This window comes from Coptis chinensis, chromosome 6, assembly GCF_015680905.1.
Source record: "Coptis chinensis isolate HL-2020 chromosome 6, ASM1568090v1, whole genome shotgun sequence".
NCBI lineage: Eukaryota > Viridiplantae > Streptophyta > Magnoliopsida > Ranunculales > Ranunculaceae > Coptis > Coptis chinensis.
The window spans coordinates 44,092,853-44,155,882 of record NC_141461.1 but is presented as its reverse complement, the minus strand read 5'-3'; the positions used below and the strand labels follow the sequence as shown (position 1 = coordinate 44,155,882).

At 35.6% G+C, this 63,030-nt stretch overlaps 5 protein-coding genes and 1 long non-coding RNA gene across 27 annotated transcripts in view; 3 read left to right on the top strand and 3 right to left on the bottom strand.

Annotated features, from left to right (window-relative positions):
• Positions 1 to 6,981: 6,981 nt before the first annotated feature.
• On the top strand, positions 6,982 to 17,789 carry LOC147493135 (coiled coil protein). Of its 4 annotated transcripts, none has more exons than XR_015199140.1 (8): positions 7,477 to 7,718; positions 7,788 to 7,914; positions 8,831 to 9,179; positions 9,338 to 9,414; positions 11,648 to 11,684; positions 11,893 to 12,326; positions 14,573 to 14,663; positions 17,663 to 17,789. XR_015199140.1 is itself a non-coding variant. In XM_086566625.1 (7 exons), exons 2-7 carry the CDS (start codon positions 7,846 to 7,848, stop codon positions 14,594 to 14,596), a joined length of 990 nt encoding a protein of 329 aa, XP_086422751.1. In that variant the 5' UTR covers positions 6,982 to 7,290; positions 7,788 to 7,845; the 3' UTR covers positions 14,597 to 16,518. The 4 variants fall into 4 exon arrangements, 2 of the variants coding, with proteins under 2 accessions (XP_086422751.1, XP_086422750.1); XR_015199139.1 differs by lacking the exon at positions 17,663 to 17,789 and adding an exon at positions 15,768 to 16,622; XM_086566625.1 differs by lacking the exons at positions 7,477 to 7,718; positions 17,663 to 17,789 and adding an exon at positions 6,982 to 7,290 and having other exon boundaries at positions 14,573 to 16,518.
• On the bottom strand, positions 15,252 to 16,334 carry LOC147493136 (glucuronoxylan 4-O-methyltransferase-like protein (DUF579)). Its single transcript, XM_086566628.1, is given in 2 exon segments — positions 15,252 to 15,845; positions 15,848 to 16,334. Coding segments are annotated over 2 exon segments (1,044 nt in total). The 3' UTR covers positions 15,252 to 15,288.
• A 10,079-nt stretch (positions 17,790 to 27,868) lies between the features above and the next one.
• On the top strand, positions 27,869 to 29,766 carry LOC147493134 (uncharacterized). Its single transcript, XM_086566626.1, has 3 exons — positions 27,869 to 28,257; positions 28,368 to 28,460; positions 28,575 to 29,766. Exons 1-3 carry the CDS (start codon positions 28,210 to 28,212, stop codon positions 29,499 to 29,501), a joined length of 1,068 nt encoding a protein of 355 aa, XP_086422752.1. The 5' UTR covers positions 27,869 to 28,209; the 3' UTR covers positions 29,502 to 29,766.
• A 14,856-nt stretch (positions 29,767 to 44,622) lies between these two features.
• Positions 44,623 to 45,930, bottom strand: LOC147493133 (arabinogalactan O-methyltransferase 1-like). Its single transcript, XM_086566735.1, has one exon. The coding sequence runs from the start codon at positions 45,569 to 45,571 to the stop codon at positions 44,717 to 44,719; it is 855 nt and encodes a 284-aa protein (XP_086422861.1). The 5' UTR covers positions 45,572 to 45,930; the 3' UTR covers positions 44,623 to 44,716.
• Positions 45,931 to 46,851: 921 nt separating this feature from the next.
• On the bottom strand, positions 46,852 to 52,761 carry LOC147493132 (protein FRIGIDA-like). Of its 2 annotated transcripts, XM_086566664.1 has the most exons (4): positions 52,294 to 52,760; positions 51,892 to 52,072; positions 48,527 to 48,702; positions 46,852 to 48,077 (listed from the first exon to the last, which is right to left on the bottom strand). In XM_086566664.1, exons 1-4 carry the CDS (start codon positions 52,318 to 52,320, stop codon positions 47,313 to 47,315), a joined length of 1,149 nt encoding a protein of 382 aa, XP_086422790.1. In that variant the 5' UTR covers positions 52,321 to 52,760; the 3' UTR covers positions 46,852 to 47,312. The 2 variants fall into 2 exon arrangements, with proteins under 2 accessions (XP_086422790.1, XP_086422789.1); XM_086566663.1 differs by having other exon boundaries at positions 51,892 to 52,761.
• A 6,401-nt stretch (positions 52,762 to 59,162) lies between these two features.
• Positions 59,163 to 63,030, top strand: part of LOC147493131 (uncharacterized) — a 4,032-nt gene continuing 164 nt past the window's right edge. The window contains exons 1-10 of one of the 18 annotated variants that reach the window (XR_015198415.1): positions 59,192 to 59,315; positions 59,410 to 59,703; positions 59,783 to 59,905; positions 60,836 to 60,933; positions 61,029 to 61,138; positions 61,575 to 61,640; positions 61,814 to 61,899; positions 62,489 to 62,559; positions 62,654 to 62,733; positions 62,944 to 63,030. The exon at positions 62,944 to 63,030 is cut by the window's right edge and continues 164 nt beyond it. This is a non-coding gene — a long non-coding RNA (uncharacterized LOC147493131). The other 17 variants (XR_015198406.1, XR_015198407.1, XR_015198411.1 and 14 more) reach the window with 17 other exon arrangements.

Genomic DNA, 63,030 nt, shown 5'->3' with positions numbered 1-63,030 from the left:
TACAGGTTACCTATTAAATGGAGAAGTACCTTATTTAATAATTGTGTATGTGTATATTAGTTATATTTTTACTTTATCATAAACATAAAATAGTTATCAAAACCATAACAAATAAGCAAAATCAATAACGCACCAAAATAAATCAATCTCAACTTATTGTTTTCAGAATAGATTGTGCACGCTACACGATACGCCTAACACTTGCCATGCACGCAGCTCGATTATTCTATCCATCTTCTATTATTGAGGTATAATCATCAATTCTGAAATTACGTGTAGGTCTAACTACCCTGTGAAACTTTCCTCCGTATTTTCTATCATTTTAATACCTCATTAATTGTTTTTGGACATCGGACATGAAAAGACATACTATGGATACCCATAGTTGTTGTACATAATTAGGGATGCCAACATCACATGTTTCACTTGTGTTTTTCACATATTAAGTCTAGATCTAGCTGCACTTGGCATCCTGATTTGTACCATATCCTATATTGGCTATAAATCTCTTTGTTTCAGCCATTTTCATTTCACAGTTTCTACACTATCCTTCCATCACTTACATTTTCAAATGGATCAACCAAGAAAGATGGTGCCCGAGAAGAACTACCTGATTTTTTTTGATGATGGCCGATTTTCTCCCTTTTATGACACAGAAATTGTACGTTGAGGATGGATGTCTCTTCTCTATCATGCAGAAATAGCTTATTCCAGAGATTTGGTTTTGATGTTCTACCAATTTAGCGGACCTGAAAATGGAAAATTCTATTTCCATGCCTACGAACAACGATTTGAATTGACTAGGGAAATTATCTCCGACATACTTCAAATTCCAATGAAAAACTCGGAGTTCCATCTTTCAGAGTCCACATTTAATTCCGTCAAAAATTTACTACGGGCCATCGTATCTCATGGCGAAGTCGGAAATAAAAATCACGTTGTTCTTCAACGCTCTTTGAAACAGAATCAACGAGCTGTGCTCCACTGGTTAGGACACAATGTGGTGGGTACGTCACACCAATCTGAAGTCACCAAGCCTCAACTACACCTACTTTGGATTATGCAGAATCAAAGAGATGATTTTTGCATAATCCAACACCTCTGGAACGCGATCACCAGGAAAACAAAAAGGTTAGCACCTCTGCCTACTTTAGTCACGAAAATTATGATGCGTTGGGGTTATCCAGCAGTTTCTCCAGAAATACCTCTTCAAAGAGCGGCTGTTACTGTACTTCACAAAGACTGTGCCAATGGTTCTTAGACGCCAGATACTCTACCAGATGAAATGGACAGCCAAAACTTAAACTCTGTACATTTCTTTGATGAAAATGACATGCAGAACATTTTTAATCCCATGGAAGGTATTCAATTTCTTCATCAAGGCATCAGGGAACTACACGCACGTTAGGAAATCATCATCAAAAGTCTTATGGATTTCCAAAAACGTCAAGCAATGCATGATGTTGATCAAGAGGCAATATTGGAAACTCACTCTTAGTCATTAGAAAATCACACTCTTCTAATAGAGAATCAAACTACAATCTCTGGCAACCAGGGGGCCCTTCAAATCCAGCTTAGCCAACAAATTGATGAACTGAACAGTGTTGTCCACGGTCTGCATTCCTATCACCATCCTCATCATCATTCTGAACCATGATTGTCTAAAAAAACAAAACAAAACAAAAAAAAAAAAAAGTTGCGTTCTGTTTTTACAAAACTCAACTTTCCCCAAAATAAATAAAATAAAATTATTATTATTAAGTGTTTCGTCGTGTGCTCCTTTAATTAAAATTGTTGTTATCTTTGTGTCTTCTTTTGTAAGAAATGCCTGCTAGGATTGTCATATTTCAAGTTGTGATAATAACAATTTTAACGTGTTCTTTTAAACTTGATTACAGGAGGTTTTATCTTCTTGCATACTCATTCCTCCATCTAGTCAAATTTTCTAGGACATATTTCTTCTCATATCCTTCCCCATCACTCCACTCCATCAAACATGGCATCTTCATCGAACGTAGCATCTTCATCAAACAGGACACCTCCGAAACTCATCCCTGAGCAATCATTTCAGGCTATGATGGATTCCAATGCTTATGGACTTCATTTCCATGATTGCATTACTAACATCGGGTGGTCTTCCCTTGTTATTTGCCCTGACCAAACTTATTCTCCAAGTTTGGCGGCCTACTTTTATGATAATATGGAAGATACACCAGCATTCAACGCTGCTCATGGCTTTTTCTTAGTCGGATTCACAATCAAAGTTAGTGGCACAAACCATGTCTTTTCGGAGCCAACACTTGCCCTGACTTTAGATCTTCCATATCACGAGCCGGCAGCAACATGGCCATACATTTATCACAACTCTACTCGTTCCTTTTCATGGCCTGCTTTTCACACAGCATACGGTGACGGTCTTGAAATTAAAGATGAAGGAACTAAACTTGGTAGATGGCTAGACATAACCATTCCCTTAGCCAGCATGACCATGAACGTGGGAAATGCGATGTTGTTTGTCCTTCTGAACATCATGGGAGATTGGAATTTTTCTACCGCCAATGATGTTGCATGTGTAGTCTTCAATGCGCTTGCTCAAGGTCATACATTCTTTGATATCTTAAGCTGTGTTATCTCCAATCTGAAACGAGCTCGCACATTTTGGGATCAGTATATACTTTTACCTGTAACCACTTGCGAATTATGAAGACACATTCCCACAGTTTTCAACTACTTTTCATAACTGGGTCAAGGTAGATTCTGTGTGCCTAGCAAATAAGATAATTCGTTCATTAAGGTTTAGGCAATGGAAACGTCCTGCACGATACTTGAGACATGTTCATTGTTATCCAAACGATGATAAGATGTTGAAACATTTGAACGAATCCGGTGAACAAGAATGGGCCACCATTTGGGAATACATTATCTTTTGGCGCGATGCTAAGGAAATGCATTTCACTAAAGAAGACATCAAACCATCACCACATCCTGGATGGTAAACTTGAGTAGGGAATTGTACATATATCTAACTGTATATAGTTGTATATAGTGTGCTTTGTTTTTCTTTGTTTTTTTTTTCGGATAATATATTATGTTACCACAACTTTCTGTTCCAACAATCCAACTCTAATTTTGCTCACGGTTATTAGGTAATTCTTTTCTTTATCTATTTTTATTTCGAAGACTAAGCATCACTCTGTTTGGGAGTGATTTAATCCTGTGAAAAAAAAATAAAAAATAAAAAAATTAGGTAACTTGTAGTCTGTATATAGTTTCTATTTTCTTGTTAGTAAATGTAATTAGTGACAAGGTATTGTTTCTGTTTCAATGATGAAAATTAGCTAGAAGTCTCACATTAGCATTCGAATTAGGATTCGTTTTTAAGAAACTTAAGATAATACGTACGCAATAGTTTTTACATCTTTTCATTAGTAAACCCCGTAGAGACGTAACATTTAAGTCATTTTTGTGCTTAATAATCATGAAATAATCGTATCTTCGTGCTTTTTGCAGGTTTGAGCAACTAATGTAAAAATAATGATAAAGCCAGCATTTAACCACGAAATAGGGAGTATACATAAGCCTTCCGATCAAACCCACATGAAGCCCAACAAAATCCAGACTAAAGCCCAAAGACTCAAACAATACATAATCCAGTCAGAAACGAGATTACGTGCACAGAAGCATTAAACTTTCGAAGCTCATATCTCTTGAACCAAGACTCCGAATGCGACGAGTAAGCTGCCCAGACGATCAGTGCGACGAACTCTACGCATAGGCGGGAAATTGTAAAAATGCCAAAAGACCGAACTGCCACTGGACACTGCACTTGGACCCACTAGGCGGGCCCGCAAGATTTGATGAGTCATCATGAAAGTCAAGACAAAGGTGCAAATAATTGGTGCAAATTTGACACCTTGCATGAAATTAATGAAGTGGTTAGATTTAGGTGATGATTATCTAAAAAAATGAGAGATGTCAAATGGGGGTTAGTTTTGGATAAGAGGAAAGTAAATGAGGGGGGAGTGTTTCACGTGGGAAAAGAGAAAAAGGCTCTCTTATGTAAAGGGGGGCATATTTTGGGAGTGAGCTAGCATTTACTTCCTTGACTTTTATTTCTTTTACATGCCTTGTCTTTACTTTTTGTTTTTATAGCTTTTGTTGTTTTTAGAAAAAAGCTTGTAACTCTTTAACGGTGGACAACACTTCTAGTTCTAAATAAAAACTTCTGCTTTCCTTAGGTAATTAGTTGGTTTTGTATTTATTTCTTCTTTATATCTCTTTTTACTTATCTATATTGTAACCTTCATTTCAACCCATGATCATGAGCTAGACTCTCCCTTTGTGGAGGGTTAATGATGCTCATGTGAGGAATAATTTTTTTAATTTAATTCTAGTAGTTGTTTAGAAACATAAGCTAGACTCTACATCCTACCCCAAAATGGTAGTTGGTGTGGAGTTTAGTTAGGAACTAAGGTGATGACTTAGAGATAAGTCATTGTTTTAGTTTCTCATGCTAGCACCATAATCTTAGAGATGAGTTATGTTGTTAGGGATCAAAATATAATCTAATTTAAAATTTGTCTAGGAATTTTAAGGAAGATTAATATGCAATAATTAGAGTCAAGCAAGAAGGGTGTTTCAAAACATGAGTGGATTTACTCCCTCCACACTTTTATAAATCGATTTTCATTTTATTGTAGTTTGCATGTTAAGTAAACTTAAAAATCTATAAGGAAACCAAGTAGTTTAGTATAACCAACCATGTTTGTTATAAAGTAAAATAAGAAACTTACTCACTATGTTTCCTAACTTAGGGCATTAGAAATTTGTATGATGTCCTTGAACTTAGATTGGTTCGAAACCCTTATTTAAACTATATGCACGAATACATACGTGAATAAGGATTTGAAATCTACACCGAAACAAGTTATTCGAGTTATTCGTATCTCTAGACCGTAGAAATGTAAAGATCACCCTCCACACCCACCTAAAAACCATTGGATCCAACTTATGATTTGGCATATCCAAAAGACTTATAAGGTGTATGCAGTTTAATATTTGGTAGCGAGAGTATTGGATCTTTTTCAAGCATTAGGATCTAATAAATTGGAGTTTAAAGCATTAGGAGTTTAAATAGGAAACACATTCATAATTAATGACCCTATAATTGTTCTAGGTTCCAACTATTAAGGAAATAAAATCTATAATTTAGAAGATATTTTCCTTTATATTTATATGACAGTAATTAAATAAATTTAGTTTAGGAAATAATTAAGATCAACAAGGTTGTACACAGCCAGGGGCTGTAAACGTTATACAGGTCGAATCAAGCAGGCGTGGATGGGAAGCGTGCTTCCTATAGCTAGAACTTTTTTTTTTTTTTTGTTGTATAAATGAAATCATTTTCTTTTGTTGTATAAATATAAAATCAAAATCAAATAAATGAGTACATTGTCAAGAACATGAGTAAATATTATTGTGTCACTTTTCACCCCGAAATCAACATCTCGACAAAATGAAAATAATAAATTATAAGACAACAACAAACAAATCATGAATAATAATTTATAAATAGAAGCATAAACAAAAGGGCACAAGGTCAGTTTATGCAGTAGAGAAGAAGGACACGATGCAGGATGACCTAGAAACAGCAACTTTAAAACTGTCTTATCCCAATGATCCAGGCTCCGCACCTCTTGTTCCCTAAAAATACATAGAAATTTTTAAATAGGTGAGATTAAAAACCCAATAAACACCTTATGCATAACTCGCACATTTGGAGATTTAAATCACGCAAAACAATTATTTTCTACAGGAAAACCTCCAACCCCTTTAGGCAAGTAATACTTTTAATATGAAAACGTCAAAATTGAAGACACTTTCACTGTCGACTAACATCGTAGGACAAAGTGACAAACCGCATTCGCTAGTACCAACTAAATTGTTATTCTTCTTTCTCTGATTTAATTTTCTTTTTTCCTTAAAAACTCTAGGTTTACCGTTTGCGTGAGGGACATGCATGTGATCCATTTTCAATACATGTACACATGTTGACGTGGGTACCATAGAACAGTAGAGATTAATTACCAGAGCATTTAAACAAGTAATGTAGTCATCAAGATGCGAGTACCTAAAAGAATGGTAGCGATGCCAAGACCCAGATACAACAGCAGGAAAAGAAATGACTAAAAGTGAGCAGGTTATAAACAAGCATGTAATCAAACCTGTTCCATTGCTGAGTTTGTTTTGCAACAAAGTACAGCTCAGAATTTCATCTCATCTACACACTGAGTATTCCAGACTCGGAAGGTCGAATCCAGAACTTGTTGCCATCTTCTTGGTCAGCCAGAGAACCATAATAATGTTGGGAGATTTCACTAGAAAGTCACACCTCAATCTAGCTACTTTCTATCCCAAATGATTTCAACTTGGAGATCACACCAAGGAAATCACCCACCCAAGACTTTAGTAGTTATCACAACAAACTCAAACAAGCAAAACCACTAATTTATCATCACCCATAACAAGCAAACAATAAATAAGGAAGTAAATATGCAAAGAGACACAAAGATTTAGGTGGTTCGGTAAATATTATCTACATCCACACAAGAGCCGAGTTTCCTTTATAGCAAAGATTGGAGAGTTTATAAGAGATATCAAGAATCAAGAACAAAAGGTCTCACTCAAACCCTAGCTCAATAGAGCTCCCACAATACCCATGAAATGAATCTCTCAAAGTTATCTCAACCCTAACCATAAGTTTCTTTATATAGGTGGGGAGAAAATTTCATGAGAAAGTGGATTTGGTTATTGAAATTTCGACAAACTATCAAAATTTCATAATATTTCGTCAAGACGAATTTCGGTCGGTTCACCTGGGCCATCCAAACTTCTCAAGGTTGATCACATCAGGCCGATCTCAGTTGGTTCTCTTGGGCCGTCCAAACTTCTTAAAGTTGGTCAGATCAGGCTGACTTCGATGCAGGAAAGAAAAAACTACACAAAGGTGGGACAGTGCTGACGGGCCGTCCAAGAGTGAAAAAACTGGCTTAATCCAGCCATCTATGTTTCACAATTGTTAGTTCCTCGCTACCATCACCGGAGCAAAGCTCGACGGTTCCACAAACCCAACAAATAAGCACGACATGAAGAGCTGTCAAAACCAAAATAAATTGGGAAGTTCCTAGATGTGGATTGGAAGCACCAGTAAATCCTATTCGCAAAATCAACTTGAAACTGGTTTCCGGCAAAGTCAGCAGCAGGAAGAGATTCATCACAACCTTCTTCTTCGTAAGTACCATTTAACCAAACAGAGCATCTAGGTACATCGCATTTAAGTTTATTGATTATAACTAGGATAGCTTAAATTGAGCTTGGACTTAGAATAGTGACAAAGCAACTAACCAAGGTTATCCATGGGCCTTCCTTGGCCCGTTGTCCCTTTTTCAAACTATAAAACGTTGTAAAATTTGAGAAGAAAAAGAAGAAATAATGGAGAAGAAGAAAAAGAAAACAAGAAATAATTACGAGTTCTGTAAAGTATGTAAACTAAACCACAATCAAGGCCGAGGACATATTTATTTCCCAGCTCACAAAAAATCCCTCTCTTTATTCCTTTCTAATTTCCTTGTCAAAATCTCCAACTTAAAAGCCTTCCTCGAAAACCGTTTTTGGTGTGTTTTCTGTGACGAGGATGTTCTCGACACGTCATTTGTCTGGTGAGTTAATTTTAGTTAATTTTTTATTTGTTTGTTTACTTTATTTACTTGATTGTTTTCTTGGTTTAGTGAGAATGGGATAAGGCATTTAGCGAGTGCGGAGCACGTGAAGAAAGTGAAGGAGTTCATGTGGAAGTATGGTGGTGGAATGGACCGTCTTGATTCTTTTCGCGTTTCTGACACTGAGCTAGCTAAGGTATTATTATTATTATTTGAAATGTCTAATTTGCTCCCTGGCCTTAAAGTTTATATGGCCAAGAGTAAGGTGTTTCAGGGTGGAAACTTCCAAAGTTATTTATCTAGCCCTTGCAATGTATTTTATGTCTCTTTTCAACATGGGAAGGGTTGAGAGGATCATTAGGAATTTTTCGTGAAATGACTCTGAAAAGAACTATAGGTTCCGTTTAGTTAAGTGGATTATTGTTTGTTTGTCTAATATAAAAGGGGGTCTAGGTGGTGAGAGTTGGGAACTGCCTCCAGAGGTTTGGGAAGTTAGTTAGGCCCTTTATATCATTCTGAAGTTGTTGGAATTTATCATATTTCATCTACATGCCATTACTTTCAAGTGAGATCTAAATCTAGACATGATTACAATTTTATTAGTAAAATCCCAATATTTGACGTATTAAATCCGAGTCTGCTCTGCAGTGATTTTCCCTACCCTGCTATTTAGCATCACTTATGGTTTTGGAGCTTTCATTCTGACCCAATAAGAGTGGAGAATATCCAGAAAGTAGGCTTGGGACTAAACTGTTTAGTCATATTACTGAGTCAGGATCAAGGCAGCGATTAACCCAGAAAGTAGAAAGAGAGAGAGAAAGATCCTTCAAATTGTGTTATTCTTGACACTTTGATCTTAAAGAAACTTTATTGTCCTATTCTCGAAATATTACCGTTTTGGTTTGTCCTATATCTGCAACTCATTAAATCGGAGTAAGTTGAGTCTCTGTTATTTTAGGCGTAACTTAAAATATATCTTTATATATTGGATTTATACATATGATTTAGTTCAATAATATTGGCTTTTGTACTTAATACTGTTGTGAAGTTCTATCTCTGGTAGAACTAAAAATTGTAACAATTTTAACTTGTAATTTCTTTTGTAACTGTAGTGGAAGAGTAAGTGCAAAGTGCTGAAGAGTGCAACCTCATCATCAAGCGGAAGACTTAATGGAACAATTCTAGGAGAGTCGAAAGATATCCATGATAAAATTTACTCGGATAATTTGGATAGTACTGAAACAATTTCAATGCACTCTTATGAATTAAGTATTTCAAATGGTTTTCTCCCTTTACAAAATTATACAAATGAGAAGATTCAGGTATCTTGTCCTGGAATTCCCGAAGCTGCAAATGTTGGCGACTGTCTGCGTGAAACTACTTTGCTTTCTTTGAGCGCGCACACTAATGTGGATCTACGGAGCATGCCTGTCAAGGAAAATGTTGCGAAGGATTTAACAGGTGGTTATACCATCCCAAGGTGTTAATAGTTTTCTTTAAAGAGTCTTTTGATTGTCTACACTTTTTGGGGTCTTTTTTTTTGTTCCGTTTCTTTTATTTGTTTTTAAAAAAGCAATAGAAAACTTGAGATTTACTTATTACTTCTATTTACGATCCAGTTTACAGGAGTAATGAACATTCATCCCTTGGTAACTGCCAAAAGAGCTCAAATGGTTGGTCTCCTAGTATTAGAGGGGTAAGATGCTTATACTCATATATATTTCAGAATGAAATTTGTTACCCAGACAAAGTATTTTGTTTTGATGAGTTGTCATTGTTTGTGAAAATTATTATGTTGATAAGCTGTTGTCGTTTTAAAAAAAAACATATATATGTTTTGATAAGTTGTGGTCGATTATTAAATTCGTTAACTTCATATTATGATACATAATGAAGGCGGTGTCGAATTTGCATTCTGTAATATTGCCTATGCATTCTATAGTTATTTGATGTCTTAATATGATAAATTGACTCTGTGATCTTTGACTTGCTTGGGCGTTGCCTTGACATCATCGTACAACATTCGTTTTCTCTTTGTTTTGTGGTCCTGTTACGATTTTCTCGCTTTCCATTCATTAAGTCTGGAAGAAAAGTTAAAGAAGCACTTCTTTCAATTTATGATTGCTCATGCTCACATGGAATGCTATGAGAAATATCCCACATGAATTGAATTTAGTCAATTTACTAAAATAGTTGGCAAAAAACTATCATAATGGATATCCATGCATAAACCAGTTTAGGAAACTTTTAAGCTTAACCAAATGTGTTTGCAAGTCTCCAAAGCTAAGCTATGTTTCATGGACACGCCATAATTTGAAAATATTTTGTGTTGGACACGACACATGCACATATTGTATGTCATATGCCTCAATTTTTGTTACATTCGTATCCGTGTCGGACTCAAACATATGTATCTGTGTCAATGTAGTTTAGCTTCAAACCAATACACTTGTATCAATTTGCTGTTCCATGAAGGTTCCCCATGTTCAAGATTTTTACTCTTGTTTTTTAGAGTTAAGCTGGGGTTAGACAGACCCTACCTGTATATTAAAATTAACAAAGTCTTAAACAGTTTTTTCCTGAGGCATCATCCTCAACAAGTACATGCAACTTGCTATTTAATGGGGGACCAAATCCCAAAAAATAAGAGTCTATGCTACTACTTAGGGTTGCTAAGTCATCCTATAGCCATGTGCCCATGGACAGTGGCGGAGCCAGGAATGCCCTCCACATGGGGCACCGAACATCTCAGCTAAATCACAATTTGTTTTCCCCAGCTAGTAATATACCACCTTACATATATGGAGATATTAAAAATTCAACAATGAATCACATGCATCAATATAGTTTGAAATTCCAAAAGTTTGATGAAAATTTCCCAAACGTCAAGAAATTCGACATGGTATATACATCACATATTTCAATTCGCGCTTCAAAAAATCTACAAAAAATGAGAAATGAGAGAAGTACATATCAAGTTTTCATATGAAAGTTTAGACTTGACTTGTGAAACTTACACAAGAATGAAAACTATCTTCTAGCTGTGCTTGTAGACGTTTTTAAAATACTCCATATCACTTTTAAGTCAATAATTTTGCAAAGTCAGGTAAAGTAAATTTCGTTAAGAAATAATATTATTCTTAATACATTGGTTATTGGTTGATGAGAAAACAATTGTCCATTTCATTTTGGTCCTTTAGTGATTGTGGTATCAATGTGTTATCGATGGTGAGTATTGAAGTGGTGGCTGGGTACCTTTATATGGGAGGATTTCATGGCACTAGATAATAGATATTGGTAACTTCAGTAAGTATACTTTAGATTTTCTACCAAGTTCACCTGGGGCACGTGTCCCATGTAACTCCCATGTGGCTCCGCCACTGCCCATGGATATCCATTATGATAGTTTTTTTGTACCATAGGATATCTCATCCTTTTTCTTTTCGATGTATATACACTACTTTACCGACCAAAAAAAAAATAATGAGGATGAAGATGACCACATTGACATCAGTTTTGCTCGAAGGAGGTGGAAACCGAAAAGGATTAGGTCAGTGGGATTCTGTTGGGTTGCTGTTTGGGGGGTGTTCTGGTTTAGGTTGGGTGTCTTCTGGGTGCTTTTTTATTGTATTTTCTATTTCTTTATTTTCCTTATTACTTTTTGTTGTTCCTTTTGGGTATGGGCTAACCACAGGTATTACCTGGGTTGGGTATTTATGTAATAGCTATGATGTTTTGTTAATATAATTTATCTTTTCTGATAAAAAAACAAAAAGAAGAAGCAGACTTATAGTTCTGTAACATACCAGTCGGACTCTTATCCTTTCGTCATAATATATATTTTTGTGTTCTGTTTGTTTTCTGGTTTGGTTTATTTATATACTTTTGTATACATATTCACTTAATAATATGCGTATCTGTTATATCAGGTTGGAGGACTGGGTACTAAAGAGAGCGCTAACCAGGGTAAGCATTTTTACTGTCAGACTTGTCCTTTGTTTGTTTCTTTTTTCTTCTGCTCGTTTACAGGTTTCCAGATACCTCATAGGTACCTTGTTAACACTTCCTTTACATACAAAATGAGTTGTTTGTAAGCTGTACATGCCACCTTTCGGTGTCTGGGTAATAGTTCTGTAGTGTTTGCGGCATGTTACATTTTTCTTCTTGTGTACAGTGATGCAGAATCTCTCGCAGATCTCCCCATTACGTTCTGGAGAGTCTGAAGGGAATGTTCATTCTGGAGCACCTCCACCCTGGTTTGAAAGAAGTGAAGAAAATGAAATAAATGGTCAGGTTGGCACAGGGCTACATAAGAATGACATAGTTTCTTCCTCCAAAAAGAATGGGAAGTCTCAGAAGTTGAATCCAAATAGGGTGGGAGCTGCTTGGGCGGAGAAGCGGAAGATTGAACTAGAGATGGAGAAGAGAGGAGAGACAGTAACCAATAGTTGTGATGCTAATTGGCTACCTAATTTTGGTAGAGTTTGGCAGTCAGGTAGCCGAAGGGAATCTAGGAAAGAGTTTCAGATGGAGAGTGAAAAGTCACTGAAGACAAACAGTTTATCTGAAACGCCAATCAAGTTACAGCCTTACATCAGCAAACGGATGGTAAGTTTTGAACTGTCTTAACTTGTTTAAAAATGTATGAGGTCCTGTTTTACCTTGTAGGTGAAGTTGTGGGGCGTGGTATAAACCATGGTATACTGATCCCTCCCTATATATATATATATATATATATATATATATATTTTGATAAAACAGTGGTCGATGAAGATCTTATCTCTAGGAAAGCAGTGAACTAGGGTAACTGCAATTTGTACTTGCACAGATATGTATGATAGGATTCTCACAATGTTATTTCTAATTTTTCTCATATGTAAGGCCTTATACATAATTTTCCTCTTTTTTCTTTGTTTTGAGACTATAGGTTCATGATGAAGCTGATATCAGACATTAATGTTAAACATTTAGTGTAAGGATCTTTTATATGAGAAGAAGATTCTTAAAAGATAATCTTTTAATACATTGAGGTATTGATCTTTTGGTTGATGGACAATGCATTTTGTAAAAACTATGTAATTTAGAGCATTCAGGACACTTGATTTGATATACTGTCATCTAAAATCCCACTCAGGATGGTCTGATTGTTAGTCGCCTGAGGGATATAGTTACGTTTATTTAGAGCATTTAGGATTACATGAAGAGTTGAACACTTGTTTGGTCATTGCAAAACTGAGTTAAGCTGCAGGCAGACTTTTGGGCTCCTTTTTGCATTTACTGGCCAAGCAAACCTCCCTCAAGGGAATATGGATATGTGTGTGTGTGTGTGTGTGTGTAAGGTACCCTTTAGAAGATATATCAATTTAATACTTTTAATGGATAAATAATATTAGGGAAAAGAAAGTTGCCGTGTTATGAAGATTTGAGAATCAATTGCGTTTTCGTTGGGTTTTTATCAAAAAGTCATTTTCTATCAAACTAAGCATTTGATTACTTTAATTGATCTTCAGTTGAAGCTGTCTACGTTTTCAATTTACATAAGAACTTTCTAATTTGAATTGGTTTTATGACTTCGCTTTTTCTTCATGACTAAGCTATGTTTGTGCTTGTTGGTAAAGTGTGCTTGTCAATAGCTACGCTATCATAATATTCTCTTTAAATTGGATTTCCATTTATAGATTTTTGGGTTATTTAGCTTTTGGCCCGACTTTTAATGGGGAAATTAGCGTTGGCCCTCCTCTAATTGGATATTAGCATTTGGCCCCACATCTGTCAGTTGACTCAGTCAACTTTAACGTCACCATTTCTATTTTCCTAAATGGCATGTTTACCGAGGGCCAAACGCTAATTTCCCCATTTAAAGTGGGGCCAAAAGCTAAATAACCCTAGATTTTTTTGTGTTTCCACTTCTCTATTTGAATGCAATGCCAGTGTACTTGCATTTTAATTGCAAAGTGCACCACCTTCAGAAGTATAAATGTGTAAGTAAAGTTTTGTATATCTTACCGCTCGACAATCAGAACACTTGTTCCCTTCTGTATCCTTTTTTCATCTCGGTTACTAGTCATGCCTTTGGTTCTGTATAGGTTGGGGATGGGTAGAAACCAATACTGATTTGGTAATCCGAACTGTGACCATTGAAGTTCAAAAGACGATTCAGGAGGTGATGCTTCGTCTTAAAAATTTCTGAAAATCATATGTGAGTATCATCAGGACCAAACCTGGGAGAGATGTTTACACTTATATGTTACCCATCCCTGGTCGCCTAAGTGAGTACTGCACGATCATAATCCAGAGATGTAATAAATCATAGGACATTGCGTCAGGATTTGGGTTTGGTTTTGAGTTATGGTATTGAATGGAATTACTCGAAGTTGGGATTAATGGAAAACATCCCAGAATTTGGATTTTCTCATGAAATCTTAAGGGTTTTTTCTTTCAAAATATTGGATGCGAGTATCTTATACACCCTGTTAGGCTGTTACACCTTGGTTTTTAGATAATTGAAATCCGTGGAAAGTGGGATTTAACCTAATTAAAATTTGGATTATTTGAAATTTGGGGCGTGACCTGGATGCACTAGATTGAGTATCAAGTATACAATGGTAAACCCCCATGGCTACTAGTTGGGAGGCATCATTTAGGCCAGTGTTACAGATTTTGCTATACCATTTACGCAAAAAGTGACCATTAATCTAAAGGGCTCTCAACTACTGTTTGTGGCTTGGGGGTTATTATTTTCTGTAATGTGCAGTGTGTTGTAGTTATTCTGGATGTATGCAAACTTTTATATTAATTACCCTGTTTCTTTTGGAACTAATTATCTGGATTCACGTTATTTCATTGTTGTACAGCGAAGGGAATCAGGTGATGGATAATCCCAGTAGCCGTTCAAGTAATTGCAACATATTACAACCTTTCAATGACAAAAAAAGATCAATTTTGGTATGTTTATACTCTCAGTTGTGATTTTTAGCAAATGTAATCAATGTATCAATATAGTGACTGTATAGAGCTCATTAATCTTTTTTCGAGACTGTATTTGGAAGTTATTAACGTATCTCACATCCATGTGTAACCTGGTTACGTAATGACTAATTTATAATACCTAAATAACTATTATTGGTTAAGGGAGGGGGGAGGGGGGAGGGGGGAAGAGAAAAGAAGAAGAAGAAAAAACGTGAATTACCTCTACATCATAGGTTAGTGCTTACTGCTAAGTGAAGCGTAACCTATATATAGGAAGCAAATGTTTAATGTTAATCGAATGCCTTGGTGGGGAAGAGAAAAGAAGAAGAAAAAAAAAAGTTAATTACCTCTACATCATAGGTTAGTGCTTACTGCTAAGTGAAGCGTAACCTATATATAGGAAGCAAATGTTTAATGTTAATCGAATGCCTTGGTAATCAAGAGATGTTAGGACCTGTCTACAATGCTTACAGCGAATCCTCTATAAAGAGAGGTGAAAGTTGAGGTTCAATTTTTTAAAAGAAATAGTTATATATATTTCTACTTGCTTAACTCAGAAAGAACTGAAGAAAAAAAGTTAAAAAATGGATTGGATGTAGGCCTACAAAATTTGAATTGTTGTACGAGAACAAAAACTCGTAGAACTCGAGTTGCCTGTTATCCTCAAGTGCCACAGTTTCCCTTTGGACGAAATTAAGTTCTCTTCACAAAGAAACTCCCGAGTAAACCACTTCTCAATCATTTTATCTACATCATGGACCAGAACATCAGTGAGATTCCCAGTCCTTGCTATCATTGCTGCGGTGTATATTGCAGACATCCTGCCAGGTGCTTCTGGTTTGTCTGTACTTTGTCCATCAACCAATATCACATCCCACTTAAGCTCATAAACTGAATTTGGTAGCTGTTTTAGGGCCAGCTTGCAGCTAGAAAAACGAAGTGGCCCTGCTTGAGGTGCACAGACTGGGTCAACTCTTGCCTGTTTGAGCAGATTGTATGCTTCTTTTGCTGCTACATGGTGCTTAACCTTGTATATCTGTGTCGCTGCATTGTTTGTTCTTATTGTCTTAAGGTTTTCAGGGTTGTCATCGAGAAAGATGGTGGTGCCATTAGTATTTAGGGATGAAAGGAAAAGGTATTCTGGTGGAAGTCCAAAACAAGAAGTTTGCAGGGGCATCTTTTGGAAATGATATTTCTAAGTAGCTGAAGTTCCTTCTTTGTGAGGTCGGCAACAGAAGAGGAGGTATCTTGGTGCATGAGAGAGTGTGGTATGTCTGATGGAAGATTTGTACATGGAGATTTTGAGGAACATTTAGGAGTCTGGAGCGAAGAGGGTTGTGGAGTGGAAGATGAAGTACTGGCTGTGATTCTGAGAAGTCTGAGAAGGGAGATAGCTGAGAGGATGAAGAAGACTATGACAAGGAGTTTCTTTGTGGTAATATTCATTCTCCTCTTCCCTTGCCCCTCTCTTTGATTTTTGTTTTTGGCATGGCAGTACTCTTGTACTTTGTGATCACTGACTGGAATATCAACCGGTGGCTGTGAGTTTGGGGAGTCTGAAGTAAGGAGATCACGTAAAAAAGAAAATGAAGGCTGAGAGGGGTTTACTTCTATGGGTACTCTTCTCTCTTCCACCACCACCACCATCACCTCTTGCAATGGAATTGGGTTGTTTGATGGTAAGGTTATTTTATGGCACTTTGCTTTTACGAGTGAGAGAGAAGTAAGGTCATTGTTTCTGTGTCAAGCTTTCCCTGTTTTGATGGATCATATAATTGCTTAGATTGTCAGCGATAATTAAAGTTCTAGAAATATAGTATTATTAGTGTGAGATGATACTGGGTTTTAATCATGATCTTCATCTAGACTTCTACAACTGGAGGAGACTATATTTGGTAATTGAGTGAGTTTAAAGGGGAGTCGGTGGTTGGGATTTTTAATGGCTCTTTTTTGGAATCACTAATTTACATATTATGGGATGTATTTCTCTCTGCCAAACTAAATCACTAATTTACATTGTCATTCGGTTGTGAATGTGGGACATGGTGCAATGTGCATCCATTATCTACCAAAGGAAAATTTGGAGTAATTTCATGTTGACATGGGACATTATGCTTGGCATGAAAGCAAATATAACTTAAGTTTGGTGCGAAAAATTATAAGCTAGAAGAGAATGGCTTTGGTTGTTTGTTGTTAGGTGATTCCACTATCAAAGATGACCAAGAGTTTAAAAATAACTTCGCTATCACTACCAATAAATATATGATCGTTTCATAGAATCCCACAGCCATGCCGTGACTTTGAGTGAAGGGTTGAATTTGAATTGGGGAGATCACATTTGACACTCCCGATTTACCTATCATTTCATTGTTGAAAACGAATGTTATGAATGCCGACTTTGAACTGTTTGATGCGGTGGAAGTTAGATTCTATCCAGCACTGAGAACCGAACGATGCCACCACCATTAACAGCTTCCATAGTTGATCTTATTTCTTTATTTAAGAAACTATATACCGGAGTTATTACATCAGACAAAAGCTGCCTTTCATTGTCATCACCCCAACTATCCACTCAAAATTTGTTTGAAAAGTTGGCAGGAGGAAGGTTCATTTACAATGTAATGTTTCTCCTAATTAGGTTGACTCTTGAAATTATGTGGCCTAGTTGCGAAGCATTTTTCTCTTGACTGGGCCACCGTTTTGTCACTAATAAGCATTAAGTACTACTTTACAAGGTGTATCACTCTCAGTATGACATTAGGCCACCAGCCACTGTCGGCTACTAGTGCATCAACCAAGTCATTTGAGGATTTTGTTACATACTCCTGCTGATTTGTAAATATTTTAGATGTGATTATGTTCATGAACTCTATGAGGATCCTTTGATATTTTGTATAAGTGCGGTAGTATGTTGTGCTGCAGCATATCACTTTTTCATTTCTCACAGTGCCCAAATATTTTGTTGATTCTTTTAGGGCGATATACGTTAAAAATGAAACCAGATACTCAGAGCTAATGTGGGGTTGCGACCAGACTGTATGTTGGTTTTTGTAAAGACAGATTTGCCTAGTCACTATTTCAATGTCAGATCTTAATATCTTACTACTGTTCTAGCTACTTGAAGAAAAGGAGCTTGCCACCCAAATATCTGGTATTGGCTCTCTTGCTTTTAGTTGAAAATATCAAAATACGATATGCATATCGGCATTGTTTAATACGATACGATATGCATACTGCCTATAGATCCAACTTATGGTTAAGTTTTGTATTAAAAAGAAAACATTCTATTAGAAACAAAGTCTGAAATTGCTGGGGCGAAGACTTGAAGTGTATTATATGATGGTAGGAACTTCAGAGCTGCTTTCCTATCACGAATTCCATCTTCTGAGCTCCAGTATCAAAGTTTTGTGATATTCGGGGTTGGACTAGTTGTGTGTGTTTAAACTTTGCAGTTCGAAATTACAGATGGGTGCTCGGCTAGACCACTCACCAAACCCATAACGTGGAATAACAAGACCCAAAAGAATTTTCTCTCGGTTGTCACGGAGTCCATGACCCATTCACCTGGCTAAGAAACTCTGACATTTTTTCCAGTGAATTACCTAAAAGTGGAGGGCAATGGGAAGGGAAGAGGCAGCAGATGAAGGGGAGTGGTATAAATTACTACTGGAGTAGGGGTGGCGCGTGCTTTGTTAACACTTGGTGACAATTGCCATATGGTCTAGACACTACAGTGGCCATCCGGCTGGTGGTTGTTAGGACTTAGGGTGATATAGTGTAGAACTGTAAAAGTCGTATTAATCGTTGTAAATTGATTGTTTGCTAAAATGTGCACTATGCCACGTACTATTAGCTCGAGTTAACATCCTAAGTGACGTTATACTAGATTTCTTTATTTTGCTACTTTGTTGGTCCTTTTCATAGGTAGCTTCGTGGAAAATCCTTTGCCGAATATTTAGATGATGGTTTAGAAATTTGGAATTGTTCAATCCTTTATAAAATTTGAAAAAGAATAAGAGAAATTAACAGTTCACTGTCTACAAATACTCAGCTGTAAATGTACCAATTCAGAAACCACTTGAGCTAAAAACATAAAAAAATCTGCATGGTGGAACGATAGTGACCATCTGATCTTGTCGAAAAGTCTCGAAATAGATTGTATTTCTGCAATCATTAACCAATTGGGATTTTGGGTCCATTGCTTGATCATCTCCTGTCTGTATATTCCTGTGTAAGTAACTTTTTCTCTCTTTTCTTTTCTTTTTTTTACATTGCACGGCTGTTATATTATGTTATCTCTTTGCACTTCCTCACTGCTCTTTACTCTTGTAAGTAATATGGTGATTATTGTATATTTGTAAGCTCTTGTCTAGTTGTGCACAATAAAGCTACTGATGTGTCAAAAGTCATAATCATTGATTTACATAGAGATATGTGTCCGTGTGTATTGCAATACAAACCAACGTTATCCAAATAGTGAATCACAATAATAAGTCTAAAAAGTAAGTTTGTATAGCACTACTCAATTGTCCACAAGAGGTGACAATTGTTTTCTAAAATAGCTCATTATCTATGTCATCTACGGTTTAGAAGGTATATATTGTAACTAATAGATCACCAATTCACCATTACCAGTCCCAAGTCTCAACTCAAATAGACTTAACCCTTAAAAATTGTTAATAACATCTCAAAATCGAGTTGCATTCGTACCACCTCACTCGTAGAGTGGTAGAGACAATTTTGTCTTAGAATTTTGAGAAGTAATTGGTTGTCAAATACAATTTGTATGCAGACAAGATACAACTCTTTCTATTATGTTCTAGATATATTAAAGAGATAAATAGATAAAGGGGAGGGATTGAGCCATTCCCATTAGAGCTACTTTTGAGCCACTTCATCAACTTACAAATTGAATTAAGACCATTTTTTGTGGATATGATCTTCTCACAATGGATAGCATACCTACAAAATTTCATTTTATTTGGATATGTCCAACTTTGCGAAAACTAGTGTTCAATTTTAAATATTTATCTAACGGTTCAGAATTTTCCGATTTTATAATAATAACATTTGATTATATTATACATATTTGAATGAGTCGAAATTTGGTGGGCATGTTATTCATGGTAGGGAGATCATATCTACAAAATATCAGCCCTTAATTCAACTTGTAAGATGATATGGGAGTGGCTCTATCCCTCCCCATAGATAAATAATTAAAAATAATAATAATAATAATAATAACAACAACAATTTGCAATAACAAAAAGCACAGTCACACGTACACACTGATGAAATAAATGCATAATCGGGCAATGAAATATGGGGTACAAAAATAAAATTGAGCAATTTTAGGTAACCAACTTGTGATTTTATTGCACTTTATTACACACGTGAAAAAAATGCATAATCCGTATATTCTTTTTTCACGTGTGCCACATATTTTTATTATATTTTAATATGTGGATATTGTAAGGGACATCCCACTAGACACGTGTTGTGCATAAGGCTCACATGCAACGACTCCTTCAGTATAATTCAACCCTAGACATATAGATACTCGTCACACTCGAAGACGACTCCAGGCACTCGCCATATCCAAAGACTCGTATACACGACAACACCAACGACTCACCACTTACTACTCGGTCACATCTCATGACATCATCACCTGTTACTGTCATCATTACCAATATTATCTTTAAGCCTCATTCCCGTCGTAATACATGAACTATTATAGCCATCCACCATCATTACACCCTATGCCAACTCAAACAAGCCTAAACACCTATGACTACTACCCACATGCCTCTTATGGAAACATGACACTCATCTCAACTGCACACCTGTACTCAGTACACGTGTCGCACCCGATGTACACCCTCAACACCTATAAAAGCCACTTTCAAGAACTACGTGTGGCTTGATTTCAGTCTAACGGTTAATCCCAATCTGATCGAGTTATTAACTCAAACTTCACCACCACTTCCAATACACGGAACTGGATATGTAGGCATTTTCATCCTCATGAAGAACAGTCATTAACAACAACCAAAACTATCCATTTTCTTCATCTTAATTTAAGAGCTAAGTCTTAATTTGGTGTAATGTCCTAATAATTCAAAAAAGATAATTTTAGACATTTACAGATATTGAAAAAGAAATGTCACGTTGAAAAAGAAATGTCACGTATGACAAGTTAGTTTCCCAAAATTGCTATAAAAAAAAATTGTACCCCAAATCCATATTTCGTGTGAAGTTAATTTCTTTTTTTTTTTGCTTCGTTTTGGTGTTTTACACCGGATCCCATAACCAATGTAGTCAAGGCACAAAGAGGCGCAGAGAGGCAAAGTGCCTCGCCTTGACCAAGGCACAGGAGGTAACATAAGGCGCGACTTTTTTGTGCATTTTTGCGCCTTTTGTTGAGGCGCAAGACGCACAAAGCGCGCGCCTTATTTTTTTTTACAATTTTTGCTATACGTTACAGATTTACACTCGATCCAATTGTTGTATGATACAAGAAATTAAAAAAAATTAGTAAGTTTCATTTTGGAGTACACTTTAAACTTAATTTTAACTAGTTTTTGTTAAGTTGTATGGATTGAGAGAAGACACAAAAATGAATTAAATGAAGTTTTACGGGATTCTAAAATTTGAATTACATGTTCTATTTCATGAAGAGCTCATTTGGCTCAATTCAATTGGTTCATTATTTTAGTTTATTAAAGTTGAGCTAGATTGTATTGAGATATGCGAGTTTTATTTTGCTCTTTACTTATTGCTTAAGATTTTTCTTTTAAATGACTACAATAGTTTCACGTTTACAAACACATAAAATTAATTTTAAAGTTTGGCTAAGCAAATCAGTGATAATTCATGTCATATTTATTTTTTATTTGATAAATCTATTTTTTTATTACTATGTGCCTCACTTCAATCAGGCGCGCGCCACGCCTCGCGCCTTGCGCCTAAAGCATAAAGAAAGTGTTGCGACTTAGATGCGCTTTAACGCATTGACTACACTGCCCATGACCAAACTAGCTAATAGTAAACCACACTACCAACCAATCAATGGGTTGGTGGTTATGAAGTTACGATTTCGTGTGAAGTTATTTGTTCCATTCTGAACGTTTATCACAATATCACACTATATCGATAGATATATATTATAGCTATACCCTCTTGGTTCTATTTTTTAAGGCTTCACAGTGTCTCCAATTTTTTGTAAACTCTAATACTAACTACGAACAAAAAAAAATCCAAATCTTTAGATATATATTATAGTTGTACCCTCACCGATCTATTTTTTGGAGCACTCACAGAACTCCCATTTTTTTCTAAACTCTATTACTAATTACGAAAAAGTATGATATAAATAAAGAAACAGCCTCATCTAGAGTTTCACAGAGTCTCCAATTTTTCCTAAACAATATAGCTAATTACAGAAGAAGAAAACTAAAATTATTGAGCTCCAGAATTGAATCACAAAATATATAATAGAAAAAATAATAATAATAATGGCAAACCAATAATGACAATATTTTAAAATATATATAATATTACATGAAACTAAGCTCAAAGAACAATTAATAAGAAATCGAAAACTGGATGCAAATGCATCGAACTAACCTCAAATAATATTTAACGGAAAATCCTAAACTTGATGCAAATGCAAATATTAAACTAATCTTAAAAAGTAATTAATGGGAAATCGGACTATGGATACAACTGCATTAAACTAACCTCAAAGAATAATTAACATGAAATCAAAACTTGGATGCAAATACATCAAATTAACATAAAAAAATAATTGTCGGGAAATAAAAAAACTGGTTGGAAATGCATTGAACTAACCCTCAATGATTAAATTAATGGGAAATCAGAAACTGGATGCAACTGTATTGAACTAACATCAAAAAAAAATCAACTATAAATTGGGAACAGGATGCAAATGCGTATAACTAATTTTAAATAATAATTAATGGGAAATCAGAAATCGGATGCAACTACATTGAACTAATCTCAAAAAATAAATTTGATGCAAATGCATTGAACTAATCTCAATAAATAATTAACGGAAAATCGGAAACTGGATGCAAATTCATTGAACTAACCTCAAACAATAATTAACGGAAAATAAGAAACTAGATGTAAATGCAATCTTATCGAATAATAAACGATAAATAAAAAACTAAATGCAAATGCATTAAAATAATCTTAAAGAATAATTAATGGCAAATCGGAAATTGGATGCAAATACATTGAACTGACCTCGAAAAACAATTAATAGGAAATTGGAAATTGGATGCAAATGCATTGAACTAACCTCAAAAAATAAATAACGGAAAATCGGAAACTAGATGCAACTGCATTGAACTAACATCAAAAAATAAATAACAGAATTGAAAATCAGAAACTGGATGTAAATGCATTAAGGCTAATTCCAATGGTTTGGTGCGCCATCCCGCCAAACCACAATAGCATAGTGTATACAGTTAGCGGCTTAGCGTTTCCCAACCCAATGGTTATTTTCACAACCGCCAATGCCTATGGCGGATAGAATTTTTTTTTTTTTTTTTTTTTTTTTTGACTCTCCAACCGCCATTTTTTGTTTTTTAGGACTCTCAACCGCCAATGGTTTGGTCGCCATCCCCCCCAAACCACAATAGCATAGTGTATACGCAAAACCCAATGGTTATTTTTGCCTATGGATAGAATTTTTTTTTTTTTTTTTTTTTGGACTCTCCAACCGCCATTCCCATTGTGAAAAAAAAAAAAAAAAAAAAAAAGTTTTTTAGACTTTCAACCGCCCCTAGGCCTAGGCGGGTTTTTTTTTTTTTTTTGGGACTCTCCAACCGCCATTCCCACAGGCGTGTGGGAAAATAAAAATAAAAAAAAGTTTTTTTTTTTTTTAGGACTCTTAACCGCCAGTGCCTATGGCGGGGATTTTTTTTTTTTTTTTTTGGGACTTTCCAACCGCCATTCCCACAGGCGTGTGGGGAAATAAAAATAAAAGATTTTTTTTATTTTTTGGACTCTCCAGCTACCATTCTCAAAGGCGTGTGGTTTAGATTTCTTTTACCCGCCACTTTGAGTGGCGTGTAGACTTGACGCTATCTCGTTAAAACTGGCGCTATATATAAGTAAACTTATACCGAGAGCGTTGGCGGGTTAGCGTTTTGACGTACCATTGGATCAAAATGTCTGTGATATTTGGTGTTTTGCCGCACCATTGGATTTAGCCTAAGCTAACCTCAAAACATAGTTGTGTTATATGTTGTGGGAATATCTCGATAAGTATAGTTTTGCATTTAAAATAATGTTTATCTTATCTCTTTTCGTATGATTGAGAACGTCTTGCTATTCAAGTAGCTTCAATATGAACTTCGCCTTATTAGACAATCTCACAAAACTTTAATCAAACTTCTATTATTAAACAACAAAATGAAGTTGAAGGATTTTATCAAATGTGAGTTTTTTTTTTTTAATGGATAGTGGGGTTTTCACGTTATAAGAAATTTGGATGAGTGATAAATATAATATTCATATATAATAGTTTTGCATACATAGTTGCAAATATTTTCAGAATAATTAATATAACATCACACGTTCGTAGATAATCTTTGAAGATCCCACATAGTGAGGCATGTATAATTTAAAGAATAATTAATGGGAAATCGGGAACTAGATAATTTTTTATGATCCCACATAGTAAATCAAACATAATTTATTTTTATATCCTGTTTGAAGTTGATATTACACACCACACTAGATAATTAAAAAGAAATCAGAAACTGGATTCAAATACATTGAACTGAGCTTAAAGAGTAATTAACAGGAAATTGGAAACTTTATGCAAATACAATAAACCATACTCAAAAAGTAATTAACTAAAAATTGAAAACTGAATATAACTACATTAAACTAACGTCAGAGAATAACTAACGAGAAAATAGGAATTGGATGCAAATCCTTGAAAAATATTTAACGGAAATTGGAAACAGTATGCAAATATATCAAACAAACTTTAAATAATAATTAACGGAAAATCGAAAACTAGATGCAAATGCATTAAACTAATCTCAAAAAATAATTAACAAAAAATAAAAAATTGAATGCAACTGCGTTGAACTAACCTCATAGAATAATTGGCGGAAAATAAAAAACTAGATGCAAATGCATTGAAATAACCTCAAAGAATAGTTAACGAAAACTCAGAAATCGAATGTAATTGCATTGAACTAACCTCAAAGCATAAATAATAAAAAACTAGATGCAGATATATTGAACTAACCTCAAAGAGTTATTAACGGAACGTCAGAAACTGTATGCAAATGCAATGAACTAATCTCAAAGACTAATTAACGAAACATTAAAAAATGGATGCAACTGCATTGTACTAATCTCAATGAATAATTAACGGAAAATCATAAATTTGTTGTAACTACATTGAACTAACCTCAAAAAATAATTAACGGGAAATTGAAAACTTGATGCAAATGCATTGAACTAACCTCAAAGAACAATTAACTAGAAATCAAAAATTGGATGCAACTACATTAAGCTAACCTCAAAGAATAATTAACGGAAAATCAGAAACTGGATGCAACTGCATTAAACTAAAATCAGAGATTAACTAATGGTAAATAAGAAATTGGATATAATATCTTGAGAAATATTTAACGGGAAATCAGAAACTTGATACAAATGTATTGAAATAACCTCAAATAATAGTTAACTAAAAATCAGAAATCGGATGTAACTGGTCGAACTAACTTCAAAGCATAAATAATCAGAAATTTAATTTGAAACTAGAAGCAAATGCATTGAACATCGAACTAGCCTCTAAAAATAATTAACTGGAAATCAGAAACTGGATGCAGATGTATTGAACTAATTTAAAAGAGTAATTAATGAGAAATTGGAACCTGGATGGAAATGCAATGAACTAATCTCAAAAACTAATTAACGAAACATCGAAAGCTGGATGCAACTGCACTAAATTAACCTTAATGAATAACGAACGAGAAATCATAAACTTGATGCAACTACACTGAATTAATCTCAAAGAATAATTAACGGGAAATCGAAAACTTGATGCAACTGTATTGACCTAATCTCAAAGAATAATTAATGGAAAATCGGAAACTAGATGTAATAACTACATTGAACTAACCTCAATGAATAATTAACAGAAAATTAGAAACTTGATGCAAATGCATTGAACTAATCTCGAAACATAGTTGTATACTTGTATTGTTTGAAAGGGGAATATAATATCTCAACAAGTATAGTTTTACATTTTAAATAATGTTTATCATAATTCTTTTATTATGATTGAGAGTGTCTTACTATTCAAATAGTTTCAATATCATCTTCGCCACATTGAGCATTCTCATAAAACTTTAATTATTAAACTTAACAACTAAAAGAAGTCGATAGGTTTTATCAAGGTTTGGTCTTTTCTTTTTATTGAGAGTGGTGCAAGAAATTTGAATGAGTGATTAATATAATTTTCATATATATCTCATAGCTTTGCATAATTGCTAATATTTTTTAGAATAATTTAAAATAACAGCATCCGTTCGTAGGACGGGTTCGAAAACTAGTGGTAATTATACTCCCAGCCGTAAACCAAGTCATTAGCGTAATATATCTCTAGTCAGTAGTCATTAACCCTTTTTTTTCTTGATAAACATCCCTATTCATAACATAGATAATGCCGCACTTGGTTTATGCTATTGTGTGTTAGGAAAGAAAAATAAGACAGCTAAACAGTGCAAATCCTCATCTTTCTCATCATGATAGTGAATACTCTCCCTCAATTGGCGCTAGTGTGAAATGCAGATTGCAGACAACCAATTTTCTTATAAAACTAAGTTTCCATTATTCAATTGAAAACTGATAGTGCCCCCTTCGGTGGACACATCATCCTAAGGTTCAGACCCTCGGGTGGTTCTCAAATTTTGTGTTTTTATATCTGCATCAGTGACCAAAATCTTAATCCTATGCCAATGGAGGGTTTGTGCTAATTATTGACTCTTAAATTACCATTTTCTCAGATGTGCCTTTAGGCTGCCTCCAAGAGTAGTCCTTATCACCTCCAAAAGATTCCTACTGGCAAATTTTTTTAATGAATAATGATTAATATATTTCTATTGGTAATTCAAGATTTTAATTATCTAATTAGCACCTAATAGGTCCTACTTAAACCGTGTCTAATGTCCACAAACGGTCAATGTCTAATTAAACTTTTAAATTCTTATTTGGTGAGGCATCTCCAACTTAAAAATTGTAATGATGTTGTCTTCCGTAGTTTCTTCTGGGAATTATTCTCTTTGTTATTACGATTAAAAGTTAAAGCAAAGTTAGTAATAAGACTTAAACAGGGCACATTGGGGCGTGCCTTGGTTAATTTGCAGTTTAACTAGGTCTTAACTCAACCAGAGCATCCATAAACGAAAATTGGTTTCACACGTATAGTATTGTCACTACAGTGTACACTGTACACTTTATAAATTATTAAACTTCTGACTGATGAATTGCTTTTAGAGTTGTCTCCAAAAGCTAGCTGATTAAGCCATCCATTTCTAAGTTATCTCATGACCATCACAGGGTCATATCTGATCGGAAGATAGGCATCAGAGAGCGAAGTTGAACATCATTGAACCAATCAGATTCAGAATAAAATCAAACGGCCTCTTAAGTTAATAAGTGCAGGTTTCGAGGGGCAGGTTATATCTCTAGGACAAAATTTTGAGCAAAAATTCTGATCAGGATTCAGGATATATGGAGCTATAACTGTATTAGATGGAAACAAGAAACTGCAAGATAAAATTTGCAAGTGTAATAACCAAGTGCAAAGTAGATTAAAACACTACGTAGTCCTAGCGTAGCATCTGCTGCTCATACCATATAGTTAAAAAAGGACCTACTGCATTTGCTTCTTTCTTGAAGAATTAGCCATGCCAAAGCAGATTAACATTAGACAGGTTAGAGTTATGTTTGTTAAGAACTTTTGTGCTACTGTGAGTTTATGTTGACGATCCCATCAACTTAGGATAAATTCCGTGTAACTTATGGTTACGTACATTTGAGTGCACCTAATGTCTTAATGTATCTACTTGAATTGTACGCGTTTGAGAGTTAACTATTACTTAATTATACGTACCACTTGGACTAAACTATGTTTTATGCAAATGTAAACCATGGTTACATTGATGATTGATCAATGGATTTACTATTTCATAGTTCCTGTTGTTATAGATTGCTGTTGTCATCGTCGCGTATGTAGTTTTCGTAATGTGTTTGTTTATTTCTTTTTTCTTTTTGGTTCCTCTGATATGATATCTTTATTACCCCCCATATCAGATTCATTTCTGCAACAAGAAGGGTGGATTTGGCTTGGTCTTCTCTCTAATTCCCACTTTTGTTTCTTCCTTTAACTTTCTCCTCATTTCTTGTATACACCTTTTTGATCTCTCAGACCCCTAATATTGGCTGCATTAGTTTATGTAAGATTATGGGAAGAAATATTGAAGAACAGATTATTCTTCATCCAGGACCCAAGGTTTGTGATCTTGTGCTAGACCATGTTCTTATTCTACAACAAATATTATCTTAGCATGTGTCCTTGGTACACAATTCAAAATTCTGATATTTGAATTTATTCATCATTAGGCTATGCTTGAATCTGACTATGGCGAATCGCTTTTCGCTTCTCTTCCAAAATCACCACTCCAAAATGGCAGACCAACCAGTATGGTTGTTAAGGTAAATCAAATCTTTAGGCTATGCTGTTCCCTACTTCCCTTCATGATTTTTATTAGAATTAGATTGAACTGAAGTCTAATGAGTGTTTCGCACTTAAACCTGAAATACAAACAGAAGGCACATAACATGATCCCTGCTCACCTAGTAGCTGAAGCCATATCTCAGCTCCATGGTGTTGAGGGTATAAGGTGGTCAGGCCCTATCACACCAACAGAGATGCAATATGTTCAACAATATGTCTTTACAAAGTATCCGCAGTACTACAATGGACTAGTTGAAGAAGGTGACAAGGATGATCCCTATAACAACGAGGCAACCACGCCCAATGATAAGCGCAAATCTCCTCGAAGTGGTCTAAGAGAGTCTTCCTCTCCCTCCTTTGGAAGTAACCTCCCAGACATAGACAAGATCCAATTGGAGCCTTCTAGGCTTATGGAACTCCTTACAACAAAATCTTCTTTTCCTGGGACCTTCATCTCAATCCCCGAAATTCAAGCTCGAAACAAAGTCTTAAAGCACTGTGGACTAACTGAAGATGAGTATCTAGTCCTCTTTACTCCTAATTACAAGGATGCTATGATGTTAGTAGGGGAGAGCTACCCTTTCTTTAGGGGCAATTTCTACTTGACAATACTTCGCGAGGAGGTGGACTGCATTAGGGAATTTGCCAGTTACAAGGACTCAAAGGTGATCTCTGCCCCAGAGACATGGATGGACTTGAGGATCAAGGGCTCACAACTTAGCCAGTACTTTAGGCGAAAAAGTAAGCATTCACCTAAAGGGTTATTCTCTTATCCAGCAGATGTGAACGGAACTCGCTATTCTATGCATTGGGTGTCAGAGGCTCATCGGAACTCATGGCACGTACTTCTTGATGCAACAGGACTAGTAGTGGGGGAAGGCCAGCTTAATCTTGCGTTACACCGACCTGACTTCGTGTTGTGTACTTTAGACAATACACATGCTCAGCCTTCACAAATTACATGCCTCTTGGTGAGAAGAAAATCTTTTGATACATCTTCCACTCAGGTTCAGGAGTAAAAAAATTTAAGAGTATTAGAAAAGGGACTAGATAGGTAAGTAAGTGATTACTTGTATGATTATTATATTGTTGAAACATCAGTCTTAGAGGTGGATTACAGATTCTGGGGCTATGTTCGTTTGCGTCCTGTTTCAGAATTTCATTTCACCTAAATAATTAACATCAGCCTGAGACAGCAGGAGTGTACTTGGGGCTGTATCCTTCTATAGCGTGGATATCATTCTTTTTCTACCGATGAAGATTTAACAAAGTTATGTTTGCTCAGTCGAGGTCTAATACCTTCGAAACCTTGATATAGTTACTTTTATGAGAGGACCTTCTTCATACCTTAACCAGGGCACCAGGCACTACCAAGATAATTGATTACAGGTTTGATGACTTTCTTACAATAAATTGCACTCCTAGCTGAAAACGAATACTAAGCAGAGTAACCAACAAACACAAATCGCTCTTTCTACTAGTGTTCCCATTATCATAGTGTTCCTTGTTCCTAAATTACATAATCAAGAGAAATGACAATCCACGGTTATTATTTGAGTACATCTTACTAGGAGATAAGAGAACATTTGGAAAGTGGAAGAGAACCATTTTGTATCTAGTAGAAAGATTGTTTAAAATTTAAATCATTAACAACCTCTCTGGTGAAGTATGGACACCATCTAAAACCTATTAGAATAGTTGTATCAACACAGCAACTAGAGTAGAACAGAAGGAACAGTAGACAAGGACAAAATTAACAGGTAATAACCAAGGCTCGGATTAGGCTGTCCTTAAGGAAAGATTTCACCCTTTCCAATGGTGCAAAAGGCAAAGAAGGCGTCTTCCTCACAGATTCAATGGTTAACAGCGATCGACTTTGCACTAGAAATGCACTACTCTCTGTAGAATGAAGAATATAACTCTCTCTCAAGGGCGGCTGGAAGAAAGAGAAGAAGAATAGGATAGATTATAGTTTCGCTTTCCTGAGATGGGTTTCTCGATCCATTAAAGTCTATCCCCCATGGACTCACAAATCCCATTTTATAGATTTAGGTCGGTCTCCTAAACAGATAAGGAAGAGAGACCAACTCCTAATAGAACACCAAAACTTACTACTCAAGAAAAAAGCAAAACAAGTTTAGGCAATTGGTCAAACCACTACCCACAACAGTAAGCCCAAGCCCAAGCTTGAACCTGACCCGATGTGGTGGATAACCAATGTGGGACTATCTATTATGCACTAAAGTGGAGAGAACACTATTTGTTCATCTCCTCCACTTTGCACACACACACTAGTATTTAGAAATACACGAGATTTCAACAATCCCCCACTATTTTAAAATACTAATAGTCTCCCACTATTTTGGAATAGGATATTACAAAAGAAAATGGTTAACTAAATGCCAGAGAGAATCGAAAAAACAATGCATAAGATACTGGTGCTTTACAGGCTTGAACCAGTCATAGGGTAACATGTCTTATAATACGTGAAAGTGGTGGATTAAAAAATCTTTGAACCAACATTCCCTTGTAGTAAAATAAATCACATGCATCCACACTGCTCTTTCATTATATGCCCGTTTCAAGGGTGTTTGGCGCTTTTGCCCCCTTAGATCTTTTGTGTTCCATGAATGCTCTGTAGAGTACTTGCCCATATACTCATAAGAACCGACCCAGTTCTACATTCACGTAGGTGGATATCCATCAAGTGTACATTGCAGTTAAAATACACTATCTCATTATAAAATGGACTAGGGATTCCAATAAGAGTAAAATAACTCATCCTTACTCATTGCAATTCTAGTTATACAAAGTATACTATAGTACCATCTCGCCATAGAGTGGGACATCTCATACATAAATAAGACGATAGTACTCCAGGACGACGAAGTGACTTGTTTTTCCCTTTGAACCTACTTCATGGGATCTCCAATCACATAAGTAGGGTTGCCGTCAGTGTCACCCTATATATGGGCATAAGTAGGGGTGGGCAATGGGTCGGGTCGGGTCGGGCTAGCCCGGCCCTAAACATTTAAAGCCTTTCAGTTATTAGGGCCAGGCCAGCCCGGCCCTAAGGTCCCTATAGGGCCGGGTTGGGCCAGGTCATAAGTCTAAATTTCAAGCCCTGACCCAACCCTAAGCCCTCTTTAACAGTTTAGGGCCAGGTTGGGCCGGGCCTATATATTTTCTTCTTTTTACTGCATCAGTTTTAAAACTCATTTATATTACAAAAAAATTTCAAAGATTTGCAAACTCAAAGTCCCACCACTTTGAAATTTGAATAACAACCAATCTAGTAATAATTCTTGATAAGTCCAACAATTTAAAATGTATATCCACAATCTAATAAACTGAAGTACATAGAGACTCATATTTATATTTCAAAATTACAGTTAAAATGCACAAGACACATTTTGGAATGAGCTTTCACCGACATAAATCCGTTATTTCTTGTACTCAAATCTCACCAAAATTACATTTAACATTGAAAACACAAAGACAAATAAGAGTATGGAATGAGTTTTACCGACGCCAACCTATTTTTCATTAGGCTAGTGCCCGTGCTGCTCATTATTGTTCTTGGCTTACTAGGTTAGACGGGAGTTGTGAGGTGTACATGAGTTGTGAGATAGAAACAATTAGGTTTACAAGTTTTTATGATATAAGACAAGTTATTAGAAGTACCCATACGGTAAGTGATAAATTACAAAGGACAGTGTTATGTTATAGTGAAATTATAACTATGGCTTAGTTAGGGTCGGGTCTATGTTTCAGAACCTTAGCCCTGACCCTGTCTTAGAAGGCATTAGGGCCGGGTCGGCCCTGCCCTAAACTCTGTGAGGGCTTTAGTTGTAAGGGCTTTATAGAGCTTAGGGTCGGGTCGGTCAGGGCCGGGTTAGGGTCGTTAGGGCCAAATTCTCACCCCTAGGCATAAGTCCCATCCCCCTCGACGTATAACCACTTGCCTCTAATTAAGTGGTACGGTCAGACATGTGACCAAACTAAGTCCGACCTAACATAATCTCTAGCAGCTGCTTGATTAAGTTATATCTCAAACTTATGTATATATATTTCCCATTGCACATATTTCTTTATGTCTTAGTTATTGCAATGAGACAGTTGCAAAGCATAGACACATCAGGAGGCTGTTTAGAGCCAATGGGAAGATTTGTCAAGAGGTTGCTAACCCACTCAACATCATCACATGCCTTTTATAAGGCGATTAGCTTGGATAATATCCAAGACACTTAATTTCCACTAAGGGTAAACACATAAACATTACTGGATCCAGTTTATAACACATTACTCTTCCAACAATGATGGAAATATACTAAATATAAGTCCATAATCAATGGCTCCGCTATAGTACTTGAATAAACTGACAATATACATCTAATGTTTCTTATAAGAACAATGTATTATCAACTTAGTATGCCATTAATGTAGGCAATGTCATGTCTCACATATATAATTCATCAAGTACAATAGGCTACCAATGATATTGACATATTTAGTATAAGAAAACACAAATAGATTATTTTTCATAAGATGGATATTTGCCACAAAAGGTGTTAACGCATGCTTACTATCAGAATACCTATACTTTTCAATGAAAAATATTTCTACTGCGTGCTAAAACAATATAAACAGACCAATACGAGTTATAATTCCTATATTCGCCAGTCATTCAATTCTGTAGTGCCCAAAATTCCCCTAGACCATCCAGCCGGTCTGGTTTAAGGTACGCTGTGGGCTTCAACCATATTCAAACGTCAACATTTTGACAACTGAATATAACAGTTACATAAATGAGTTTAACAACATAATGAACTATCGTTTTCAATGACGATCTATTATGTGTTTCAAATAGGAATTTCTCTGTCTCATACACATTCTCAATGCTGGCACTCATGATATTAAATCATCTAAACAAAGAGAGATTAACACATATGTCTTGCTTTACTCTAAAGAAAAAACACACCTTTATCAACAACGGTATTTTGACATTTATATGACACTGATATGTTGTTGAATTGCTCATGCCATTTATAGGCGCTTGAATCAACTCATACAAAGATTTAACTAAATTGTATACCTTCAGCTCATCACCTGGTACTACTTGGTATTGTAGTTCCGCACAACTACTCAACTAGAGTCTTTAGAATTCTGTAGAAGAAATTCTAGTTACATGAGCAAGATTTCAAAGTAGTATAAATCTTATCTCTGATTGAAACCCCTTGGCTATTATTATTAGCCTTGTATTTTGCAATACAACTATCACGTTTTAGTTTTCTCTTGAATATCCAATTCAACCTATAGATCCCCCAATAAAACAAGAGTCCAGTTTAGAGGAGTTGTATCTTTCAAAAAAGGACACTTCTCATAGACAGACAACTTTCTTATAGGTTAATGAATCTTCCTCAAGAAACATAGAAACATCATCACCGTGAATGGTGGATATACTCACTGATAGTCTTCCAAATTTCTTATTCATAAATTATGGGATCCTCTTACATAGTTCATTATGAACATCCAACCACTCTATGCCAATTTCACAGAAAACACATCCTCAAATAAAATTAGCATATAAGACATTCAATAATAGTGTGGTATCTACAAGATTGTTATCACGCATGACAACTAAAACAAACATTACTATTATGAGTTTCACCAATGAACATCTACTAGATAGTTCTAGGTCTCAAAAATATTTCTTTTAGATTCATTCACAATAGCCTTGGCAAGACACCCCCCACATTTTGAAACATTTTTGGATAGACCCAAGACCTTTCCATACTTTGTAGTTCAGTGTCTTTCCAATTATCTTGTGAGAATAACTATGGTAAAACAATGTCATGCATATGGGTCACCACCCCCCACAGTTCAATGGTTACTCAACCTAATCAAATTTACATGCAAAACACATTATACCACTACAAACACTAAAAGAAACAACAATAATAATATGCACTCTTATGATAAGAATATACTTTACTCAAGTCTATGATTATGGATCATATTAAACATAGTCATATTATGTTCATGCTATCTATATGAAAAGAAATCCACAAGTGATTCAAATGAATTTTAAAGAATAGAAGAATTAGAAGAAAAAAGTTTTACCCAAGATAATATCATTATCATTCTTCTTTTCATCATTCAACATTCCAACTTACATAGAGAGACAATCCACACACTTGTACATCACCTTGGTTATTTATTCATAATCATAGGAGGATAATGCCTAATAAGACAATCCACAAGCGTTACATCTCCTTGTCTAAAATAGTCACTGGAGAATATTGTCTAAGAAGACAATCCATAACCTTACATCTCCTTGACTAAATTAGGTTTAGGAGGATATTGATTGTTTCCCATATTATTTCCTCTCGTAGACAACGATGCTCATTACTTAATAATATATGACATGGTTAAACTTCATGTCTATGTTAAATAATACATTCATGCTAAACATGGTTAATATCATATCATAGATTCAGGAAAAATAAACTTTAATTGTACCCCTCACAACAAAAAGTATACGATATTATACAAATCTAGCCACTGAATATACAAAACAAATGAGGACTTCACCTCCTCTTTTTACATGAGCTCAAGCAAGATAGGATACCCTATCAACAAGACCTCAAGTACTACCACAACATCTAATGGCTCAACCCATTAATGTCTTAAACTAGAAAAATTTACCAATAAACTATCATCAAGTTCAAAGTAAATCCACGATGATTAATATCCAAAACTAGCATGCTATACAACTTTAACATATGCTATATTGGATATAAGCTATAAGTTACTTCATCTAACATGTGTTTTCACAATAGTACAATTATAACCATCGTCTAACAACATGTACACTCAATAGAGGTAAGCAATTATGCATTGAATACATTATAATTACTATCCAAGATTTGAGTGTGGTTGATATTAACTATCTTAAGGTCTCTCTTAGACCATCTACATATATCTACATATGTACAAAGAAGATTAATATCAAACTACTTCTAGTCAAACCAATTAATATCTTAGTTATAAACACGTATAATATGTTGACTAGGTTATTAAAGAAGTTTAAGCTTAGGGATTTCCCTCCTAAGAAAAACTAGCATGCAACTCAAGGCAAGAATATCACCATATAATCAAACCAAAAGAATTGCAAAGAGTGAAAGAATACGATACCTAACCGATTGAAAAATCGGATTACCATATTTTTCTCTTTCCAGAAAAACAGTTCAAAAGAACTGTAATTATGAACCATCTCAGGACGAATTGGGTATCAAGCATTATACCATTGGAAATCTCTTTGAATCAGCTATCCAACACAAAAAGCGGATTGCAAAACCGAGCTCTGAGCTGAAAGTTACAGCAGCTTTTGTAACTAGTGACGCAGCTGCCAAAAAGACGAACTTTGACGTTTTTCTTGATAGAAATCTCATATTTGACTCCCACAAATAGGGGTGACTTCGGATCGGATCGGATCGGATTAACCTCTTTCGGAATTTTTCCAAAAAAATTTCGGAACCTAATATGCTAGCCAAATCCGATCCAATTTTTTTTCGGATTCAAAATATATTTCCAATTTGAACTTTCAAATTTCGAAATAACTCGAAAATTTCGGAATACTTTAAATTTTCAAAGATCTATTTACTTTCAATTATTTTTGGAATATCAAATGTTCATTGTAGGGAAAAAACCATGTCCACAACACCAATGTACCAACAACAATACACACTTGTTTATTGAGAAAACCCATTTTCATTCAAACAAGTGATCCAAAAAAACGAGAAAAGAACCCGCAGCCACCAATAAAGCATTGCATTCTTAGGTCTTTTGTAATGTTTCAATCTTTTTCCGTGTGTGGAAAATTGAAGCATGAAGTGTCCGCATAAATAATGGATTATGGTCTTGGACTCAAAGTAGCTTTTACATAATATTTTATCTATTGAATTTGGCTTTTGGATTGGTCCGAAGTCATTGTATGACTCAATGACATTTTTTTTCATATCATTATTGTTATGGCAATACAGTAGAGTGGTCCAATTCAAGTGGGGAAGTAGCGACTAGATTATGTTTTGTTTTGTTTTTGGAAGTAAAAAACTAGAAAATGAATGAACGGGTCGAGATCTAATCAAGTGGATAGTGAGAGAAGTATATATTTTTCGAATAAATTGACAATAATATCGAAATTTCGAATTTTCGGATCGGATCGGATTTTAAATTATATCCAAATCCGATCCAATTTTTTTCGAATTTTCGAAATCGAAAAATTGAAAACTACACCCAAAGCCGGACCAATTTCGGGTCGGATTTCGGAAAAATCGGAAATTCGGCAAAAAGAGACACCCCTACCCACAAACGTAGGAGAAAGGTCTACAGCCATATAGGGTTTGATAAACCATAAAAGATCAATAAATATTCAATCTTTAATTGGTTTCCCTAACAAAAATGAAATTATTAGAAAATTTCTAAAGTCATAACCCAATAACACAAATAATAACTCAAAGTAAAAGACTTATCTTTTGATTGTCGTATTAAAGCACTCTTCTTTATTCTACTACGAAAATCTTTCCTTAAGATTGTTAGAATAGTTGTATCAACACAGCAACTAGAGTAGAACATAAGGAACAGTAGATAAGGACAAAATTAACAGGTAATAACCAAGGCGCGGATTAAGGAAAGATTTCGCCCCTTCCAATGGTGCGTTTCGTGGCGCCTTTCCTCACAGATTCAATAGTTAACATGGGACTTTGCACTAGAACGGACTACCCTCTAAAGTCTATATAACTCTCTATGGACTATGATAAGTTATAGTTTCGTTTCTCTGAGATGGGTTTCTGATCTGTTAAAGTTTATCCCCTCTATGGACTCACAGTCCTATTTATAGAGGTTAGGTCGGTCTCCTAAACATATAACGAAGAGAAACCAACTCCTAATAGAACACCAAAACTTGCTACTCAAGAAAAAAGCAAAACAAGTTTAGGCAATTGGTCAAACCACTACCCACAACAGTAAGCCCAAGCCCAAGCCCAAATCCAAGCCTGAACCCAACCCGATGTGGTGGATAACCAATGTGGGACTATATATTATGCACTAAAGTGGAGAGAACACTGTTTGTTCATCTCATCCACTTTGCACACACACTAGTATTTAGAAATACACAAGAGATTCCAACAAAACCCAGTTGAACATGATTGCATGAACAAATACACTAGTATTTTCCTCGATAATTTTGTGAGCAAGGACACTCATATGCTGAATCTGTACAAACAAATAAAATTTGCTAACTGAGCGAGTAAACGCAATGAAGAGCCATTTTGGATCACAATCGAGCCATGTGCTATGCCAACCACTAGGCCAAGCTTTCCCTATTCCTGTAACAAAAAAAATAAATGTTATGCATGAAAAGATGTGCATGAAGTAAAACATCATTTTTTCATGGAGCACACTGGTTACCAATTTTGCAGATTGTTTCTTCTTTGAAGACCTTAAATAAGTTAGATCTAGGTTTCTGGTTATATTTTTCAGGTGTTTATTGCTTCAAGCTGGTTCCTTTGGATCTAGTAGCTCACTATCAGTGGCAAAGCCATGGGTTCAACCCTCTCTGTCTGTTTCTCTAGTTTGGCTCTATATCTTACTTGGTTGAGACCAAGGCTCTCTCCCATTATCTATTCCCTCTCTGGATTGCTGGTTTGGGTAGTGATATGGTCAGGCTACCGCCCCTTTGTAGGGCTCTTGGTGGGGCATTCTTTTATGGGATTGCTAATATGCCGCTTGTGTCGTGGAGTGTAATACTGCGCAATTTGAAAGCTCTTGAGTCTTTGCTTTGGGAGATCCAACATGGTTTTTGGTTGAGTACGGTTGTAGCTGATTTGGAGAAAGTGGTGGTGGGGTTTCCAATGTGGAGTTGTTGCCGGTGTTGGGCGTTCGGTTCAGGTGGAGTTCGGTTCAAGATTTTATGGATGTTGAGTACTTGTTGTGGTTCTCTTATATTGTTTTCATCTATTTTTTCTTGTGTTGTTGTATGTAATCCATCTTTTGATTAATATAATCAGTTTGTTCATCCAAAAAAAAAAAACTGTGAGTCTGTAACAGTAGTACAGTACCAAACCCAAGGAAAGATGAGATCCGAGTAAAAGCCCATTGATGAATCGTGCACACAGTTAACAAAAGCCCACTGGTCTATGTCCGAACTCCCAATACCACACCTTTGGCGGGGCTCTAATCCGAACACCTTTCCCTGCTTCCGAGCATCAGTCTGATTCTGTAGTTTTACATTACAATTTCCACTAGTCTATTAAATTGTGTATCAGGAGTTCTTGCTATCAACAATATTCAGATAATCATATTGGTACCGTAAATCATTTTACATTGTCCGCCACTCCATCGTAGTCCATAGTAGAAGCGGAGATTGTACTAATTTCTCAAATGAATAACCGGAATGGTCAAATTGATTTAGCTTTTTCTTTGGCAACGTACCAAATCCTGTAATTGGTCAATGAATTCCATATAATTTTGGTACTTGGTCTCGAGTACTCTCGACACCAGTTAAATCAATTGCTATTTACCAATATATGTCCAGTCGTTAACAATATTTATTCAAAGTTCAATAGCTCAAAGAATTCCGGTTGGGAATTTAGGAACACAGTTAAATGCTTATATTAGCAATCTCTCTTTTGACTATGATGTTCAAACCTATATTCAGTTCAGCAACACAAAGAAAGATGATAAAATGACCAAATACATTAAAATGACAACAAAAACTTTGCAGGCACATATTTTTTTATCATGATGTATTAAATATGGCTCAGTAGTAATAAACTACACACAAGCTAGACGGAGAACAAATAATAATTTGGAGGTTTTTAAGAAGGAACAAGAGGATGCTAACAGGACTATGCACGTTGATTCAAATCTCATCGACCTTAATATAATGATGACTAGATTAGAAAATTATTATTATAAATCTTGGAATCAAATTAAAATAGAGGTGTTGCTGCAGCTGTTTGTAGGAACGCAAATAGTCAGTTGGTGGGATTATTATATAGGAAGTTCGGTGCAAGGAGTCCACTAGAAGCAGAGTGCTACCTGCTATTTTTGCTATTTTGATGGGAAGTTAAAGCTAGAAAAGGTTGATTTTGAGAGATTGCAAAGAGCTTATGATGATGCTGAGAAGAAATGGAGCAGGCCGGTGCTAGTTGAGACTTGAGAGCTCTTCGAATTTATTTCTAAAGTCTCTTGTATGTTTAATCAGTTAACTGTAAATAATGAGTGCAATGTGCTGTTTTTTCTAGTTTCAAAGAGATAACAACATGGAAGCTTATGTATTAGCTAAGAGCAACTCTAGGTGGTAGTATCACCTCTAGCCGCATTTGGAATTTCGTGAAAATCCAACTTTAAGTGGAAGCAAATCCGGTAGTATCACATGTCTAGCCGCATTTCTGGATGCAAATTATCGATTTTCAAATGCGAATGCGACGCTACAGTGGTAATATCGCACGTCATTGCAAATGTCACATGGGGTTTTTTTCTTTTTCAATTTAGCGCGACATTCTCTTGACAATGGGAATATTGCGTGGATTTTTTTTTTTTTTTTACTTTTTCAACTTGGGGCAACATTGGGAGTGTCGTGCGACAGTACCAATGGCGCGCGGGGTGAAATTTGCAGATGAAATTTGTGGCCACCTAGAGTTTATCAGATTTTGAGAAAAAATTTGTCAAATTTCGAAGACAAATATGTAGATGATACTACCACCACTTAGAGATGCTCTAAGTGGGCATTGAAATATGTCAGTATTTGGCCACCTCCCTATTGGACTTTAGACTCTGTAAATCCTTTGTCAGTTGCCTAATATGATATCAATGGGATGAGTTATTATCCAGAATAATCTAATAAATATCACGCACCTATACTCAGTTGGACCATCAAAAGGAGGATTAAAACCACATAAGCAAAAACAAGTTAGCATGCATATAGTAAACTACGAAAAACGATTAAAAAGGGTATCGAAGTTTACAAATTTTGACAATATAGGAGCTAAACTTTTTTTTTCGGTCAAATTGGGAACCAAACTTTTTAATTTTTGCAATGTGGGAACTAATTACACATGTAGTATAAGGCATCAACTAGTTACACAAAGTTTGGTCCCCACATTACATAGTCCAGCAACAGTACTATAATATTTGTTTATTCTGTTATTTGTGACTTTTCGTCACACTTTTTACAACAGTTTTGTCCATGTTATTTTCCTATATTTACAATAGTATCCTTGCTGTCTTAAATCATTTAGTTTGGGCATAAAAATATGTGGGTCAGCACATGCATCAACCTAATATATATATATACGCGTGGCACTACTTCTACTTGAAATCCTCATTCGATTAATAATATTATGGCACTACTTCTACTTGAAATCCTCATTCGATTAATAATATTATCATTAATTTACATTTAAAATATACTCCATTATCAATTTATCATGTCCAAACATAACTATTATACTATTGACTATTAAATACAAACAGTTATACGAAAGCAAAGAAGTACCCGGCATTAGGTAATGCCCGACAATGAATATATCAATTGATATATATGAAATTTGTTACAGGGAAAAAAAAATAGTTGATCTCTGAAATGCTTAATGACACTAGCCTCTATGCACGTAGCCATGCCACTTTTTTTTAGACAAAGCAAAAGAGTTGCAGAAACGAAAAAAAAAAAAAGAGAGACCCACACCGAATTTATTTTTTTATATATAATTGGGATCCATATAAAGGGGGGATAAATATGTGGTGAAGGATGTGTGGTTTGTTTGTTAGATTGGGACTTGTACATGGTCCTATAGGAGAAAACAAATATGTTTTTTATTTTTATTTTGTTCTAACTACAGCAGAAAAAAAAAACATTATATATATAGAAAGGGTTTTAGAGACATATTTTATTTTGACTCGTAAATAAATTTAAAATCGTTAGGGCATTTATAAGTTTCGGATTAGGCTAATTTTTGGTAGATATGATTTCCTAATTATTCTAAATATTGTCACAAATAATCAAAAAAATCAAAAAAATTTAAACTTGCTGAATGTAGTTAACAATTTACAAAATTTGGCTAATTGTAGACCGTTCATTTTCACCGTTTTTTATATTATATTTGGCAAGTTTATAAATTTTTATTTTTTTTATTATTTGTGACAATGTTTAGAATAGTTAGAAAATCATATCTACAAAATATTAGTCTAATCCGAAACTTATAAATGTTATAACGATTTTGAGTTTGTTCACGTGTCAAGATAAAATATGTCTTTAGAACTCCTCCCTATATATATATATATACAAATAAATGACAAATTTATCCTTGGGCGTGAAGTAGATTTTACTGTTCATCAGACCTCGTATTTTTCAATATAATAAAAATAGTGAAATACCACAAAGGTCAACCACATCTTTAATTTTTAATATATAGAAAAACGAGGAGTCGAGTGAATAGTGAATGTATGTGGATGTAGGGATATTTTGGTCATTTTATTTTTTTATATTATTTTTTTAATTTTTGAGAAGTAAAATAGTAATTTAATGTTTATAAACTTAAAAAAAAATCTGTAGATTCTACGTGGATACCACGTGCACAGTAGCTAGTGCACAATAAAGGCTTAGGCGCTAATAGGGCCCATAGTATTTCATTTCTCTGACATGAAGGATGGTTGGATGATGGTGAAGCTCGACCTCAATCAGGGACAGACCCAGGATTTTTTTCCGAGGGTATTCATGTCGACATTCAACAACAATAAATAATACTTACCGTATTGCTTTCAATAATCTCGCTGATTTTTTGGTTTTTTGCTAACCAAACCAAGTTTCTTTTACAGTTAGGGGAATTCATAAAAACAAAAACAAATCTTTAAGAACCATAAAAGTTTTGTATGCATGCAAATTAGCGGCGGAGCCCGAAATTTATTTGAGAGTGGGCAAAATATAAAACGAATTATATAAAATATTATAAATTCAAACACATTTGAACATTAATTATTGATTCCAAAAACTTGAATTCACATAAGAGATTTACAAATATATTTATGAAAAGCCCACATATTATGTTTGGCCTATTTCGTCCCTAAAAAGTCGAGCAGTACGGTGATAGTTATGGAAGGCGGAGAGATCAACAACAACAACAAATTTGATATTGAATCAAAACCGATTTTGATTACGAAAAATTCGAACGGATGTGATATTTTTGGAGATGAAATCTTTTTGATAAGTGTATCGTAATAGATTTGATCAAGTGAGTTGGAGGTTGGTTTAAAAGCGAAAAACTCACACAGTCGATAGAGCTTAATCTGGAGAGTTTGCTGAAAATATCGAAGGGGATTTTTGAAAATGACTTCTTCATCTTGTCAATCTAGTGATCATATTGTTGTGACTACAAGAGATCACTAAATTGAGTTCTTCCTATTGCTTTGTTTATTGTTGGTGGTTTCTGCGAAAGGAGTGAATCTTATTCCTGTGTTAGGAGACAAAATGTTGTAATATTGAGGATTACGGTATTCGGGTTATCATGGGACTTGATCCCCGTTATGAATATTCTTATTTTGTAACCGGTTGATTTCTACAGTGGATTTTTATCTCATTATCTGATATAGATAGTGACATGGATGTTTCCCAGTTATTTTAAAAAATTCTCTATGTCTCGTCTCGTTTTATTTTTCAGTTTGATTGTCATAGATAATTGTTTGTTTGTGCTGGTTAAAAAATTAATTGAGAACAATCGAATTCATCGAGATTACTCTGTTAATTCGTCATTGGGAATTTCAATTTACACAACAAAGATCTATTTTCTTGAAGCGTTGCATACTTGCAACCTCAAAATTGTCTCAGGACCAATGCTCTTAAGTATCTCCTTCTCGTTGTGATCGCACTATCGTTAGTTTGATGTGCTAAGAACTAATTAGTTGTCTTTCTTTCGTTAGAATATATTTCTTGACAAGCAAGAAAGTACAATAATCCAATTTGATGATACAAACTGCAAAATTATAAAATTCAATTATGGGCATAATAGAATATTTTAACAAGAAATTATATTAACTTACCAAATGAAAATGGCTTGGTAGTTGATACAGTGTGTGCGAAGATAAACCCACGAAGAAATTTTTCACTTTATTATGGCGATTTCAACTTACTAAAAACTAGTTAAATTACAATATTATGAAACAAATCAAATAGATAGTAGAGATGGTATATATTTTCTGTGTTGTTTTAGGAGTAGCATAGTTATTCTTTTTGTACTATTACTATTATTTTATTTTATTTTGCCAAAAGTTGAGGGTGTGCAGCTGAGGACCCTTGCACCCCCTTGGCTCCACCCTGCATGCAATTATATGAGCATCAAGCTACTAAATAGTAATAAGAACATAAGCTAGTGGATAAAATTTGAAATGTAAGCATAAATTGAATTTTTCCCTCCCCAAATTTGAGAATATTCAAGTGAATACCTTTAGTATACACTGGGTCCGTCCCTGGGGCTTCAATAAGACCTGTGATCGAGAGTTTTGGGCCTTTTATCTGTACCTCAAACGGTTAAAAAAGGGTTATGTATCGATTATTCGATTCTCAATTTCTCTCTTCTTCCTTTTTTACATCTGGTTGTAATTTCACTAGATTTTGTGCGCTTGCTGCATGGAAATTGTACAGTTTGTACCATTTGCAGACAGTGCATTAAGGTTGAAATTTCATCTCATTTGTGTTTCTGAAATTATTACTTGAATGGTGTTGGTTACAGAATCTTTAATGCTGCAAACTGCACTTATTATGCTCTAGTCTCTACCGTGTTGGACACTTGGACAGTGGTTCGTACCACTAAGCAGACATGACATGACTTACTAACATCACACAAAATTCAACTTAAAAACAAAAATAAATATCATGTGTGATGCATTCAGTCGTACATAAATAGTTCTGATGCCTACTCAAAACGCCAAACATTTGATATCCCAATAGTGCAAAGTAAAAAATGTCAGTACACCAGTTATATCGAGTATCGACTAGTATATAATAATAATAATATAATATATCGTGGCAATTCCCATAACAATTGAGTAAAGAACAAAAGTAGTATTTTTGCGGCATTCTGATTTGTGTCAAAGTTTAGAGTTTTGACTAAAAATATTGAAAAATGAAATATTCAGGAAAAGTAAATAAAGAAACAGTAGTAAAATGTAATCTACATTAATTTGAGCAGAAAGTAATGGCATTGGATGAGTGAGTGAGGTTAATCCCAGATGGAATCTGAAAATGCCAAAGCCTCCCAACAGCATGAACCAAATGTTTCCTACACAAAAATTCTTCAGCAAACATCTTCTCAACCTTTCTATCCACATCATGAAGAAACACATGAGTAACACCAGCACTCTTTCTAGTCCTAGCCATAACAGCAGCTGAATAAATAGCTCCCATTCTCCCTGGCGCCTCAGGGAAGTATCCCCTGGGCGCATCGATCATTATGAGATCCCATTCCTTATCATACACTTCACTAGGTAAATCACTCAGTGCTAGCCTACATCCACTATTACCTTTAAGTTGTAGGTGAGCACAATCTTGCTCAGACCGATAAGACCGAATAAGCTCATCGGCTTGCGAAAGTTGTGTATGGTAAAGAACATGGTGGGCATGAAGTGAAGGTGCGTCTCTTAGTATAGTTTGGACCCATTTAGGATCTTCTTCAAGAAAAAGACTAGTACCATGTGGATTAAATGAAGACCACATGAGTGAATCGTGACCAAGGCCAAAAACCAACAAGTTACATGGGGAAAGAGATTGAAGAACATCGAAAGAGACCCGGATTTCGGATAAAGATTGCTGTGGGACTACTCGTGTAGTCGCGTAATGAAGGATGGTGGATTGGAGGATATTAGTTGGATCGCTGGATGTTGTGTAAGATCCGGCTAAGGAACATAGAAAAGAGTTTTGAGATACACTGTTGCTGATTGTTGTGATGACAAGTGCACCTGCTATTAGACCAGCTAAGCCTATGACTACAAACCAGAGTTTTCCTGAGAAGAAATGAGGATTCTTGAATTTCATTGTTTTGTGATTTGGTGTGAAACTGTGGACTGTGTTTGGTTTTGAACTTCTTGGATAGACCACTTATTTTTTTTGAGTTTTGGTCGAAGAGTGAAGACTAATGTTTTACCCTACCCCCCAATCTCACTCCCTGTCTCTTTCTTTTTATATACGTCAAAAAATGGGTGCTAGAGAAGACTTCTCCACTGAAATGCCCATAAAACCAATGCTTATTTTATTTTGAAAATAACAAGACATCAAGATCATACTGTAATAATTAAATTGCTAAGAAACTGTCAAGCTTGATATGGTATTATTATGAATTTTTTTTCTTCGATAAACAGGTATTATTTATGAATGGACCACACTGTATAGTTTTGGTTTCTAATACAGATTTGATGTCTTTGTGTAAATAAATCATTTATAGTAGGACCAATCATTTAATTCTGAGACAGTGGCATTATTTATTACCAAAAAAGAAAAAAAAAAAAAAAAGGGAAAATGAAACATTTTGGGCTTAATCTGTCTGTTCTGTTAAAATTTTGACTTGATCATGTTATGTAAAAGTTCAACTAAAGTTCCATGATCAGCGCTCATATGAGAAATGCCACCATTAGACTGTTTCGTTTTGTTACTTGCTAAGAAGAACTGTACATGAAATTGTTGACACGGCATTGTGGATAGCAAGTAACAGCCAATGTGAAGGTTCAAAACACTAAGGCGATGGATAAGCCTAAAACCCCAAACAATTATAAAGACAACAAAATGAAAAGAACAAGACGCCAGACAGACACCATACTATTTTTCACCTTGGAATCCCCAACCGAGCCCTCATAGTATGGGAACCATCAAGCCGCGGTCTGAAAATGTTGGAGCCTTTGGTTTGGCATGTGTAATCAATAACGCGCTCTGTTACACTAGAATTCTTGACATCATAAACTTCAACGTGAGCAAGCAACAGGACTTTAACTAAAGAGTCCAATAGGTCTACCTAACTATCTTTTCTCCTCCAATCATATAGATGGAGACTGGGGGCGGAGAATTCCTGAAACTATAAGGCTTCGCAGCCAAAGATGTACAACAATTTCAAAACTTATATGAGCCGCACTCAACCAGAGACAATAATATCTATACCTGTAACCGGAGAATATTATCATTTACTCACTTTTCTAATACAACCACTAGACGGTCATGCAATTTGTTACCAAAAGACAACAAAAAAACGTGCAACTTTTACCAGAAAATAAGAAACATCTAGAACTACATGAGCCAAGTAGTAGTAGTCCGATTGAACACATAACTTGCACAATTAAACTTATAAATGCCTAACTTCAAAATCAAAATGAACTTTTTTCTAAAAGAACTGAAAAGGTAAATGTAGTAAATACTAAAAACCGTTCCTGTGCATTCGAACGAGTTTTGTTCTACGAAGTAACTAGAGGAAAGGGGTACTAATATATACATTTCAATAAAAATATAGCTTTCACAAGATTAACCTTATAACTGAGGGCAGGGCATTCAGAATTTTCTTTGTGATTACCTATGACCAGAACTATCAGGGGTGAGAAACATGAAACCCCATTTCATCAGTTGTCTCCCGACTAACCAGTACGAATGAGGCACGATTCACAACCATCTCTCCAAAGCTTGCAAAAGGGTGACATTTTGTTCGTTGCAGGTAAGCTTTGTGTTGTAAATGGGGAGTTGCAGGAGCCAAATAGTAACTGCCTGAGCAAGAACTGCTGCTATGATATGATTCACCTTACAAAACAGTATCAGCAAAGTGATAAAGATCAGCTTTAGAGTTGCTATTCCCAGAACCAATAGATGTGCTTGGCAGCCCTGAAAAGCCCTGATCCATTGCCGATGCTGATCCCAAAAAACCTGAACCTGGAAACGTCCGGAAGGATGTGAAGTTGTGTCCCATTGAATGGTCATTCAAGGTTCCATCCTCATGCCACCCATACAGCCTATCATCATGCCTTGTCAAGTGCACAGGCCCACTGACATTGGTGTTCCAAGATAACGGACCCGAGTGATGAACATTTCCATTTCCTGTTGGTATACTACCTACAGCCCCTCCACTAGCTCCTCCAACACTGCCAGGAATATTTATATGCAGCGTTTCTGCACCCGGTGTACTTGATAAAGAAGTTGTTACAGGTGACACACCTAAGTGTCCATTGAGCTGACCTGAGGATCCACCATCATTCAAGGTCTTCCTATCGTGACCAAAGCTCCCCTGCTCCTGAGATGGCATAAGCTTGGAAGGCATCTGCGGCAATACAGTATCAGAGGTACGAGGGCGTTTAACTTCCTTGGGTTTTAATATTGTTGAAGAGTCAAATCCTTCAACTTTTCTCTTCACTTTCTCTGCAATTGCCTTCTGAAGATCTGAAATATCTTTCTCCATTTCAGCTATTTTGACATTGCTCCATCCTACAAGCTTCACGGGATCAATCTTGTAATCCTCCAAGCTTTTCCTAACAGCTTTAAGGGCAGCCAAATGCTTCTGATAAACTTCTCTCTGTAGTGTAGAAAAACATTTATTAATAAAATGACAACCATGAGATACTCCACACATAAGTCCAGACTTCACAGTGGCTCAGCCAATTTATTTTCCTATCACTTAATAAACTCAAACTCAGGTATGTCTGAGAGAGAGAGAGAGAGATGATAATGTAAAGGACTATAGGAGTAAACTCAGGCAGGCTTTTAGCCAAATTGTGTAAGTTTCAAGCAATATGATAATCTGAAGATGTGAAAGTAAAGATAACTACAAGTCTATAACTTCAGTTCAACATGCCATTTAAATGTAGAGCTACTTTATGGGGAAGCACTTGACAACATAGATGAGATCCCAATCTACTCCAACGGTGAGGGTTTTGGGACAACAATAACAACAAAACATTTCAGATATGTCTCTTTGGCAATAACTATAAAGTGGGGTCTTTCACTGAGTTCAGAGTGCCGTACCAGTGCACCAGGTGAACCACGCAAATCTTTTCTTTCTCTCTCCCACGTCTCTTGGGATTCCTGTAAATATGGTGTCAGAATAGTTTCCGCAGGAAACATTTCATCAACACCAAATGAATAAGCAGCATCAACAGCTACCATACACATTCCTTTCTTCACCAACCCCCTAATGATATCTGCCACAAAGGACAAAGATGTAAGACAGAGCCTTCAGTAACATACTAATATAAAATAGAATAACTACCATAGTTCTATGAAAGCAAAGTTTTTAGTGAAAATAATTATAATAACAATGAAAGCAAATCACGATGGCGATGCTATATAGCACAATGCTTAGTCAGTCAGTTTATACTAATCCATCCCCGGAATTCTAGATCCAGAATTTGGGTCACAATGCTATTGTAAACATCATTCCCGAATTCCGAACATATTTGCAGGAGCATACAACACTTCAGTTACTCACAATACATATATTGTTACTGCTACTAGAATACATTCGGCACATTCATGTGGTTGATCTCAAGTGGCAATACCAACCAGCTTTTGTTTATTTCTTTTTTTATATATATTTCTAGTCAAGAAATAACATACATTAAAAACAAAAGATAGTGCATGAAACCCGATACATCCATAGGGAGACCCAAACATACAAGAAGTTATGTTCCTCCTTTCTAAATTATGAACAATTATTTTGAATCACCATGGCGCTTCTTTCTAGTTTGTCCAGCATTAGAATATTATGGAGTTGTTGTCCAACAAAGAAATGTATGTGGTATGAAGGGTTGTTAACAGATCTTTCTGTACTTCACCCAATGGTTCAATTGTTGTGCAACTTGCAATGTGAGTAATTCTGTTTTTTTTTTTTTTTTTTTGCTTGGTAAAGTGAAATTTCATTAATAAAGCAGAAGTAGGCTGAGAGGGCCTACATTACAAAAGAGAAACAAGAAATAAAACATTTACAATAAAAGAAACTACATAAGAAAAAACCAAGAAATGCACCATCACCCCATGTCTAAGAACATAAGATGATCCCATCTAACTACAAAAGACTCGGAAGCATCCTCTAAAATCCTTGAAGACTTTAGACAACTAATATAATAAGGCTTTTATCGAGAGAGTTGTCTTCTTAAGCGAAACTGAGATGTCGTCAAAGTGACGACGGTTTCACTCCAGCAATGTGAGTAATTCTTGACTAGTCAAGTTTCACAAGATAATGAGACAAGTAAAATGTATTTGTGGTTCTCAAACCTCTTCCTTGAAAGAACCACTGGCTTGGTGGGTGACTTTTTGAAGGCTATCAAACACACCCATCTCTTCATTTAAGCTAGCCTGTTAAAGTGACATATTAGGTGATTGTGTCCCAATGACTCACCACGTAAACAGTAACAGGGTGGGTCCTTTCTTTCTAGCACCTCCGCATATCACTTTGTGAAATAAGGGAATATCACCAACCTAAATGCCATATCGAAAGCTAATGTATCTATGCTCACACAGATGAAAGGATATGCCTTAAGCAACGTTTTCACCTTATCTGTGAATATTAAGGAATTGCAAAATTTAACTGCACTAGAAGTTCTCCCAAGTCCCAGCCACCATTTCACCATTAACCAACAACTTGGACATTCCAGCACTGGCCACTAGATGGAAAAAGTTGGAGGATCTTTCTCCCTTATTTTGACTCTGGACTCTAAATTTCTGCTTCCAGTAAATCTCATCCACAAGAAGAAGATTGTAAAGAGTATTCCTGAGGTCTCCCCTCCTTGCTGTAGCATCGACCTCATTAGGTGGAGAGTTTTCTTCTCTCAATTCTTAGATAGAAAAATCCTCCACGTATTCTTTTTTAAATTTCTCTAGTCTTCCAAAACAATCCCCGTTCCATGTTTTCAACTTCTCTCGGATGTTTATGAATTTATTAGGACAAACCTTTATGATGCACCGCATTGCATTCACTGACTTTCCCAAGACAGCCGTAAGACTATTGTCTTGGAACCACATTACTTCAAAGTTAATGTCTTCAGAGAGACTTCAATCCATCAACCTGAATCTAAGAAAAACGGCTATGACAGAGTGAGCTTGGGAATACTTGAAAAACTTGAGATGTAGGTCATCGCGCCAAACAGACCATCCACTAAAGTATCAGTACTACTAACTTGTGAAACATTTTGTTCTCTTTTTTTTTTGAATAGTTACAACTTTATTCATTTAACCCTAAACCCTACGAGGGTAAGACCTTGGGGCCAACAAGTAAAAAAACCTCACAAGGGTGACTAGTATTCATTTTACTTTCATGTAATATAAATTTGTATAAACTTCAGATTTTTTTTCCTTTTTCTTTTTGGATTTTAAATGTATTTGGGTAAGTAATTTTACTTTTTATTCATAAAGACATCTTTGTGCCTTGCAGACTAAAGTGCATGCCGTTTTTGCACCTTGGGCTGCATGTAGACACTGGCCTCTCCACCAGTCCACCTTAAGTCTGCCATATCATTGCGACAACACTGTTAGGACTTAGACCACCTTCTTATCTCTTGCCGGTTAGTAGAAATGTTTGGGAGAACCTTTTCAATTCTTTTAACAACCCTTCGGATGCGCCAGATTACATTATAGAAGCTTTAATTAAGGAATCACTTATTCAGCCACTAGGTGGTTAAGAGGAAGGAACAGAAGGGAGTTCGAGCAAGAGAACAGAGATACACAAATAATCATGTATCTCCAATAGTATAAGACATAGATCACAACATACCCAGAAAATGTTCTCCCTCTAATAAATGAATAGCCAATTAGCTGATCCACAACAGAAAAACTTTGACAAAAGACATTGGTCTAGATCCTAAAACTGTTGGGATCCGAACATTTGGGTGGATGGAAGGAAAGTAAAGCACTTAATAATGATGATGACAGTGATTGTATCCATAAAACAAAAAGTACGTGAAGATAAGCTACAAGTACAACACAAAAGAACAACACGAAAAACAAAACCAAATGCACCCCTGGTCCAGACTCTCTATCCGATATAGCTACAAAGTGCTTAAAGAGAATGTTCCTAAGGGCCACAAAATCTTTACTCCAAAAACAAAAGGAACCATTTAATAGCTAATACAACCTTTTGGATCTCCATAGTTGTACCAGAAAAATGACAAATATTAAGTTCCAACCAAAATCCCCACAAGATTGCAAAAGATACCATATCCCAGATATTGGTGACAATGGAGATCCACCAAAGTGACCAGCACAAACTCGAAACAATAATATGAACAAACAAAAATAATTATCATAATAACAATAATAGTTCTTCTTCTTCTTCTTATAAAACAGATATGGCAATCAAAAGCATGGTTTGTATAATAGGTGTCACAAAATCATACCAGGAATCCTTTCCATGAGGAAGGGTGACCGTCTGAGGGCACAAGAAACCTCCTTTGCATAGCCTAAATGAAACGACTCAATGAGATCTTCATTTCCGAAACCAGACGGAATCCCAAATGATGCAAGAAAGAGAAGCAACCCCTGTGCTTCTGTGTTGCTAGAGTTGCTGACACCGCCTTCCTGGATGAATAAAGCTGGCAGCCTATTAGAATTAATGAGTGAGTGTTCCGTAAATGCTTTACTACCTTGGAGATAAAATCTACCAATACATTTTAGAGCTTTTCTAGCTTCTTCTCGAAGTTTTTTAATATCAGACATATGAGTTCTGATGTATTTCCGGAAACCACGACTGCCCATAGTCTGACAAAGTGAGTCAATAGTGGGGCTAGAGGTTTCCTTACAAGTCTTGTCCTCGGCAGAGCCTCCATTTGCCAAATCAGCAGATAACAAAACTCGTTGAGGCAGAAACCTGAGACTCCTTATCATTCAGCTGCTTGTGCATGTTGTCGATGTCTTTTTCAATTAACTCCATATGCTTTCGTAACTCGTTATACCGGCGTGTGAAGATAGATAGAGCTGCAGAGAGGCCAAACAGGTCATTTAGTGATTAGCAGCATCCTTGTCTATAGGCTCTTCTTCCACACTTTCAAGCATTGCTGCTCTTCCTTCATTCGAACAATTTATCAGTAAATACAAGTTTAAACCCGGATCAACACAGGTGTCTTACTATGCATAATGAAAAAGGATAAAGATAAATTGCATATCCCAATATCCCAAGTAAGTTGGTTTCGGTGATTATTATTATGTATAACAAACAAACCCCGGGTGGATTCTCGCTGAAATGGAAGGAAGGAAGGAAGGAAGACTAGTTATGTTGGATTCTCATTTGGGCCGGGCCTCATTGGCTCTGTTCATATAATTAACTAGCCATACTGTGCTCGTGGTCAAATCCATACAGGAAATTGCGTTTAATTTACCAAACTACCCTTAGCTAAAATTCTAGTGTCCTCCAAATTCAAATTTAGGGGCTATATGGGCTGCTAAAGGCAAATATAACACCACACCCACAAAAATGTCATCCAATGGGGATGCTTAAAAGTGTCTTAAATTTGGAAGGAGTCAAAAACCCAACCAAAGTTAAGACCTTCGCTAGTAGCTGCCATAATAAGTTTCGGGATACGAACGGCATAGTTTCTGCCGTCTGTTGATTATTATTGTACAGACGCCAGAAATTATGTCGTCTGTCTCCCGTTTTAATTAAACATAGAGCGACTCTAGAGGACAAATCAGCCGAAAAAAGAACTCTAGAGAACACATTTTTCTTTTAATCACCCACAAGGACCGGGTGGTTGAAAGTTCAAGTTTACCATTGACGCGAAATAACAACGGCTCGGGTAGATGAAAAGTCAAGTATACCCCTGAAGAAAAAAATAAACGGCCCGACCCAATCGAAACAACCCGGTTATGAACATTGATTGTGGCTATGAAAACATTAACCCAAAACAAATATGAACAGTTCATACCCAAAATAGATATGGACATTGATTGTTCATACATTCTTTAGGCAAAAAAAAATATGAACCCAAAACAGATATGAACATTGATTGTTCATACCCAAAATATATATGAACAATAAATGTTCATACCCAAAACAGATATGAACATTGATTGTTCATACCTATGTGTTCATACCAACAAAAAAACATGAACCCAAAGCAAATATGAACAATAAATATTTATACCCAAAACAGATATGAACAATACGTATTCATACTTAAATATAATGTATGATCAATAAGAATACTTATTGGAGTATGAACAATAATTGTTCATACCTATTTTGGGTTCATACATCAACATGAGCTATGAATAGTCATTGTTCATACATATATTAGGGTATGAACAATCAATGTTCATATGAACAATTGTTGTTCATACCTATTTGGGGTATAAACAATCAATGTTCATATCTAAATATAATGTATGATCAATAAGAACACTTATTGAAGTATGAACAATCACTGTTCATACCTATTTGGGGTATGAACAATCAATGTTCATACATCAACATAATGTATGATTAGTAAAAATATCTATTGGAGTATAAACAATCACTGTTTATACCTTAACATGATCTATGAAGAATCATTGCTCATACATTAACATATTGTATAAGGTACCTTCACCTATTTGGGTATGAACAATCATTGTTCATACATCAGCTGAAGGTATGAACACTCGTTGTTCATAGTAAAATGACAAAAAGGGTAAAATAAAAAAAAAAATTATTTCAAGTCCGGGCCATTTGTCCTTGAGGGTTATTTTCACAAGAAATTTGGTTTTCAGGGTTATTTACACCCAAAATTTATCCTTGTGAGTGATTATAAAAAAACTCTATCCTCTAGAGTTGTTTTGAATTGAAATTGGACCTTGGGACCAATTTCTTGTTAATTAAATGGACGGACGGCAGAAACTCTGTCGTCTGTACCTGGTAGATGCAAAAACTGAGAAATCTTGTTTTTCTTTTTATATACAAATTCATATCTACTCACTCCACAATTCATTATCATTCATTCCACAACTCAACAATCCACACATCTATTCAACTAACTAAAATTCATTCATTAAACAAACATCGGCGTTTAGTGTTGACGTCAACTCAGTTGTCAATCTAGTAACTGATTTTCGACAAAAAAATCGTTTACCCTTGTTACTCATTTTGCGTGGGACCTGCAATTCAATCAACAATATCCTCTTAACTTCAATTCAAACAACACTTCTAACATTCTAACATCAATTCCAATCATGCATAATTTCAAACCATTTCAAACTAACATTCTAACATCAATTTCAACATCAATTCCAATTCAACATTCTAACATTTTCAACATCAATTCCAATTCAATATTCAACATTCGAACATTCGAACATTCAATCATTCAATAAACAATTAACAATTCAAGAATGAAAATTATCATTTTAATGTTACTTTTGAGTGAGGAGACCGAGTGAGTGAGAAAGAGAGGGATTTGTTTGAGTGGAGGAGTGAGGATTTGTTTAAGTGGTAGAGGAGTGGAGGAGTTAGAGGAGTGGAGAAGAGAAAAAAAATTTGTGTTTTTAGTAACTGCCTTATATAGACGACATAGTCTCTGCCGTCTGTTGCAATTAACATACAGACGACATAGTATTTGCCGTCTGTCTCCCAAACTTAACAACTACTAAACAGTGTGATTGGAATGATTTTTTTTTTTTTGTTCTAGGCTGCTAAATATGGTTGGGCCTGCTAAAAGGCCTATGTGGCACCTTTTAGCAGCCCTCCATTGGACTTGCTCTTACAACTAGTATACTGCATAACACCAAACTACTTGCCATCTCTTTCACTTCGATTTCCCGAGCCATTACCAAAGCTGGAGTAGCCCTCTAGATGAATGAAACCCAAATTTATGAAGGCAAACCTCCTTGGTTACTACATTGGGAACTCCCTTTCCAAGCTTTCTTTAGATATTAGCAAGGAGTTAAGGTACGAAAGCATGTAAAAGCTTTTTTAGTGTACCAAGCTTGATCATGGTTGGACGTTAGTCCATACCACACAATTTTGTAATTGTCCTAGGTTATTAATATATTTATACTTACCAAAAAATAAATGTGGGGCGTGAGCGGAGAATTGGAAGGGCGTGGAGAGCGGAGAGGGAGAGGGAGGCCGGGGGAGGAGTTACTGACGAAGAAAATAGATGAGGACAGACAAAAACCAACCAAATGAAATTTTGCCCCCCCCCCCCAAAATGTTCGCTCCGCTCACTTGACTAACAATCTGAAGTAAGCATCCAAATTACAAACACACTTTAGGCAAGAAGCAATGTAACATGTATACTTGAAACACATCAAAATATTACTAAAAGTCTAAAGCATTGAAAATACCACAAAAATAATATTTATGAGTTATACTATACACAACCGAATGCAAACAAACACTATATTGGGAAAGTGTCATAAAAAAAAAAAACTAGCTTCCAATAAATATAAATATAACATAATGCACGCAAACTTATAATCTGATTGGAGTTAAAATGCCAAATTCATGTAGTGCAATAACTTGTATGGAACATGTGTTGCTCGATTTAAACATAAAAGTACTTGTCTCGTTTCAAAATTAGAATCAAATAAATGACATTGATTAAATGGTAATTTAGAGAGATTAAACAATCATATACTTGATTGTCACTTCTATAATTTCTAATAAGAATTCCAATTTGATCTAATGTAAAAGTTTGTCATCGAAATTCCTTTAAATAATAGGTGTGAATGGTAGAAGAAATCATTTGTAATTGATGAAGTTCCAATCAACATGATGCATGCTTCCAGAATATAGAATGACTAATGAACCCAATAGTTGTAAACAATTATCAACAATGATATAATAAAGAGAAACCCAAAAATGCCATCCTCAATAACGCTAAAAAATTCCAGATGAAAATAATATAAGTCGAAAAAAGCCATATATACTCTGGGAACAATAGGGTGCAAAGAGAGCTCCAATAATATAGAGAAAAATAAGAATAATAAATCCTTATGATGATCTAACTGAGTAAACAAAGTCACAAACTACAATAGTAGTACACCAACTTGCCAAGAACACCACTTCCAACTTGCATGAAGAGAAAAATATCATCGATGGATCTCGCAAAATTCCAATAATAAATATTTGTCTTTGAAGAATAAAATAAAAATGTGAGCAAGATAATAAGCCTAAATGAACAATCATCATCAGGTGGACTGTGGGCATGGGCTTACTTTAGTAAGCTTCAAACATCAAGTTTTGTATTAACTTGACACCTCCTACTCTAACTAATTAAGTAATGAGCTGTTATATGTACTCGGAATTTGAGGAGAGCTTATCATCTAATGGGAACCAACAGAGAGAAAAAGGTAATTATGCATATATGCTGAAACTTGATTTTCATATTAAGATGTAATTAATATATGCTAAACAAATATATTACTCACTTCCTTTTAAATTTCTTAATATATTACAATTGTTCATTCAAAAACAAAATGTTTGTGTGTGAAACTAGATTTTCACAAAACAATTGTGGTTAAGTGTTGGGTGAATTTAATTTATTTAAGATCGTGTTTATGGGTTTGTTATCCCATTTATTGTGACAGAAATGAGATTTATTTTGTGTGCGGAATGAGAAATTTCCAGTTGTGTGATTTGTGTGCGTACGCGCGAGTTTTTTTTATTTGGACATGATTGGACTAGTACATTATGACCGAGCCCGACTGAGAGAGTTATATATGATATTGTAATGAACACATGTCAGGTATGGTAACTTACGACACAGTTAATGAACAAAAATATTTCCTTAAAAAAAACTATATACATGCAATTATTTTGGAATAACCTGCAATACAATTATATAATACTATTTTTATCATGAGGTGATTTAGAAAAGGATCAGTGAATTCCTATAAAGAATGAGTTGTTGTCATATTACGAAGACGACAATTCTCTATACGTTATGAGTTTACAACTGTACTAGTGCACACCTTTGTAGGTGAATGAGCATCTTTAAAGGGATATGATACATCATAGGTGTAGTCCGAGAATTCATTTTCTACTTTTCTAGATGACCATGTTTGTATGTGCCACGCACACTGTATGGTGCTTAGTTTGGTTGAGGATACATGTTACCTCAAGGAAGTTTAGACACAAGGGGTGGTTATATAGATTCACTCGTGGATTGGCTTCAGGTACCGAAGAAATCTGCAGTCATCGAATGATTGACCACCGTAATTTAGGTGATCACCCGTATGGGGATCGTAGTTAAAGGGCCCACCTGAGCCCTAAAAGCTTTGGGCTTTTGTGTTCATGTACACAACTAATGGCACTTCATCTCCATACCGGTAAAATCAGGAAAATAACGATGCATATAAGCTTCACACTGGGAAGTACTTAATTGAGATATTGTCAGGGGCTGGGGCAGTATATACCAGTCGTATCGTCACTTATCTAATAGGATGTAGAGGCCACAATATTGATATGATGATTGTATTAGGTAGTTATTATAGGTATATGGTATATACATGATGCATGTTGCATGTGGCAAGTTGTATGCGTGTATTAAGTATGGTTTCTTCTCTCTAGTGTCCCTCCTAACTCAGTCTCTGGTCCTTTCTTATCTATGCGTCTCTCCCCTGTAGGATCCCCCTTTTTCTTTCCGCGGTCCTTACCCTATCCTTTCTATCCCCTTTTTCTACGGCCTGCACGGATTTCCCTGTCTTCTTATGCTTTTTCTAATCTCTCTACATGATGTCCACCTATATTATGTACCTCTCAACCTTTGGGTACAGGGCGTGCAAAGTAGTTATTTCAATCTTAGATACACATTTATAGACTTTGGTTCCTGGTCGCAGCCCATGTTGGAAAGCTATGACCACGGTATGCTCATCGAGATTCTCCACCTTCAAAGTTTCTTCGTTAAATCTACAAAGAAATTCTATAATCGTCTTTGCCGACCTCTGTTTGACATTATATTGAAGAGCGCCGCAATGTCGACTACCTTTCAAATCTCTTATGATGAATGAAGTGATCCACAAACGCTTGTTCCATCTCATCAACTTATGTATGTTTCGTGGTGCCAATCTATAATACCAGTCCGAGGCTCACCATTTCAAGTTGGCCAACGGGGAACATCATGGCACCACCTGCCTCGCCGCACCTCGGTTTTCTTTTTCGGCTGCGTGCGCGATTCATTTCCCTGTCCTTTTCGATCATTGCTTGGACTAATTCCAGTGTGATGCCTCTTTCTTGGTTTGCCCCCGGTTCAGGAGGAGCTTTCTTGTTCTCGCCCTCTTCTTCATTACCTACTAGACCTTCCGCCTCCATTCCCTCCTGTGTAGTCTCTCTCTCTTTCCTTAGCTCATCATTCTCATTTCTTAGCCTACATATTTCTTCTTGGAGGAGTCTAGTTGCGTCCGTCGCCATGTCTGTGACATCCTCCTCTCCTTGTCCTCCTATCTCGACACTCGTCGTTTTTTCTTCAACCTCTTGAACTCTCCCTACTCCTCTTTTAAATATTGTAGCCATCACTACACCATAAGGGCCATTTTGTAACAGAGCAAAATTTTCATTTGTAATGAATATATCCGTTACTACCTTTCTAACGGACATAACTATAAATGTGAGGTTTGTTGGTATCCGTTAGTATATTTCAATTGATTTTTCTAATTATTATCAAAGACCTTTGGTAACAATTGTGTCCGTTAGCAAAGGTATATTCAGAAGTAATGGACAACAGTAAATTAAATAGAAAATAATTGTGCCCGATGATTTCCCATTCTCATCTCTCTCTTCAAACCTCCATCGAACACTTCCCCCGTCTCCTCTGTTAAACCCTCGCCGACGAAGAAGGAAATAAACCAGGTACATTTTTTTTTTCTTTTCTTCTACCCAGACCCCATCTAGCGAATTTCTAATTATTTTTTTTTAATTGTGCTCCATGATCAAACTATTCAAGTTAGGTTTATTTGGTTCACTTGCTGATAAATTTGGGGAAATTAAGCTTTGTATTGAATTTGTGAGTGCTACATAGCTTTTTCTCTCTTCCTTTGACGGACACACAGGTTATCGAATTTTGGTTACTTATTATTTTTTTTACTAGTGAATTAAATCTTCAGATAATGGTTTGGTTTATTCCCTGTTCATTTTTGTTTTTGTCAAGTGAAAAGCTTCGCCACATTGAACCTTTACAGTGTTGTTATGGAGCATGCACGACATTCTCAGATTGATGAGAGCAACTCTTTGGAGTCTGGTTATTGTTTGGAGTTGAATTGGATTTTTGTTCAACGTAGTATGATTGATGGTTTATTTGTTTTGTTTTTGGGGTTTAGGATATTGCGGTTGCTGACCTTCTTCCAACGCATCCTATTCGATTGGGGCTAGCACTGGATTACTCTGTGTTTTACTATGAGATACTGAATTCTTCTGAGAAAGCTTGTAGCATGGCGAAACAGGTTTGCTTACTTTTTTGGATGCAGGATATTGATTGGTTCTAATATGGTAGGTTTTTAGCATTTTTATGGATTTGGTATGTCATATGTGGTAACATAATTTGTAGGTAATATAATTAAATGAAGTAATTGGATTGTAATGAAAATATGCTTAGTCAGCTAACTAACACAACGTTTAATTCTGTACTTTTTTTCTTTGCTTGGTAATGAATGTAATTAATTCCTTGTTTGACGTCTAGATTTATATATGTCCTTCCACAAAGGATTTCTTGTGTAAGTTAATTATTGTGGTTAAAACTAAGGTATTGAGACAGAATTCCGCCTTTCACCATGGATAGGGGGAAAGGGGAAGTGTTGTAGCATTGTCGCCTTATAAAAATACTTACCAAAAAATAGAAGGAAAAGAAAAGCAGAATTACCAGCTATTATAATGACTTGGTATTGAATCAGTAGGGAAATGATTTTCATTATGTATGTCTTCTTGATGAACTTGCTCAAGAATTATGTCTGGAGATAGTTGGCTCTGCGTTGTTGGAAGTTGGGAAGCTAGTAGTATTGCTCAGGTGAACGGGTGTTAAGGATCAAGGTTTATGTTTTACAAGAAAATTGATATTTCTGTTTGTAAAAGTATGTAATTGTGCCATTTCTTTAGTTGTTTAGTCAATTAAATTAAACATATAAAAGAAAAATAAAAAGTTAATTTTGTCAATTCTTCCTTAGATGCTATTGTTTCTTTCGTGAAGGAGAACCTTAACGTAACTGATGAAGAGTAGGCCGGACTGCATAGAATTTGCAAGCACATTGGAGTTTGTCTAGCTGACTTGTGTGATTTTCATGTTGTTCTTTTCTTTTAATTCCTTTTTATTTTAGCTTGTTCACGTATTTGTGGGTAAGTTTGTATAATCACGAATGAGTGTGCATTTGTATTACAAGCAAAGGGACTTGGAATCCATCTCGTACCAATAAAGCTTTCATGGTGCATTTTCTTCAGCAAATGCAGCAGTGAGTCGGATAGAGCAAGAGAAACAAATGTACGTTTACTTTCTTCATTATCTTAAATAACTAGAAATGTGAAATTTTGTTATTGAGTTATGGTAATCTTGCTTTTACGTGTTGCTGGTTTCAGTGACACTGTAAGGGCGGTTGTTGCCAAGGAAAATACGAAACCAGTTGAAGTGATGACTACCACCGAGGTTTTTTGATTTTGGATATCAAGAAATATTCATCTCCCGTGAGGTACCATCTCTGAACTTATTTCTTGTTATTTGGCCTTGTTTCTTGCTTATCTTTTTTTCCGCTTTTCCTCCCGATAGATAAATGGTATTCATTGACATATCTTACAAATTACATAAAGAAAAATTCTTATGGATGATCAGTAAGCAGTTAACCCCCCACCCCCAAAAGTGCAAAGAAATTACATGTAATAGTTACAGTAAATACCCCACTCAAGGAACTACAGCCAAAAAGGACCCTACTTGTTTCTCGTTTAGTTAGACACATTCTTTAATAAAAGTGGGATGAAGTGGCACCTATGCCACTATGTTGATCCATACTGTCCTGTTTAATTTAAAAGAGTCAGTTAAGCTCGTGGCATATGCAATCTTTATACCAAGCAAAAAAAATTGTAATCTTTATACATCTAACTTTGATGATGACTTTGTTTGACGTGAAGACATTTGGATGGACACCTCCTGAAGCTAAGTTGCATATGGTATCTGATTACTTTAGTGAATCTGAGGTGGGTCTTCATTCCTGACAGGAAGTTTCTCTCTTTTCTACTTGTTAAGCTATAATTTTTCCTTGTTTTTTTAAGCTATATTAGTTCTATCAATCAAAGAAAAACAAAAGTTATAGTTACTTTTTTCTGGTTAACCTTGTTCTCGATTGACATTTTTCTTGTTAGAATCGCAGTGGAAGGTTATTGTAGAGGTGCTTGGATCAAACCCAAGACATATCTCCAAGATTTACACACTTAAGCAAAGTAGCTACTACGATCAGTAAGCACCAGTCTTATTTTTATCTTATATCAATTTCTCTGAGTTTATTTTTCCTTCAATGTGTAATCATCCGAGCAGCCAATATATTTTTAAGTTGCATTAAAAAAGTATGCTGGGTTGAGCTGCTCCTTTTTAATGGTGCATAGCTATATAAAGATATCCCTATATCTGTTGATCCATGGTAAAATTCTTAGGCACAGGCTGTGTTCTCTTTAGTATCTCCCTCTTTTATTAATCTGTTGCTCAGGGTTGCACATGTTTTGTACGTTTGAGTGTGTATCCTGGGTCATATATGAAGGGGTTAGTCCTCCAAATCATTAGTTCTAGGGGTATTGAAAAAAAAAAAGGTTTATATTTGGGTTTCTCACTCCTATCGTATCTGTCCATAAAGATATAAATATTAGAAAGTCGAACTTTGAGGTGATGTTATCAGGTCTTGTATGAAACCATTTCTTCTCTAACTGATTAGTCGATTGATTTCTGTATATCATACTTTTTATCGTGCGTTAAACTCGGTGCTTAAACTTTGATACTTTCTTTCTGTCTCATTATCATAAATCATTTTCAACTGACCCTTGGTCTTCTGAAGATGGCCATCTGTCCCCCTAAGCCACGTCAGTACAAGCTAGCAAATATAATGGGGCAGGAATTCTTGGGCAAGTAAGTCAGGATGTTGATTTCTAGCGTTATCGCTGTTTACTTGTTTTTGCTTATTTTTGAAGAGATTCTACACCTAATGCATTTAGAGATGCAGGTTTACTAGGAAAGCAAGTTTGGTGGCTTCAGGTGTGGCATGGAACATGCACTATACCCATACCGAATACAACCTAAATGGTATGTAACAAGTGTGTCATCTCATTTTTCGTTAATTTGTAGCAACAATGGTGTTCTTTTGTTCATTTTTTCTTTGTAATAATGCTCTATCACTTTGCTTAGTTTTCTCCATCTAAGTTAAGAAATAAATGAGATACATGAAATCGCCTTGTTTTCAAGCTTTTACTTTTATCTTGTTTTCAAGCTGCTAACGAGATGCTTTATTTTCAGGTTTGCTAATGCTTGAGGATGAGGTTTCCCTCATTGTTTTAGGAACAAAATGAAAAACTGATAATGCAAATTGTAATTGGGGTGTTT

What these genes read in the sequence shown, in the direction of transcription:
- LOC147493135 (XM_086566624.1), top strand. Translation starts at nt 7,492, where the DNA reads ATGGAGAAGAAGAAAAAGAAAACAAGAAATAATTACGAGTTCTGTAAA. An exon ending in TGTTGCGAAGGATTTAACAG is followed by an intron (nt 9,180 to 9,337) that starts GTGGTTATACCA and finishes TTTACGATCCAG; the next exon opens with TTTACAGGAGTAATGAACAT. An exon ending in GGTCTCCTAGTATTAGAGGG is followed by an intron (nt 9,415 to 11,647) that starts GTAAGATGCTTA and finishes CTGTTATATCAG; the next exon opens with GTTGGAGGACTGGGTACTAA.
- LOC147493134 (XM_086566626.1), top strand. Translation starts at nt 28,210, where the DNA reads ATGGGAAGAAATATTGAAGAACAGATTATTCTTCATCCAGGACCCAAG. An exon ending in TTCTTCATCCAGGACCCAAG is followed by an intron (nt 28,258 to 28,367) that starts GTTTGTGATCTT and finishes ATTCATCATTAG; the next exon opens with GCTATGCTTGAATCTGACTA. An exon ending in CAACCAGTATGGTTGTTAAG is followed by an intron (nt 28,461 to 28,574) that starts GTAAATCAAATC and finishes AAATACAAACAG; the next exon opens with AAGGCACATAACATGATCCC.
- LOC147493133 (XM_086566735.1), bottom strand. Translation starts at nt 45,571, where the DNA reads ATGAAATTCAAGAATCCTCATTTCTTCTCAGGAAAACTCTGGTTTGTA.
- LOC147493132 (XM_086566663.1), bottom strand. Translation starts at nt 52,378, where the DNA reads ATGATAAGGAGTCTCAGGTTTCTGCCTCAACGAGTTTTGTTATCTGCT. An exon ending in CCTCATGGAAAGGATTCCTG is followed by an intron (nt 48,703 to 51,891) that starts GTATGATTTTGT and finishes CCTTTGTGGCAG; the next exon opens with ATATCATTAGGGGGTTGGTG. An exon ending in GTGGTTCACCTGGTGCACTG is followed by an intron (nt 48,078 to 48,526) that starts GTACGGCACTCT and finishes TCTACACTACAG; the next exon opens with AGAGAAGTTTATCAGAAGCA.